At 35.0% G+C, this 54,166-nt stretch overlaps 1 protein-coding gene and 1 long non-coding RNA gene across 2 annotated transcripts in view; one reads left to right on the top strand and one right to left on the bottom strand.

The window, feature by feature from the left end:
• LOC139521399 (nuclear pore complex protein Nup107-like) overlaps positions 1–463 on the top strand; it is a 39,253-nt gene extending 38,790 nt beyond the window's left edge. The window contains exon 29 of the mRNA XM_071314877.1: positions 356–463. Within this exon, the coding sequence (XP_071170978.1) occupies positions 356–463 (108 nt within the window). The remainder of the gene's footprint in view (positions 1–355) is intronic.
• An 11,563-nt stretch (positions 464–12,026) lies between these two features.
• LOC139519728 (uncharacterized) lies at positions 12,027–53,084 on the bottom strand. Its single transcript, XR_011663660.1, has 2 exons — positions 52,959–53,084; positions 12,027–12,338 (listed from the first exon to the last, which is right to left on the bottom strand). It is a non-coding gene; the product is annotated as an uncharacterized lncRNA (long non-coding RNA).
• Positions 53,085–54,166: the final 1,082 nt, after the last annotated feature.

The raw sequence follows: 54,166 nt of genomic DNA, 5'->3' as shown, positions 1-54,166 counted from the left end.
CACTCAATTCAAAATTACTGAAATATCTGCAAGGATGATTCTACTATATAGTTTAGGGCCGCTAAGCGGCCCTTAAATCGGCCAGCAGCCCCAACAAATTGTACATGAAAATGAATTCCCAATTCAGGAAAATAAAATAAAAATCGATATTTCCGGTAAAGTTTCTGTCACCGATTAAGGCAACTGTAATTTCTCATAGTTAGTTGTCAAAATGTTTTAAAATCTGGATAAGAATGCTGTTAACGATAGCATTTTATTAACAACGATTTAAATATGTCAACATGTGGCAAACAATTTTAGCAGCCGAATTCAAATGATTAATATGTTTTGGTAGTATTCGATCTTGTAAAAGCAGATCTCCCAGCAGGTTGATAAAAATGGGTGTCAAAGCAGACCTCGACAGAGAGCAAATTCAAATTTTGATATAACATTGATGGATAAAGTTTGGGCACCGATCTCGTAATAGCAGATCGCCCAGCAGAGCCGCTTATATGATATGATGAAAACTTATTTTGTAAAAGAAATTATTTCCTCGAAAGACAAAAGTTTGAGCGTTTTGTGAAAATAATGTTGATGATAGACCATTCATGAAATACGATGTCATCATTATGGAACTATTTCAAAAGTTTTAAAGATGATCCAAATAATTTTAAAGAACACTGGTTCAATGCTTTAAATATCTTATCAATTAAGTATATTATGAACTTTTGTAATTGCTTTTCTGAATTCGACAATTGACCAGTTCAATTTTAAATCCATTTGAATCAAGGTAAATTTATAGAGATGACATGCTGTTGAAAAGATACCCGATGAATGATTTTTTCCAGTGGTTTATGTTAGCTGAAATATATGTTTTTTGTAATAGGCCTACGTAACTATAGCTAACAGGGCCGTAACTACCTATGAGGCAGGGGAGGCAACTGCCTCCCCTGAATTTTCTGCACCATTTTTTTTTTAAAGTAATAAAATGAAATATTGACAATATGTACAAGAAGAACTTGAATTTATATCATAAACAACACAAGTTTACAGTTTGAACAGTGTTATCATGATACATAATATATCTGTCATTGTCTGGATTTTTGATTGATAGTGAACCGTTTCAGTATTTGTTTTATTTTTATTTTTTCGTGTGGCCGTCCGTCTGTTATTCAGTATTCGTACGAGAACACATATGAAACTTTGCTTTCGACAATTTTGAATAAAACCTAACTATTCACATTTATTTAGGGGCTCAATTAAGCAGAGGAAATTCACTTTGTATTGTGATTCTTTTATGATATCGGAAATTCGTTACCGGCTGAATCAGCTGTTGGATCATTTTTTTAACATCTCCTGATCATACTAGAACATTATGGTCAATGCCTTAGTTACTTAGTTAAACACTCCCATTCGTTGTAGCAGGGACTTTCTATACTAAGTATATACTAGTATAGAAAGTCCCTGGTTGTAGTTTATACATGTCTGTCCAGCTTTCAACAATATTGAAATTCAAGGTCCTCAATAAAAAAAAAAATCTTGCGTTCTATGATCTTGCTTTATATGTTTTTTTAACTTACCAGTTCGATTTCTTACAAAAATATTAATAATTGTTTGCATAAAAATTGCTTCCAGGATCCAGCAATACTGATGTTTCTTAAAGAAAGGAAATCGAAGAAAAACGGGTTATTTTTACGGCCACCGATTTTATTAAGAACAAGAATGTGTCCAAAGTACACGGATGCCCCACTCGCACTATCATTTTCCATGTTCAATGGACCGTGAAAATGGGTAAAAAATATAATTAGGCATTAAAATTAAAAAGATCATATCATAGGGAACATTTGTACTAAGTTTCAAGTTGATTGGACTTCAACTTCATCAAAAACTACCTTGACCAAAAACTTTAACCTGAAACTCGCACTTTCATTTTCTATGTTCAGTGGACCGTGAAATAGGGGTCAAAAGTTTAATTTGTCTTTAAAATTAGAAAGATCATATCATAAGGAACATATGTACTAAGTTTCAAGTTGATTGGACTTCAGCTTCATCAAAAACTACCTTGACCAAAAACTTTAACCTGAAGCGGGACAGACGGACGAACGAACGGACGAACAGACGGACGGACGAACGGGCGCACAGACCAGAAAACATAATGCCCCTCTACTATCGTAGGTGGGGCATAAAAATATCCGCGGTCACATTGTATTTAATGTTAATAATTATAGGTCAAAGTACGGCATTCAAGACGTAGCCCTTGCTCAACCCGAACAGCAATCTTAGATTGTTTTTGCATAAAATTGCTTCCAGGTTCAAGCAATACTGATGTTTCTTAAAGTAAGGAAATCGAAGGAAAGCAGGTAGTTTTTAACCATTTTACTGAGAGAGAAAAAAAAAATCGGCGGATCTAGGGGGACTCAATCGGCGGCCCCCAAACCCCTGCCTCCCCTGAATTCGAACCCTAGTTACGGCCCTGGGCTAAGGTGATATTCATGTAATAACAGTAGCCCATCCATAATTATTCAAAATGTTACAACTTACATGAACATCAGTGTACAGTTTCAACTTAATAATATACATTTTCCGTTTTTACAAGAAAATAATGTTATTTCGTCTTAGATTTTATGCTTAAAAAATTCCCAATTAGAATAAAATTCCCAATTTGATGTTCATGGGACCCATTTGAAAACACCTGGAATCATCCCTGTATCTGTGTCATGGTTTGGTTCATTTGTGTCATGGTTTAGTTCATGTTCAACATGGTTCAGTTATGTAATTCTTGTCATGTATAATGAAGAGTTGCTATCAAAATTAACAACAATTGTTTCATTTGAAACACAAAAGGGCATAAGAACGCACATATAATGTAGTAATATGTTATAAGTAGATGCAATATGATTGCCAATGAGACAACTATCCACCTAAGATCAAATGATGTAGATGTTAGCAACTATATGTCATCAAGAGACCTTCAACGAGCAAAATCATACTTCTTAGCAAGTTATAAAAGGCTGCGACAAAATTCAATGTATAGGAATTCCAATAAGAAAAGCACCAGCCTAATTTCTGTTCAAAATAAATAGCAAAATATGATATACAGTTACAAACAATTTTCACGGCATTACAGACAATTAACTTGAGACAGTATAATTATACAAAATATTGCCAAATACATATTTGCGGGATCACCGACCTCTTCTTCCCCTTAACCATGGCAGGCATGTAAGATTTACCAGATCGGTTTTAAATAATAAAATCAAGTTGATTCAGTGGGACCTAGTTTCAAACCAATAACAAATTATAAAAAATCATGATTCCAAGATAGCTTCCTTTTAAATTTCAGGATGGAATTCTGCTGCCAATATTGTGAGCTGTACAATTTCGACATATTTTCAATTCTAGGACACACCATACTAAATCATTACATAAAAATTAGAATATTTGAAAGAATTGAGTGATACAATACACGATGCATTTATACAATATTACTGCCATTTTATATAAAGTGCGAATCCAGTTTGTTCATTTTCACTGTTATATGCGAGTATGTCTCTTGTAGAATAAAGGATGACGGGAAAAACTGCGTTTGTTTACTTTTTGAAAGTACAAAATAATTGATTTAAATGTATGTTTTAACACAATTAAATATTATATAACTTTCTAATTTATAATCACAAGATTAAAGTCCAAAAAAGGGTAATTAAAGCAGCTGAATCCATAATATCGTTGACTGGATGGTATTTATTTTAACTATAAATGCGATGAATTATCACTGAAAGTGCAATCATTTCTGATGTGGAATTTTTGCAAGTGCGATGAATTTTCATTATTATTTTGATATGATAATTCGACATGCAACAACTGAAAGTAGTCTTCAAAAATGACTTACATACTGATGATATTTAAAAAGCAAGCTGGTCGTAGATGATCACTTGAATATACAAGGGTATAACCAACTTATGATTGATTTTGGACATTGTGTACTGTTCATCGATATTCTTTCTGTACTTATTTTTAGCTCACCTGGCCCAAAGGGCCAAGTGAGCTTTTCCCATCACTTGGCGTCCGGCGTCTTCCGGCGTCATCCGTCGTCGTTAACTTTTACAAAAATCTTCTCCTCTGAAACTACTGGGCCAAATTAAACCAAACTTGGCCACAATCATCATTGGGGTATCTAGTTTAAAAAAATGTGTCCGGTGACCCAGCAAACCAACCAAGATGGCCGCCATGGCTAAAAATAGAACAAAGGGGTAAAATACAGTTTTTGGCTTATAACACAAAAACCAAAGCATTTAGAGCAAATCTGACATGGGGGTAAAATTGTTTATCAGGTCAAGATCTATCTGCTCTGAAATTTTCAGATAAATCGGACAACCCGTTGTTGGGTTTCTGCCCCTGAATTGGTAATTTTAAGGAAATTTTACTGTTTTTGGTTATTATCTTGAATATTATTATAGATAGAGATAAACTGTTAACAGCAATAATGTTCAGCAAAGTAAGATTTACAAATAAGTCAACATGACCAAAATGGTCAGTTGACCCCTTAAGGAGTAATTGCTCTTTATAGTCAATTTTTAACCATTTTTCGTAAATCTTAGTTATCTTTTACAAAAATCTTCTCCTCTCAAACTACTAGGCCAAATTAATCCAAACTTGGTTCGAATCATCTTTAGGGTATCTTGTTTAAAAAATGTGTCCAGTGATCCCGCCATCCAATCAAGATGGCCGCCACGGCTAAAAATAGAACATAGGGGTAAAATGCAGTTTTTAGCTTATAACTCAAAAACCAAAGCATTTAGAGCAAATCTGACATGGGGGTTAAATTGTTAATAAGGTCAAGATCTATCTGCCCTGAAATTTTCAGGTATATCGGACAACCCGATGTTGGGTTGCTGCACCTGAATTGGTAATTTTAAGGAAATTTTGCTGTTTTTGGTTATTATCTAGAATATTATTATAGATAGAGATAAACTGTAAACAGCAATTATGTTCAGCAAAGTAAGATTTACACATAAGTCAACATGACCGAAATAGACTGTCAATTGACCCCCTAAGGAGTTATTGTCCTTTACAGTCAATTTTTAACAATTTTACACTGAAACTACTGGGCCAAGTTCATTATAGATAGAGATAATTGTAAGCAGCAAGAATGTTCAGTAAAGTAAGATGTACAACACATCACCATCATCAAAACACAATTTTGTGATAAATCCATCTGCGTCCTTTGTTTAATATTCACATAGACCAAGGTGAGCGACACAGGCTCTTTAGAGCCTCTAGTTTTTCTTTTCGTCATAGTTCTGTACAGTTCGTAAGTAAAACATTGGGAACATAGTTATGAGAATTTCAAACATATATCAAGGTGACTGGATTGTTGCTCGAATTTTCTTTACCCAATAAGATGTATATAAAATGGCATTTCAAAAATTAATTATGCAGCCATCCAGACGTCAAATATAAAACAATTGTTTGTGCGAGACAAAAATGTTACCACTCATCAGTCGTGAAATGAAGATCTTTATGTGATTTTCATATATGCATCCATTAGAGCTATTTTCATAATGCTTGTAGTTAAAACGGTTTGGATGGTTTGTTTGCTTTTTTAGTATAACTGTGTGCTCTATCTCGATTACAATGCCTAGGCAAACATGAATACAAACCAAGCAAGCAAGTCTTAAGTATGTGCTGTATATTTTGACCGAAATTGTAAACTGCTTTTCCGGTAGCAATCATTTGATTTTTTTTTGGGGGGGGGGGGTGATTAAGTTACTTGAAATGGCACATTAGTATATATAACAACAGATTTCATTTTGGAAAAAGAACTATATTATAATGTGTTATTGAAGAAAATAAATATAGTCTAATTTTCCTATGGACGGGGGAGGACCCAAACCCTCCTAGCAGGTTCGGATCACTACGTGAAAAAAATATTTGTTTTTCATTGGCCCTGGTAAAAATTACAAGTTACTTTGGCTCAATGTAAAAAAATCCAAAGCCCCCCATCAGAAAATCTAACGGTTGCTATTTTAGCTGTCCAAGATATATGTATACAATGATGGCATGTCAAAGGAAAGGATATATTTAATCTAACATATAGATCTGGGTCTGAACAAATTATCAGAGAATATTATAGAATTGACAATATAAAAAAGAAGATCATGCAGTATGATTGCCAATAAGACAACTCTCCACAAGAAACCAAAATGACACAGAAATTAAAAACTATACGTGACCTACTGTCTTCAACAATGAGCAATAAATGCCATTTTTACGGCATTTATTGATATATTACCTCAGACTTTCACTCACAAAGAATGCAGATATAATCAATCCTTCTGACTTCATAAATTATGTTAAAGAGTCGGCTAAATGACAACTTTATATGATGAACATTAATTAAAATCCTTCTGTGAAAATGCATCCCATATATATATACAACAGTAATGAATCACTCTACAGTGAAAATGAAATGTTGATGTCATTATTCAACATTAAACATTAATTGCATCACAAAAACAACAAAGTGGAATTTGATTCAATATCAACAAGCTGAATAACAAACCCTGTTTTAAGTTATACTACATTATTAATCTTGTTAAAAGGTGCATTTACTTTTAAAACTCCGGTAGTCTCGGTTCGTTAAGTATTCTTAATAATTATCTATGTGTATCAATTTTACACCTGGATGGCTGTATGGTCCGCATCAAATACATTTATCATGAACTTATAAAAACAGTACATATTGTATATTATTTCTTATTTTATTCAAAAATCGTGAATTTGTCGTCTGTTTATTTATCATACTACATAAGAAATTCATCACGGATACAGTGAAAATGGCATTTCAGGATTCGCACATTACATACACTGATTACAAAGATTTTTATTGATTCGTAATAATAATTGATATACTTGAACGTCATGTCGGCTTAAATCCAAATCGTAATTGTGATCTTTCATATTTTAAATTCGAACTTTGAAAGTGTTTTTTTATTGTAATTTCACATATAATAGTTTTAAAACCAATAAGTTTTAAAACTGTTGCCCATGTCATGCGTAACGATTCGGTTTCATAAATAGTTGAAGACGTATGATGTCCTCTTTATATCTTTTGGTTAGTTTTGTAGCTGGGTTACTGTATCATGCACCTATAACCCCACAACTCCTTTTATTCCTCATAAACTGGTTCAAAAGTTTAAAATAAAGAAAAACAAACAAATGTATAGTTTTCTAGGGAAAAAATTAAAAACAAGAATTACTTTTTGACTAGCTGCCACTTTTTTGCAAGTTTCAAGTAGAAGTCTTTAGCTATTTGACTAGTGAAGCCGCGGAAAAAATATCTTATGTGAAACAGAATTTACGCTTTGTATTGATTTGTATAATTCAAGTATAAAGAAAGCTAGTTTAAAAGAGCAGTGACTTTTAAAATTATATTGTAGAAAACTTACGAAAAGTAACATGACATGTTTAATTTACGCCTTGAAAATTACACCCACTTAATTTGGTTTAATAGGTTTTTTTTCTTCTTGGGCAGTTAGTAAATAGTGTAACTTCGTTCAATAACAGGCGCTACCAAACAAATTTACAGTATTAAAGTGAAACACATATATATTTATTTCGATCTAAACCATGACAAACTTGACCAAAACTATGACGAATTTCTTGACTCTTAACCGAACCATGTCAATCACTTAACCAAACCATAGCAATTCCGATATCTTGCTTATTCTGCATTAATTTCGTGAAACAACAATTCCAATGTAGATTGTTTGACCTCCAATACAGATTCAAACATCTTATTTGCTTTTCATCTGCTCGTGTGAATAGAACTGAGGCAATAGTTTAGGAAAGTAACATAAATTAACCATGTCAAACTTATCCAAACTATAACAAAATCACTGTACTAAACGCTCCTCGATATGACGACCTTACTATCCGTGTATTAAGTTTTGAAGTATTGGGTGTCATGCAAAACCTTTTCTGTTGCTGTTTTCAAATGATTTAATTTCTGCAGTTATTGGATCTTTTAATTGCCAAAACACTTTATTATTTTAATACCCCAGGAACCGGCAATGAGAAAACTTTGAAACAGATTTCAAGCTAGACAAAGGACACAGTTTTGAGTGTACATGTCATGATGTCTTATGACAATGATTTACGGAAAGGACACATATTTTAGGCTGAACATAGATTTAACTCTTGCATACTGTGGATTCATTATTGGATTGATCCCAATTTGTCACGATGGGCTTTAGGCATTGTATGCAGAGATTGCCAAAACCACCAAATCAAATATCAATGAAAATGCAAGTATTTCTCAATCCATGAAAATAAATGAATCCACAGTATATTCTGTCCTCAATATTTGTTCTGTGAGCTCTTTACAAATGGGAAAATTGCTGAATTTTTCTGTCTGTTCTATAACTTAAGTTTGCCTAAAACCAAATGTTATGAAACTTATACGCAATGCTTATTTCCACAAAATGAAGATCGAGTACTTATTTGGGTAGTGTCACTTTTGCTGTTCTCAAGTTATGTGTTGTAACAACGTTTTATTCAAGCGGGGGACATCATCTGTAAATCACTTTTTCAGTCAACATGACACTTTTGCACTAACAGCAGCAATTGCAGGTGGGACACAGGGTTCCATAAAAGTTAAACCTTTTACATTTTTTTTTATACGAAAGCAAACCTATAAATACTGACTCAATACTGACTGAAAACAAATGATTCAGTCCTATTAAAATATGAACAAGTGAAGTGAAACATTTGCAGCAAACATACACTTTAGAATAAAGGCTGCATGCTGTAAATTCAGTAATTATTATGTGCATTTGTTATAATTGTGATTTTGTCATTTTAGAATAAAATGCAATTTTGATTTTTGCGAAATTTAGAAAAATCTTGTTTAATTCAAATAAAATAATTCAAAATACGAGTTTAAATTTTTGCAATCACAACCCTGTCGCATTTTCGCAATAATAAAAACATCACAACAATTTCTGAACAGTACTTGTATGTATACCAGACATTTGTGATGCAATACAGAACAGTGTATGAAATCGTGAAGAAGACATATTTTTACAACAACAAATTTTGAGGATATGGATTTGATAAAGCCGAAGCTAGATTTGAGGCTAGACATAGATTGGAATTCCATCCAATAATAAAAAGGTAATTGCAACTTGAATTATGTTAGTCGTATACTTTCAGGCCTTTCAGGTCCACTTTCAGGTCTTTAGTGTAATCAAGATTGACTTATAAATTTCAATAAAATCGTCCTGAATATGAATGAAATATTTTCCATCAAACAACAATCAATTCAACAAGCATTCTGTGAATATTGCATAGAGAATAATACATGGCAAAATCTGTATCATATGTCGTATCATCCCGAGACATCAATATCAGCCCAAGGGCCTTTAGGCCCGAGGGATGGTATTGATCGAGGGTGATACGGCATGTGATACGGATTTTGCCATGTATTATACGCTTTATCATATATTTCAACAGAAGAGTATTATATTATATGAACTGTTTTCTGATCCATAGCACTGGGTTACCTTCAGTTTTACTTTTGTCTTGTTTCAAAGGCCTTATAAAAAGAACTGCTCAATTACTTATCTGAAGCACCTGGGTTACCTTACAATTTGCGTGCTGTTGTTTTAAAAATATTTTGTTTATTACTGTATTTATTTGTGTGTTTTGTATTTTTTATAGTTGCATTTAGTGTGCCAAAAAATATGAAAACTTGACGTTCGTGACGTACGTCACATACCAAACAATGACGTCATTAAAAAAAATTGACCTATTTTGAAAAAAAATTTTCTTAAGCAAAAACAAAGTAGGGGTGTGATAAAGGATATGCGATAAAGGGCAAGTTGCGCGATAATGATTAAACAGCAGGCTATTTATCAAATACACCTTATCGCTAATCCCGGCTGACCCGGCCGCTTGAACTTTTGACGTCAACAACAATCACTTTTCCATTGGGGCGTCAGATATTTTGTTTTATGACGTCAAAATTTTACGGGAACCTGAGTGATTTCCAGCAATGGCGGACAAATAGCGATAAGGTGTATATGCAAAACTACTGTATTTACTACTAAACATAATAAATGGCAATACATAGCAGTCCCCGAACGATAGGTCTGTAACTTGTCATGATAAAACCATATTCCAATTTTCAAATCAATATCTTCAAGCATGACGAAAAAAGAGAAAAACTGATTATTCAACTGAATTTTCTAAATCCAAGGACCATAACTGTGCATTAAATCATCAGACCTGAACAAAATTCAAATTTGATCTGTAACTTGTCACGATAAGACTATATGCCAAATTTCCAAGCACGACGGGGGAAAAGAGTGGAAAACTGATTATATGTTCTAGGTTCAAGGACCATAACTCTGTACCAAATCATTAGACGAATTGTAACTTGTCATGATTAAACTAAATACCAAATTTAGATCCATATATATATTAACCACGACGAAAAAAGTGCTGGAAACTAATTGTTTGAGTAAATTTTCCAAGTCAATGACCATAACTCTGCACAAAATCATTAGACCGTAACAAAATTTAAACTTGATCTTTAATTTGTCATGATAAAACAATACACCAAGCATCAAATCAATATCTTCAATCATGCAGTAAAAAAGCAGCGGAAAACTGATTTGCCAGACTGATGGATGGACAGACAGACGGAAGGACGGGGTGGAAGCCTAAAGTCCCCTCCAACTTTGTCGGTAAAGGACTGTTCCATTAAAATGGTGCTGAGTGAAGGCACTTTCAAAATGGAATGACCACCTTTTAGAGGCAAGTTGGAATTTCACTTGGATTTTTATTGTACCCATAGATGAGATATTGAAATGCTTTCACTGAATCAAATGAATGTTTCAATGGATAGCCCAAAACAGTATAAATAATACATTAATCAACCTTGGAGGAACTATAGTCAATAACACCTAATTGCCACAACTTACTAAAAAAAAATACTTAACCGATAAATGAAATTTATACTGCACTCGTTCTATTTGAGCAGTCAAAATGCGTTGACCGTATATTTCAATGTCATATACAGTCACTCGGCACAGCCTCGCATTTTCCCGTTTCTAAGCCTCATCCTTATATCGTTGATATGTCAAGTCAATGCACTATTATTGTCTATATGTATATATGCTTTGGTATCGGCTCAAGCCTCACTGAAGTATCATACAAATAACAATCAATCATGCCCACTCTTGTAATCTCAAACAAGAGTGCACACACTAAACCATGAAAATGAGGTCAAGATCAGATGACACATACCAGCTAGACATAGTAGACCTATTGCATACAGCATAAGAAAAACAGACCAAAACACAAAAACTTAACTATAACCACTGAACCATGAAAATGAGGTCAAGGTCAAATGACACCAGCCAGTTGGACTTGTACACCTTACAGTCCTTCCATACACTGAATATACTAGACCTATTGCTTATAGTATCTTGAGATATGGAATTGACCACCAAAACTTAACCTTGTTCACTGATCCATGAAGTGAGGTCGAGGTCAAGTAAAAACTGTCTGACGGGCATGAGGACATTGCAAGGTACACACGTACACTAAATATAGTTATCCTATTGCTTATAATAAGAGATAATTTAACCTTACCAAAAATCTGAACTTTTTTTCAAGTAGTCTTTGAACCATGAAAATGAGGTCAAGGACATTGGACATGTGACTGACGGTAACTTCGTAACATGAGGATTCAATATAAAAGTATGAAGCATTTAGGTCTTCCACCTTCTAAAATATAAAGCTTTTAAGGAGTCAGCTAACGCCGCTACAGCTGGATCACTATCTCTATGTCGAGCTTTCTGCTTCAAAAGTCGCAGGCTCGACAAAAATTATAGATTGCATTGAAGAAATGGTCTTTAAAAAATATAGAGTCATCAAACAATTAACATACAGCATAAAATTTACAGAACTCTTATCTGAAAATAACAGGGAAGAATAAATCTGTAATGTGCGCTTTATCATTAATGAAAGTCAATAACTAATATAGTTTACTCCTGCTGAATAATCAGGAAGAACATTTATTTTCATTATTTTATTTACAATATTTTACATCAACAATATATTTAGTATCCCATCAGGAACATAGATATACTTTGCCCAGATCACATCAACAGTATTTATGACTTAAAATGAGCCATAGGATTGTCACTTCGTAAGTTTTTCATTCTCCATGCTCCTAATTCCTCTTCTGTTGGAACAATAGCCTCATTCATGCTATTGTATGGACGTTTTCTCTCATCTAGTTTTAATAACTCCTCTGCTTTCTTTCGATGCTCATCCTCCTTTGTCAGTGCCTATAAAATAATGAAATTTAAGGTATAAATTATGATATAATCCTACATATACTAAAGGTTGATCAGTTAGATAATTTCCAATCATACCACATCTGCTCATCTGCCTTCATCTGATTCTCATAATATACGAACAAATATGTCATTGATCCTGTAAATTCTTTTATTTTCATATAGGTACCAATTTACTTGAGTTTAAGAAAAACTGGTTTTCGTGGATACTCGTTTTGTGGTTTTAGCCAAAGTCTAAATACAGCTAGGTCTATATATATATGTTCCGGACCATATGAGTATTTGGACCATAATGGTCATGACCATATGAGTATATACTCGTTTGGTTATAAACGGGCCGGACCATATGAGTATGTGGACCATATAGGTATATTTTTCAATAATATGCATGAGAACACTTTATAAAATAACAATGATTGCTACATGTAATTGTATTATTTACAATTCAATTAACATTAAATATTGATGCCAAAGTTAGTTTTCATCGCTAATTGTCATCTTGGCTGAGGGGGGCAAAGGGTTTAACTGTTATGCTGTTATGGGGTAATTTAATTCTTTGTTATCTGTTATTCTGAAAATATATTTACTATTAGCTGTTATGGTCTTATTCCTTGTTATCTGTAATAGGACTATTATTTTTATTGTTATCTGTTATAGGACTATTATTTTTATTGTTATCTGTTATAGGACTATTATTTTTATTGTTATCTGTTATAGTGAGATTGTTTTGCTGTTAACTGTTATTGAAAATTGGAATGTAAGCATTTTGACAGCCAATCTTAAGTAGAAATTGAAGAAAATTGAACATTGTGATTTGGATGGAAAGTTGTGTCATTGGCACTCATACCACATCTTTTTATTATCACTATTGGGGTCTTTCCATTGGTGATATGGAGGTCACGTATTTGTAGAAGGATTCCCGGAGTAACAAACATCACATAAACATATTTAAAAACAGTCGGGTCCAGGACCATTCTCGTATACATTATTGAGTAACTTTGTAATAAATTCCATTGTCTGTGAACATGTTTTTAGATGTAAAATTTTGTACAAATTATAGTTTTTTTTTTTTTACTTTGTACACATTTTTCTTATAAATTATAATTTGTATTTTGACTTTGTACACAGTTTTTGTACAAATTATAATTTGTGAAAATGACCATTTGTATAAAAGTTGACTAAAAATCACTTTTAAAAATGTATAACTTTTACAATAACTTATCATATGGATTTTTTTTTATAAAAAAAAAAAGCCTTGATACACGTATATAATTTTAATTCAATGACCAAATTATGAATAAACTTTTTGTTGTACTGTTACACCACTGTCCGAGGTTAGGCACCAACTAACATGTTTAACCCCGCCACATTATGTATGTGCCTGTCCCAAGTCATCAGGAGCCTGCAATTCAGTGGTTGTTTTCGTTTATTATTTTTTTTTAGATAAATCAAGCTGTAAAATTTCTCGTTTTGATTGTTTTTCGTTTGTCATTTTAAGGCCTTTTATATCTGACTATGCAGTATTGGTTTGTTGCTCATAGTCGAAGGTGGTATGATGAGCTATTATAGTTGTTAATTTCTGTGTCTTTTTGTCTCTTTTGGAGAGTTGTCTTATTGGCAATCATACCACATCTTCTTTTATACTTATTTACAAAATACAAAAATAGTATATATGTATCATTTGTTTGAGCATGTGAGTGAAATGTTGCCTTTGAGAATTACACGACATCTTTTTCTTTAGCATTAACACTTAAAAGTGCTACTCCTCCTCTTTGTATTTACATGAAAGAGAACCCTGACTATCAATATTTCGATAGCTTTTTAACTGGTTCACATAATGAAAAGTGAAGATTAGAAACTGTTGCTGCAAATAAAGATGTGTCTTTAACAGCTTCAAATATTTAATTTTTCGACAAAATATCCTTAAAATAAGTGAATATATATGTCTCTGTTAAGGCCTAGCAATCCATGCAACCAGTTATAATAAAATGTACTGACTGTACTGTATTGGTCCTTGTTGGACTGATTGTAAAATTTCATTTACTGTTATCTGTTATTGTCCCTTTTCAATTCCTTGTTATCTGTTTTAAGCCAAATCAATTTACTGTTTTGCTGTTATTGGAACCCCCCTTGCCTCCCCTCATTACTCAATGGAATTAACTGCTTCCAAATTTAGGGGGGGGGGGGGGCTTTTGGAAAAAACAACAACATTTGGTTGATTATATAGGGAATCACTTTTAAAGCGTGACGGGAGCGGCCCCCTCTTAATCAGCCAGTAGGCCCCCACTCAGTATGAAAATTTTCTAGATTCGCCACTGAAATGTGACCTCCTCCTCCCCCTCTCCCACGTTAGCTACACTAAATATTTTAGAGAAAAGTTGACACCTACAATTATCTACAATATTGAACAGTAAACCTTAGTAGGTATGTAAATAGTTTTAACCACATGTCATGTTAGAATTTATTTATTTTTTGCTGGTACTATTCTTTTATAAATATTTTTTTAAAGATATTTTTATCCTAGTACGCATGCGCAGTAGTTAGTAAACTAAACAATCTGATGGATAACCGGATACCACAAAAAGAAGAACGAAGTTTAAGTATATTTAGGGTATTTAACCTGTATTTAATAAGCAGACTTTTCACATCCCTTCTGTTTATGGCTAGATTAATGTCTTTTATTGTTACCTTCGATTCACCATATAAAATATTCATTTCAAGTCCAAATTTCTCATGCCAATAAAAGTTGACAAATTCAAATGAGTCGAGTAGACCGGCAAATGCTAGGATTAAAGTTAACCAATTAATATAAGAAAACAGCAGTGGCGGATCCAGAGGGGGCGTAGAGGGCCCCCCTTTTGCTTGGACTTTTTTTTTTTTTTTTTTTTTTTGTAAATTGATTTATCAGACTAGACGACGTGAACTTTGCCATTTCCCGTGTTTTTAATTTTTATGTGACAATTCTTCATTTATAAAGATATTTTTCGCTGGTATATACTGAACTGAAAGTCATGTGATTCACTATGGTGGAGTTGACCAGTGTGTCGACAAAACGTCACTCAGTCATTTTAAAATTCAAATTACTGTCACAAATTGCTTAGGCTGAGCAGTGGCGGATCGAGGGGGGGGGGGGGTTCCGGGGGTGCGCACCCCCCCCTTTATTTTTGCCGATCAATGCATTTGTATCGGGACATATGTTTTGCACCCCCCCTGCACCCCCTTTGCCCTGGGTTAGCACCCCCCCTTTCGAAAATTCCTGCATCCGCCCCTGGGCTGAGCATGACAATCTTAACACCTTCAAGGTGACACAGGATTGAGCAAGAAAGTATTGACTTCTATATCATTATTCCACCAAACAGTTATACCAGTGGTGGATCCAGCCATTTTAAAAAAGGGGGGTTCCCAACCCAGGTCAAATGGGGGGTTTCAACTATATGTCCCCATTCAAATGCATTGATCGGCCAAAAAAAGGGGGGGGGTGGTCCAACCCCTGGATCCGCCACTGTATATACTCTATATTAGTTCACTCTCATGAAAAAAAAGTTCCTCCCCAATATTATTTACGAAAACATGTTTAACTCGTAGCGCCCTATGATCGGCATCCTATTTCAAAATAACAGTTGAATAATGATCCCCAGTCAGTATAAGCTCTAGATAGATTTAAAGTCTAAAGTACGAACCATTTGATATGAGAGATAAAAAATTGAGTCTGATTTTTGCATTAAACAAAAATTCTGGCCGTATCTGGATTGAAAACAATAATCTTGTCCATTTTTTTGCTACTAGAAACAAAAATCCAACAGCCTTATTTAGCATTAAATAAACATGATGAATAAAATCAGGCGTATTTTTTTTTGGCCGGGGTTTGCATGTCTGACCGGTATGTCTGTTTTGCCGAACTGATATATGTTGAATACTTTTTTCAAGACCAGACTGCAACCTGCCTGCTGGAAGTAGCCTTTAAGTCTCCATTTTTCGACCGTCATTCATAAATTTGTTGTCATTTCAGACTCATTCGTAGCCTTTGGTTGATTTGGAATCCCTCACTTCCCCGCTTAATTTTGTTGGGTGAAACATATCAACCAAACATTTGAATAAATATTGCTTGTTTGTCTTATTTAGCTCGTGTCCTTCATATTGTAAATTTCATCGAATACCCGACTTATATCTTGTTAACAACATGTAATATGTGAGGTTATGATAACTAAACTTCACAACAAACCAGCGAGAATTGTCCATGTCTTTTTTTACTGAAAAGTCCTACATCAAATTTATCAGTACATAGCTTTAAATCCGTACTATCATTTTATGAAAGACAATTAATTAATAGGGAGAATACAGCATCAAAAAAGTCAAACCCTTACACTTTTCAGGAACTATACAAAATATACATGTCTCACGCCAGAAATCGTTTTAAAAGTGCATATTACACTTATCTCATATTTTTTAGCCAAAAAAGGTCCCAAAATTGCACTTTTTTATATATTAATAAATGAATGAAATGAATGAAAAGATCTGAAATGTATGAGGCATGTATATGTATCATATGACAAAGCTGAATTAAATTTTATTTAAAATTTTTGGGGAGAGGGGTGGTCTAATATGCGCACCAAACCATGGCAGTATAATCAGTTGTTGATTATGGCTATTATCTGACAGAAGCAGAAGAAGCAATAGGAATGAAGGTTCATCTTTCATCAATTATGAGATGACAAAAAGATAGTTAATCACTTAGACATTTAAATTCAACCAATAGATTTTATTTCAATAGAAGTGAACATAATTCAGTTCTGGTCAGTTACACCTGGAGCATGTAGCTTGATCAATTGATTTCTAAATAAAAGATTTGCATTTTTTTAGTTCTAGAAAAAAAACCAATGCTGCATTTAATCATGCGTTGTTGTTCCGAAAATGCTTCAAGTATTTACAAAAGTAACTGATATGTAGTTGAAAATGCTCATAGGTAAATTTCATACCATAAATTTTAATAGGAAAAGGAGTCCCTGTATAACTTTTCTAAACACTGGTACACTTAAACAGAGAAAAACCCCAATTTTTTTTTATTGACGTGACATATAATGGTATACAAATGTCTGGCTTCCCTCTCTGTCTGTCCAATACCGTATGACTTTTTTGTCTGTCCAGCATCCACATGTCGCACTGTAACTTGAGAACCACTTGTCCAAATTTCATGAAACTGAAGATAGTTGTTTCTTATGATAGTCAAACAATTTGTATACTTTTTGGTGAAAATAGGATTTAAACTTTATGAGTAACGGGTCTCTATAACTAAAACAGGGGTGTGTTTTTTTCACATGTTGCGCTGTATCTCAAAAATGATATCTGATTATTGCTTTAACTTCACACACTTCTTAATTATTGTTATCCAAAGATCTGTATACTTTTTGGTGATGATTTAAAATTTAATTTTAGAGTAATTGAGTTTTTTGTATAAAAAGGGGGGGTTGGTTGGTTTTCACATGTCACTTTGTATCGCATAAATGATTTATAATTATTGCTTAAAACTTAACGCACTTCTTAGTTATATCAATCTAAAGATCTGTATATTTTTTGGTGATTCAAAATTTTACTTTAGAGTTATTGAGTTTTTTTGTATAAAGGGGGACTTTCACGTTTTATCATATCTTAAAAACCATTAATGACTATTGCTTAAAACTTTACACACTTCTTAGTTATATTAATCTAAAGATCTTTATATTTTTTGGTGATGATTCAAAATTTTATTTTAGAGTAATGGAGTTTCTTTTTTTCACATGTCATGCTGTATCTCAGAAACTATTTCTGCTTATTGCATAAAACTTCTTACACAAGAGGAAAGGCATATCATGCACTCAAGGCACAGCTATTTATTCTGACTTAAGCCCAACTTGTTACATCTAAACAAAAGGTAGGGTACATTGTAGATAGGAAGGGATTTTTTAAAATTTTTTATATTGTGTCTATGGGAGCAAATTATTCTGACTTAATGAAAAATCCCCCCATTAAATCTTTAGGGTAGGCTCTTATTAAGACTAAAATGTAAAATAGGTAGGGTAACTGGAACCACACAGATTTTAATTTGTCTTCAGTAATATGTTTCATTCTTGAACATCATTCTGACTTAATTTTCAACTTCACTGACTTTCATGATAATTTTCATCTCACTTCAGTTTTTGAATTCTACGTAGTTTATGAGACTTGCTGTTCCCTTATATAAGAGGGTAGAAATGTTCTTTAACTCAGTTGTCAAGCATTCATTTTATGCTACTACATACTAATGAGTAAGTGTCAAGTTGGTTAAAATTTGATCGTGATTTGTCGAAATATCCTAATCACAAATCATCAGAGATCTCAAATAACTAGGGCTACTGTTATTTTCTATAATGGTGGCCAATCAACTTTTTTGAAGAGAGTTATACCCCTTGAAAATTACAAATTTATGGAAAATGGCTGCATTAGCTCTCTTACAGCAATTTTTTTGGACAGATTGTTTTATATGACAGCAAACAAATTTTGGTATAACATTGTAGTCGTCTGTGTTTTCCAAAGACACTTAGTTTCCAGACAATAACTTAAGTTTAAGTGAATGATTTTATGGGTTATGGTCACAACAATTTAGGAATTCAGGGCCTAAAAAGGGGTCCAAATAAGCATTTTTCCAGTTTCCAGACAATAAATTGTGTGCAAGTGTACAGATCTTTCTGAAATTGAACCACAAGGTTCCATACCAAAAATGGAAGGTTGGGATAAGTTTTTGGTCTTACGGCCCAAACTGTTTAGGAATTATAGGGGCCAAAAACAATACTTTTCTAATATTTTGTATACATTTCTTGGTTCTTGACTAATTTCAATGGGGTTTTATTCTTGAATTCTTGGGGTTCTTTAATATGCTGAATCTAATTGTATATTAAGTTTTTGGAATTTGGGCCCTGTTTTAAATTGGTCCACATGAGGTTCAAAGGGTCCAAAATTAAACTATGCTTGATTTCATCAAAAATTAGATTATTTGAGTCAAAGCTTTTTCTTAGATTTTTAATTTTGGGTCCCGTTTTCAATTTGGTCTACATTAAGGTCTTAAGGGTCCAAAAGTAAACTTCGTTTGATTTCATTAAAAGTTGAATTCTAGGGGTTCTTTGATATGCTGAATCTAAACATGTTTTTACATTTTTTATTATGGACCCGGTTTTCAAATTGGTCCAAAATTAAACTTTGATTTCATCAAAAATGAAATTATTTCAGTTCTTTGATATGCTGAGTCAAAGCTTTTACTTAGATTTTTAATTTTGGGTCCCTTTTTCAATTTGATCTACATTAAGGTCTGAAGTGTCCAAAACTAAACTTAGTTTGATTTTAACAAAAAATGATTTCTTGGGGTTCTTTGATATGCTGAATCTAAACATGACTTATATTTTTGACTATTGGCCCAGTTTTCAGGTTGGTCCAAATCGGGATCCAAAATTGAACTTTGTATTATTTCAACAAAAACTGAATATAGGCGTAGTCTTACAATGTATTTAGTTTTTGATATTTGGGCCCCTTTATTAAATTGGTCCTCATTGAGGTCAAAAGGGTCAAAAATTTCAACTTTGTTTGATTTATTAAAAATTGAATTATTGGTGTTCTTTGATATGCTGAATCTAACTGCAATTTGATTTTTAATCTGGGGCCCAGGGTCCTTTTTCAAATTGATCTACTTTAAGGTCCAAAGGGTCCAAAATTTAATTTAGAGTAATTCTTTAAAAAAATGATTATTTTGGGTTCTTTGATATGCTAAATCTCACCATGTATTTTAATTTTAGATTTTTGTTTTTTGGGCCCCATTATCAAATTGGTCCACAACATTAAACCTTGTTGGATTTCATCAAAAAAATAATTCTTGGGATTCTTTGATATACTGAAACTTACCATATATATATTTAGTTTTGGGTATTGGACCATATTAAATAGGTTAATTTAATTTTTTTAGGTTCAATTGGAACACATTCATTTTGTGTCAAAACCTATGTTGTGTAAAATATTTAATCACAATCCAAATTCAGAGCTGTATCACGCTTGAATGTTGTCCATACTTGTCCCAACTGTTCATTTAGGACAATTTTTACACAATTTCTTTATCATGTGTTCTAACTTTAAAAAATCTTCTCCTCTAAAACTACTGAACCAATTCCAACCAAATTGAAGAAAGTATGACAAAAAACTACATTGTTCAAACACTTCTTAATGTATATTAAAAAAAAGAGATATGATGAAATTGGACACTTACACTCTTAAACGGAAGATAAATGCCAAAAAATCAAGGTGAGCGATTCAGGCTCTTGAGAGCCTCTGTTTTTTTTTGACAAGCTCTATAATTGGGGCCGATAAATATAGAACAAAGGACTTTTTGTTTTTGATACTGACTCTATCACCGTAAAATATAAGGTGAGCCCAAAGGGCGAGTCTGATATTTTCTGTGATAAAGTCAGTATCAAAAACAAAAAGTCCTTTATTCTGTTTATCGGTAATTTAAAAAAAAAAAAATCACTACAAAAATAGAGAAAATAACAAACGAACTACTTTTTCGCGTCGAATAACGGTGAATCACACTTGACGTCACAGGCTGCATTACGTCATTTGAAATTTTGTCACAGTGCAGTAAACATGGCGTTCTCTTGCACAAAGTATTGAAAAGGAATTATTGCATGCGTCTGCTTTTGACATGACTCTAAACAATGCCAAATTTAATGGTAGCATACCGGTAAGTCAAATTTCTTTATTTTCACAAAGCATAGTCAGAAATTAGAATGATACAATATGAATCTGACAGCATATCATCATTTTTAAGTTCAACAACAAGTTATAATCATATTTTACATTTTTAAGAAAGCACTGTAAGCAGACATTTCAGGACCCACTGTAAATTATCTGAACAAGCTCATTTCTTGTCGACTTCATAATTATTTCAAACATTTTATTAGACGTCTCTCAACTTTTGTAATTCTTGCTTTTTTCAAAGTCATGTTCATTTATTTTTAACACGGACCAGAAATATAAAACTTGGAGTTTAAAGGCACTGCGGTTACCTTTAATTTTAGATGCGAATTAAGGGGAATGCGACCGGTGAGTCACCCCTTATAAAGGCTACAATTATGGTCAATTCAGACTTTTATAGTTTGGTGCCCACGGTTACCCCCTTTTAAAAATTTATCCTAGATCTGCATTTAAATAATATTTTCACTTTTTTGTTCTCTGCTCTATGAATATCTGTCTTTATCATGTTATATTGACAATGAAACCACATCTTTTAAAAAGATTGTCCCACAAAAATGTTGAAAATGCGTAAATTTCTTTTTTTGTCTAGCTTCTCTCATGCGATAGCGGTACCTTTTTGGTCACTATTTATGTGTTGCGTCTAAATATGAATCGTAACACTTTATAGTGACTGAACAGGTAAAACACATACTTCTCACGAAACAGAAAAGGAAAACTACGCTTGGAACAGTAAAAACTCAGATTGGAACATCATGGATGATGTTAGTTGTACGTCCCTGGTGCAAGGAAAGCTTCATAATTATTATATTTATAGTGTAGATAACGCATTTTTTTTTTAAAGTCTATCCGGTTTTTCATACATTTTCTTTTCACCTTTTCACAACAATCGTTCAAAAAGGCTAATCTAACTCTTTGTGAAAGTTTTAAACAATGATTAGTGTTTCATTCGCCAAAAAAACTTGTGCGTTTCTGTGAAAAAAATCACTCGCAATTTTGTGAATGAATGGAGAAAGTAGATCCTTACGCGTTGCATTCGCGCATGTCATTTGCGTACTGACCTAATAATTTTAATATCAAGGCCCGTCCACTAATACTGACATTATCAGCAAGTGCACATCAAAGGAAACATGTACAAATTACCGATAAACAATTTTTAAAAGTGTTGTGTCCCTTGGAAATATTGAATTTGTGGAAAATGGCCTCGTTAGTGCTCTCATGGATACAATATTTGCCAGATTTTTATAAAATTTATATACTTTGTAATTATCAGCAATATCAAACTATTTCTAAAATGGTGGTTGATCAACTTTTTAGCTCACCTGGCCTGAAGGGCCAAGTGAGCTTTTCTCATCACTTTGCGTCCAGTGTCGTCCGTCGTCGTCGTCCATCGTTGTTGATCGGACAACCCGTTGTTAGGTTGCTGCCCCTGAATTGGTCATTTTAAGGAAATTATACCATTTTTTGGCTATTATCTTGAATATTATTATAGATAGAGTTAAACTGTAAACAGCAATAATGTTCAGCAAAGTAAGATCTACAAATATGTTAATACGACTAAAATGGTCAGTTGACCCCTTAAGGAGTTATTGCCATTTATAGTTATTTTTTACCAATTTTTCCTATTTTTTTCTAATCTTTTACAAAAATCTTCTCTAAAAATACTGGTCCAAATTTAACCATAATTGGCCATAATCATCATTGAGGTATCTAGTTTAAAAATGTATGCGGTGACCCTGCCAACCAACGAAGATGGCTGCCATGTCTAAAAATAGAACATAGGGGCAAAATGTAGATTTTGGCTTATAACTCTGAAACCAAAGCATTAAGGGCAATTCAGATATGGGGTAAAATTGTTTTGCAAGTCATGATCTATCTGCCCTGAAATTTTCAGATGAATTCGACAACTGTTTTTTTTTCTTCTGAAATTTTGCTGCTTTTGGTTATCTTGAATATTATAATAGATAGAGATAAACTGTAAACAGCAATAATGTTCAGCAAAGTAAGATCCACAAATAAGTTAACATGACCAAAAAGGTCAGTTGACCCCTTAAGGATGTACACTTCTGAGGATCCAAATTTTTCCTGTGTTAAACTTTTTAAATGGTCATTATATTTTGGAAGATAAGTGTTTTCTGAAGTGAATTCATAAAAAAAAATAATCATAGGCTTGTGCACTTTTTATACGCCAGTCAAAATTTTGACGGGACGTATTCTGGTATACAAATTTCCGGTGTCCGTTCGTTCGTCCGTCTGTCCGTCTGTCTGTCCGGCGTAAACATGTCGCACCGTAACTTGAGAACGACTTATCCAAATTTCATGAAACTTAACATAGTTGTTTCTTATGATGGTCAAATGATCTAAGTTACGGCACTTTGTAACTAAAACAGGGGTGTGTTTTTTTCACATGTCGCACCGTATCTCAAAAACGATTCTTGATTATTGCTTAAAACTTTACACACTTCTTTGTTATATGAATCTTAATATCTGTATACTTTTTGGTGATGATTCAAAATTTCATTTTTGAGTTATTGAGTATTTTGTAAAAAAGGAGAAGGGTTTTTTACATGTCGCGCCATATCTCAAAAACGATTTATGATTATGGCTTAAATAGTTATCAAAAGTACCAGGATTATAATTTTATACGCCAGACGCGCGTTTCGTCTACATAAAGACTCATCAGTGACGCTCAGATCAAAATAGTTAAAAAGCCAAACAAATACAAAGTTGGAAGAGCATTGAGGACCCAAAATTCCAAAAAGTTGTGCCAAATACAACTTTACACACTTCTTTGTTATATTAATCTAAAGATCTGTATACTTTTTGGTGATGATTCAAAATTTTATTTTTGAGTTATTGAGTATTTTGTAAAAAAGGGGGATGGGGTTTTTACATATCGTGCCGTATCTCAAAAATGATTTATGATTATTGCTTAAAACTTTACACACTTCTTTTTTATATTAATCTAAAGATCTGTATACTTTTTGGTGATGACTCAAAATTTTATTTTTGAGTTATTGAGTATTTTGTAAAAAAGGGGAGGTTTTTTTTTACATGTCGTGCATATCTCAAAAACAATTTATGATTATTGCTTGAAACTGTACACACTTCTTTGTTATATTAATCTAAAGATCTGTATACTTTTTGGTTTGATTCAAAATTTTATTTTAGTGATATTTGTAAAAAAAAAAAACAGGGTGGGGGGGGGTTTCACATGTCCCGCCGTGTCTCAAAAGCAATACCGGTAAATGGTAATTGCTTAAAACTTTCTCAGAAACTATTGATGATTATTGCATAAAACTTCCACACAAGACATCGGGCGTATCATGCGCTCATGGCGCAGCTGTTTATTAAGAAACTATGGCCATCTGAAAAGGGAAATTTACAGAGTATGAGAAAAATGCTAATTTCCAACAAAAACAGCAATATATGGATTTTTTCAAAATCTATCTAATAAAAACTCATTTTGGATGTTTCATCTTTTTAATACCTTGTATCATAGACAAGAAATCATAAAACACATAATATATATGAATTTTCCAAAACTGTCTAATAAATACTTATTTTGGGTGTTTCATCTTTTTAATAATCTGTCTCAAAGACAAAAAAATCATAAAACACACAGTATAAAAACATACAAAAATATTTTCAACCAAAACAGGTCTAAATTAAAACATTTACATAAAAAATGGCACACTTCCTCTGTTAAACTTTTTTCCACACTTAATATGCAGTTAAGCATAGACAAACTTAACATTTTAAGCCAAAAAACATTAGGGGTTAGTGCACTTTAAAAAAAGTTCTTAGTTATTTACTACCCCACCCCGCCCCAAAAATCACATTTCTAACAAAAAAGCAATATATGGATTTAAAAAAAAAAATATAATAATAACCAAATTTGGGTGTTTTATCTTTTTAATACCTTGTTTCATGATCAAAAATCATATAACACACAGTATAATCTTTTTACAAAAAATCTTTTATATCATTTTTCACCTAAACAAGCCTATAGATTCCAACATTTACACAAAAAATGGAACCCTTCCTCTGTTCAACATTTTTTTCACAATAAACATGCAGTTGAAAGCATTATAACCCTTAACATTTTAAACAATTTTAAACAATTAGATATGGGTTAGTGTGCATTTTAAAAAGTTTCATGATATTTACTATCCTGCCCCAAAAATCTCATGCTGTGCAAATACAGCACGTCGACTAATTATGTGTTATTAGATTAGTCTATAATTTTCAGATAAGATAGATATTGTTATTCTGAAACTCCCCCATTAAAGATATTTGTCCATCTGTCACATTTATTTAGGTTTAAAGCCTAAAAATAGCCAAAGTTTTAAATTCAAGGGAAATAATGCCAAATAGACAAAGATTTTTTTCAAAATATTAATACCTTGTTCCCGTTTACAGAAAGCCCAAACAAAAATAAAATGCAATAAAGTTTACCGTTAAAAAAAGACGCAAAACAACAATAAAATGCAGCACGGTCATTTTATTTAAAATAGTTTATTTATATCTAAAATCAAAGATTTTTCAAGAAAACAAACCAAGACGTTAACCTTTGACCTACAAGTTTATACAAGAATTATGACACACCCTCTGTTGATTTATATACATGTCAAGTATAAACACTGAAAGAATAAGGGGATACAAGATCTTTACCATACATAGGACATGGGTTTCTGAACTGTAAATTAATTTAGTTAGTTTTTGACCTTTGACCTATAAAGTTGAATTAAATTATGGAACACTCTTACAGACAGATGGACAGATTTTTTTTAAAGCTGCCCTTTATAGTCAATTTTTAATAATTTTGTAAGTTTTAACAAAATATTTTCCTCTTTAACTAATGGGCCAAGTTCTTTATCAATCGAATGGGGTCCAAACCGCCACTGCGCAGACTCCACAGCTCAACAGTTAAGTAGACCTTTATGTTAGTGGACCCTTTTTCCAAAATTGTCATATTAATGTGGAACTAATGTGCACTTTGTTTTTTTCTTGCAGATACAGACCCACAGGCACAGACAAAAGGGGAAGGGTCCAGACCGCTACTGCACAGACTCCACAGCTCAACAGTTAAGTAGACCTTTATGTTAGTGGACCCTTTTTCCAAAATTGTCGTATTAATGTGGAACTAATGTGCACTTTGTTTTTTTCTTGCAGATACAGACCCACAGGCACAGACAAGAGGGGAGGGGTCCAGACCGCCACTGTGCAGACTCCACAGCTCAACAGTTAAGTAGACCTTTAATGTTAGTGGCCCCTTTTTCCAAAATTGTCGTATTAATGTGGAACTAATGAGCACTTTGTTTTTTTCTTGCAGATACAGACCCACAGGCACAGACAAGAGGGGAGGGGTCCAGACCGCCACTGCGCAGACTCCACAGCTCAACAGTTAAGTAGACCTTTAATGTTAGTGGCCCCTTTTTCCAAAATTGTCGTATTAATGTGGAACTAATGTGCACTTTGTTTTTTTCTTGCAGATACAGACCCACAGGCACAGACAAGAGGGGAAGGGTCCAGACCGCCACTGTGCAGACTCCACAGCTCAACAGTTAAGTAGACCTTTAATGTTAGTGGCCCCTTTTTCCAAAATTGTCATATTAATGTGGAACTAATGTGCACTTTGTTTTTTTCTTGCAGATACAGACCCACAGGCACAGACAAGAGGGGAGGGGTCCAGACCGCCACTGCGCAGACTCCACAGCTCAACAGTTAAGTAGACCTTTAATGTTAGTGGCCCCTTTTTCCAAAATTGTCGTATTAATGTGGAACTAATGTGCACTTTGTTTTTTTCTTGCAGATACAGACCCACAGGCACAGACAAGAGGGGAGGGGTCCAGACCGCCACTGCGCAGACTCCACAGCTCAACAGTTAAGTAGACCTTTAATGTTAGTGGCCCCTTTTTCCAAAATTGTCGTATTAATGTGGAACTAATGTGCACTTTGTTTTTTTCTTGCAGATACAGACCCACAGGCACAGACAAGAGGGGAGGGGTCCAGACCGCCACTGCGCAGACTCCACAGCTCAACAGTTAAGTAGACCTTTAATGTTAGTGGCCCCTTTTTCCAAAATTGTCGTATTAATGTGGAACTAATGTGCACTTTGTTTTTTTCTTGCAGATGCAGACCCACAGGCACAGACAAGAGGGGAGGGGTCCAGACCGCCACTGCGCAGACTCCACAGCTCAACAGTTAAGTAGACCTTTAATGTTAGTGGCCCCTTTTTCCAAAATTGTCGTATTAATGTGGAACTAATGTGCACTTTGTTTCTTTCTTGCAGATGCAGACCCACAGGCACAGACAAGAGGGGAGGGGTCCAGACCGCCACTGCGCAGACTCCACAGCTCAACAGTTAAGTAGACCTTTAATGTTAGTGGCCCCTTTTTCCAAAATTGTCGTATTAATGTGGAACTAATGTGCACTTTGTTTTTTTCTTGCAGATGCAGACCCACAGGCACAGACAAGAGGGGAGGGGTCCAGACCGCCACTGCGCAGACTCCACAGCTCAACAGTTAAGTAGACCTTTAATGTTAGTGGCCCCTTTTTCCAAAATTGTCGTATTAATGTGGAACTAATGTGCACTTTGTTTTTTTCTTGCAGATACAGACCCACAGGCACAGACCAGAGGGGAGGGGTCCAGACCGCCACTGCGAAGACTCCACAGCTCAACAGTTAAGTAGACCTTTAATGTTAGTGGCCCCTTTTTCCAAAATTGTCGTATTAATGTGGAACTAATGTGCACTTTGTTTTTTTCTTGCAGATGCAGACCCACAGGCACAGACAAGAGGGGAGGGGTCCAGACCGCCACTGCGCAGACTCCACAGCTCAACAGTTAAGTAGACCTTTAATGTTAGTGGCCCCTTTTTCCAAAATTGTCGTATTAATGTGGAACTAATGTGCACTTTGTTTTTTTCTTGCAGATGCAGACCCACAGGCACAGACAAGAGGGGAGGGGTCCAGACCGCCACTGCGCAGACTCCACAGCTCAACAGTTAAGTAGACCTTTAATGTTAGTGGCCCCTTTTTCCAAAATTGTCGTATTAATGTGGAACTAATGTGCACTTTGTTTTTTTCTTGCAGATACAGACCCACAGGCACAGACAAGAGGGGAGGGGTCCAGACCGCCACTGCGCAGACTCCACAGCTCAACAGTTAAGTAGACCTTTAATGTTAGTGGCCCCTTTTTCCAAAATTGTCGTATTAATGTGGAACTAATGTGCACTTTGTTTTTTTCTTGCAGATACAGACCCACAGGCACAGACAAGAGGGGAGGGGTCCAGACCGCCACTGCGCAGACTCCACAGCTCAACAGTTAAGTAGACCTTTAATGTTAGTGGCCCCTTTTTCCAAAATTGTCGTATTAATGTGGAACTAATGTGCACTTTGTTTTTTTCTTGCAGATGCAGACCCACAGGCACAGACAAGAGGGGAGGGGTCCAGACCGCCACTGCGCAGACTCCACAGCTCAACAGTTAAGTAGACCTTTAATGTTAGTGGCCCCTTTTTCCAAAATTGTCGTATTAATGTGGAACTAATGTGCACTTTGTTTTTTTCTTGCAGATGCAGACCCACAGGCACAGACAAGAGGGGAGGGGTCCAGACCGCCACTGCGCAGACTCCACAGCTCAACAGTTAAGTAGACCTTTAATGTTAGTGGCCCCTTTTTCCAAAATTGTCGTATTAATGTGGAACTAATGTGCACTTTGTTTTTTTCTTGCAGATGCAGACCCACAGGCACAGACAAGAGGGGAGGGGTCCAGACCGCCACTGCGCAGACTCCACAGCTCAACAGTTAAGTAGACCTTTAATGTTAGTGGCCCCTTTTTCCAAAATTGTCGTATTAATGTGGAACTAATGTGCACTTTGTTTTTTTCTTGCAGATGCAGACCCACAGGCACAGACAAGAGGGGAGGGGTCCAGACCGCCACTGCGCAGACTCCACAGCTCAACAGTTAAGTAGACCTTTAATGTTAGTGGCCCCTTTTTCCAAAATTGTCGTATTAATGTGGAACTAATGTGCACTTTGTTTTTTTCTTGCAGATGCAGACCCACAGGCACAGACAAGAGGGGAGGGGTCCAGACCGCCACTGCGCAGACTCCACAGCTCAACAGTTAAGTAGACCTTTAATGTTAGTGGCCCCTTTTTCCAAAATTGTCGTATTAATGTGGAACTAATGTGCACTTTGTTTTTTTCTTGCAGATGCAGACCCACAGGCACAGACAAGAGGGGAGGGGTCCAGACCGCCACTGCGCAGACTCCACAGCTCAACAGTTAAGTAGACCTTTAATGTTAGTGGCCCCTTTTTCCAAAATTGTCGTATTAATGTGGAACTAATGTGCACTTTGTTTTTTTCTTGCAGATGCAGACCCACAGGCACAGACAAGAGGGGAGGGGTCCAGACCGCCACTGCGCAGACTCCACAGCTCAACAGTTAAGTAGACCTTTAATGTTAGTGGCCCCTTTTTCCAAAATTGTCGTATTAATGTGGAACTAATGTGCACTTTGTTTTTTTCTTGCAGATGCAGACCCACAGGCACAGACAAGAGGGGAGGGGTCCAGACCGCCACTGCGCAGACTCCACAGCTCAACAGTTAAGTAGACCTTTAATGTTAGTGGCCCCTTTTTCCAAAATTGTCGTATTAATGTGGAACTAATGTGCACTTTGTTTTTTTCTTGCAGATGCAGACCCACAGGCACAGACAAGAGGGGAGGGGTCCAGACCGCCACTGCGCAGACTCCACAGCTCAACAGTTAAGTAGACCTTTAATGTTAGTGGCCCCTTTTTCCAAAATTGTCGTATTAATGTGGAACTAATGTGCACTTTGTTTTTTTCTTGCAGATGCAGACCCACAGGCACAGACAAGAGGGGAGGGGTCCAGACCGCCACTGCGCAGACTCCACAGCTCAACAGTTAAGTAGACCTTTAATGTTAGTGGCCCCTTTTTCCAAAATTGTCGTATTAATGTGGAACTAATGTGCACTTTGTTTTTTTCTTGCAGATGCAGACCCACAGGCACAGACAAGAGGGGAGGGGTCCAGACCGCCACTGCGCAGACTCCACAGCTCAACAGTTAAGTAGACCTTTAATGTTAGTGGCCCCTTTTTCCAAAATTGTCGTATTAATGTGGAACTAATGTGCACTTTGTTTTTTTCTTGCAGATGCAGACCCACAGGCACAGACAAGAGGGGAGGGGTCCAGACCGCCACTGCGCAGACTCCACAGCTCAACAGTTAAGTAGACCTTTAATGTTAGTGGCCCCTTTTTCCAAAATTGTCGTATTAATGTGGAACTAATGTGCACTTTGTTTTTTTCTTGCAGATGCAGACCCACAGGCACAGACAAGAGGGGAGGGGTCCAGACCGCCACTGCGCAGACTCCACAGCTCAACAGTTAAGTAGACCTTTAATGTTAGTGGCCCCTTTTTCCAAAATTGTCGTATTAATGTGGAACTAATGTGCACTTTGTTTCTTTCTTGCAGATGCAGACCCACAGGCACAGACAAGAGGGGAGGGGTCCAGACCGCCACTGCGCAGACTCCACAGCTCAACAGTTAAGTAGACCTTTAATGTTAGTGGCCCCTTTTTCCAAAATTGTCGTATTAATGTGGAACTAATGTGCACTTTGTTTTTTTCTTGCAGATGCAGACCCACAGGCACAGACAAGAGGGGAGGGGTCCAGACCCCCACTGCGCAGACTCCACAGCTCAACAGTTAAGTAGACCTTTAATGTTAGTGGCCCCTTTTTCCAAAATTGTCGTATTAATGTGGAACTAATGTGCACTTTGTTTTTTTCTTGCAGATACAGACCCACAGGCACAGACAAGAGGGGAGGGGTCCAGACTGCCACTGCGCAGACTCCACAGCTCAACAGTTAAGTAGACCTTTAATGTTAGTGGCCCCTTTTTCCAAAATTGTCGTATTAATGTGGAACTAATGTGCACTTTGTTTTTTTCTTGCAGATACAGACCCACAGGCACAGACAAGAGGGGAGGGGTCCAGACCGCCACTGCGCAGACTCCACAGCTCAACAGTTAAGTAGACCTTTAATGTTAGTGGCCCCTTTTTCCAAAATTGTCGTATTAATGTGGAACTAATGTGCACTTTGTTTTTTTCTTGCAGATACAGACCCACAGGCACAGACAAGAGGGGAGGGGTCCAGACCGCCACTGCGCAGACTCCACAGCTCAACAGTTAAGTAGACCTTTAATGTTAGTGGCCCCTTTTTCCAAAATTGTCGTATTAATGTGGAACTAATGTGCACTTTGTTTTTTTCTTGCAGATACAGACCCACAGGCACAGACAAGAGGGGAGGGGTCCAGACCGCCACTGCGCAGACTCCACAGCTCAACAGTTAAGTAGACCTTTAATGTTAGTGGCCCCTTTTTCCAAAATTGTCTTATTAATGTGGAACCAATGTGCACTTTGTTTTTTTCTTGCAGATACAGACCCACAGGCACAGACAAGAGGGGAGGGGTCCAGACCGCCACTGCGCAGACTCCACAGCTCAACAGTTAAGTAGACCTTTAATGTTAGTGGCCCCTTTTTCCAAAATTGTCGTATTAATGTGGAACTAATATGCACTTTGTTTTTTTCTTGCAGATACAGACCCACAGGCACAGACAAGAGGGGAGGGGTCCAGACCGCCACTGCGCAGACTCCACAGCTCAACAGTTAAGTAGACCTTTAATGTTAGTGGCCCCTTTTTCCAAAATTGTCGTATTAATGTGGAACTAATGTGCACTTTGTTTTTTTCTTGCAGATACAGACCCACAGGCACAGACAAGAGGGGAGGGGTCCAGACCGCCACTGCGCAGACTCCACAGCTCAACAGTTAAGTAGACCTTTAATGTTAGTGGCCCCTTTTTCCAAAATTGTCGTATTAATGTGGAACTAATGTGCACTTTGTTTTTTCTTGCAGATACAGACCCACAGGCACAGACAAGAGGGGAGGGGTCCAGACCGCCACTGCGCAGACTCCACAGCTCAACAGTTAAGTAGACCTTTAATGTTAGTGGCCCCTTTTTCCAAAATTGTCGTATTAATGTGGAACTAATGTGCACTTAATTTTTTTCTTGCAGATACAGACCCACAGGCACAGACAAGAGGGGAGGGGTCAAGACCGCCACTGCGCAGACTCCACAGCTCAACAGTTAAGTAGACCTTTAATGTTAGTGGCCCCTTTTTCCAAAATTGTCGTATTAATGTGGAACTAATGTGCACTTTGTTTTTTTCTTGCAGATACAGACCCACAGGCTTAGACAAGAGGGGAGGGGTCCAGACCGCCACTGCGCAGACTCCACAGCTCAACAGTTAAGTAGACCTTTAATGTTAGTGGCCCCTTTTTCCAAAATTGTCGTATTAATGTGGAACTAATGTGCACTTTGTTTTTTTCTTGCAGATACAGACCCACAGGCACAGACAAGAGGGGAGGGGTCCAGACCGCCACTGCGCAGACTCCACAGCTCAACAGTTAAGTAGACCTTTAATGTTAGTGGCCCCTTTTTCCAAAATTGTCGTACCAATGTGGAACTAATGTGCACTTTGTTTTTTTCTTACAGATACAGACCCACAGGCACAGACAAGAGGGGAGGGGTCCAGACCGCCACTGCGCAGACTCCACAGCTCAACAGTTAAGTAGACCTTTAATGTTAGTGGCCCCTTTTTCCAAAATTGTCGTATTAATGTGGAACTAATGTGCACTTTGTTTTTTTCTTGCAGATACAGACCCACAGGCACAGACAAGAGGGGAGGGGTCCAGACCGCCTCTGCGCAGACTCCACAGCTCAACAGTTAAGTAGACCTTTAATGTTAGTGGCCCCTTTTTCCAAAATTGTCGTATTAATGTGGAACTAATGTGCACTTTGTTTTTTTCTTGCAGATACAGACCCACAGGCACAGACAAGAGGGGAGGGGTCCAGACCGCCACTGCGCAGACTCCACAGCTCAACAGTTAAGTAGACCTTTAATGTTAGTGGCCCCTTTTTCCAAAATTGTCGTATTAATGTGGAACTAATGTGCACTTTGTTTTTTTCTTGCAGATACAGACCCACAGGCACAGACAAGAGGGGAGGGGTCCAGACCGCCACTGCGCAGACTCCACAGCTCAACAGTTAAGTAGACCTTTAATGTTAGTGGCCCCTTTTTCCAAAATTGTCGTATTAATGTGGAACTAATGTGCACTTTGTTTTTTTCTTGCAGATACAGACCCACAGGCACAGACAAGAGGGGAGGGGTCCAGACCGCCACTGCGCAGACTCCACAGCTCAACAGTTAAGTAGACCTTTAATGTTAGTGGACCCTTTTTCCAAAATTGTCGTATTAATGTGGAACTAATGTGCACTTTGTTTTTTCTTGCAGATACAGACCCACAGGCACAGACAAGAGGGGAGGGGTCCAGACCGCCACTGCGCAGACTCCACAGCTCAACAGTTAAGTAGACCTTTATGTTAGTGGCCCCTTTTTCCAAAATTGTCGTATTAATGTGGAACTAATGTGCACTTTGTTTTTTTCTTGCAGATACAGAGCCCCCTTTACTCTGGGTTGGGAACCCCCCCTTTTTAAAATGGCTGGATCCGCCACTGGAATGCTTCTTTTTGTAACTTCATAGGGTTGTAAAAACGTTGACCGTGCACACATTTTTAGAATGAATAGCTTCTGCGCTTCATACAAAATGTACTTCGGTCAACGCTTTTACCCCCAATGAAGTTACAACAAGAAGCATTCAATTCTTAAATACAATGATTGTTTGTGCATCTCTGAGACTTATATTTGGCTGTTGTGTGGCTTCATTTCTGACCAGACACTGATAACAATTAGATTATCCTTTATTTTAGGTTCAAATATTATGTAGTATTTGTACAAACTACATGTACTCAATGACTTGCATTCATTTAATTTGTAATATTTATGAGGCAGCATTCAACAAAAAGTATATCTTTTTGACCTTGATTCTATGTCTCACTGAGTGTGTACATCTATGAATCCTGTCAGATTGTGGTATTAAAAAAAAATTGGTATAGAAGATAATTACCCATAGTGATCACAATATTCCATGTTTGAAAATCATAACTTTAAGAGATTTAAAATAGACAAGCTTTCAAAAAGCTGAAAAATGGTAACAGTGTACTATATGACATGAATTAAACAACTGTAGTACTTTAAAAATTTCAAGTTACTACAAATCTAGTACTGTAAAATACATGTACTGCCCAGTACCTAAATATTACAATAATTTTAAAGTTACAAAATAGCACTGAATATTAAAAGTTAAGATACATATTTTTGGTACAGAAATAGTTACCTTAATAATCAGGCTATGCAAAAGTAGCTGTGTGCATTTTTTTGTTTATAAATAGAATATAACAGGTATAAATCTAGTACTGTAAAATACATGTACTGCCCAGTACCTAAATATTACAATAATTTTAAAGTTACAAAATAGCACTGAATATTAAAAGTAGATACATATTTTTGGTACAGAAATAGTTACCTTAATAATCAGGCTATGCAAAAGTAGCTGTGTGCATTTTTTTGTTTATAAATAGAATATAACAGATATAAATCTAGTACTGTAAAATACATGTACTGCCCAGTACCTAAATATTACAATAATTTTAAAGTTACAAAATAGCACTGAATATTAAAAGTAGATACATATTTTTGGTACAGAAATAGTTACCTTAATAATCAGGCTATGCAAAAGTAGCTGTGTGCATTTTTTTGTTTATAAATAGAATATAACAGATATAAATAGCAGATTGAAAATTTTTAGAAATTTAAAAATAAGGAGATGTTGTAGGATTGCCAATAAGAAAACAATGATCATGATTAGTCATGTTCAAAATAAAGGGGATATAAGCACTTATATGCTACTTTTATGATGACCTTCAACAAATAACATAACAATACTGGTTTATAGTCAGCTGTTAATTAAATCTGACAAAATGTGCAACAGTTCAATCCTAAGAAAACCAGTACATGTACTAATCATTTTGAAAGAGGTTATAAAAAAAATCATTTTTTTTTCTCTGTCCACAATATTCAATAGAGTATCTGGTTTAAAAAAATGTGAACCAAGATCTTGGCCGACATGGCTAAAAATAGTACATAGGGTAAAATGCAGTTTTCGGCTCATATCTCAGAAACCAAAGCATTTAGAGCGAATCTAACCATGATAAATTTGTTCGTTAGATCTATCTGCTGTGAAATTTTCAGACCAATTAGGAAACCCGTTGTTTGGTTGCTGCCCCTGAATTGGCAATTTTAAGAAAATTTTGCAGCTTTTGGTTATTACCTTGAATATTATATAGATAGAGATCAACTGTAAATAGCAATAATATACAGCAAAGTAAAACCTGTACAAAAAAGTCAATATTGTAATATTTGGATGTTTTGTAAATATTGACTTCTACTTAATTTAGCTTTATAACTGTTTATTTGTGTACCGAGATAATTAATGATGCAAGGCTAATTTGACAAATGGCTAGTTTAATTATCTGCAGTTAAAGTTGAATTGCCAGATGTGATTAAGACCAGATCTGAAATGGTGTCTTTGGGGTGTAGGATAATAAAATTAGTTATGCCTATTTTGTTTGTCTAGAGAAAGAGTAATTAAACTCTATGATAAAGGTCAGTTGGTCAAGCAACTGGGAGATTGTGTATCAGCTGTGCATGCATGATCCTGGAAGGATGTGATTTCTTGAAGTCTTGAATCAGTTAGATTCTGGAGGACTTGTATTTAAAGTTTATATGTTTAAACTTTGTAGCTAACTTTGTCAATGTGTCTGAAGTAAAGTACATTTGTTAATAATTACATTAGTTGTATGTTTCATTATAATATTTTATTCTGATTGGCTTTAACTGCACATCACGTGTTATTCCGTAAGCAGTTGCATTGCTCAATACAACTTTTCACTCATGATAACACGTGCTCCAACAATAAAGTGCACAGGTGAATTAAATAATAAAATATATAAAATTCGTGTTTTCATGATCATAGCTAAAAAATGTAATTATAAGTATTGAATGCTTCTTTTTGTAACTTTATAGGGTTGTAAAAGCGTTGACCGTGCGTACATTTTTAGAATGAAGCGCTTCCGCGCTTCATACAAAATGTACTTCGGTCAACGCTTTTACACCCCAATAAATTTACAAAAAGAAACTTTCAATTCTTAAATAAACTTGCATATAGTATATATTGTATTATTTAGTTACCCAGGGAATTCATCACAGGATATATTGTTGTGGTATAGGTGGCTATATACGTCCGTCTGTATTGGTGTTGACCTCCCCTCAGTCACGTTACAATATGATCAAAATGTTAAATTGACCCCTTCAGGAGTTATTGCCCTTTATAGTCAATTTTAACAATTTTCATAAATTTTGTATACTTAACTCAGTCTACTGGGCCAAGTTTATTATAGAAGGAGATAATTGTAAGAAGCAAGAATGTTCATTAAAGTAAGATCTACATACAATAAAATTGAGAATGGAAATGGGGAATGTGCCAAAGAGACAACAACCCGACCATAGAAAAAAACAACAGCAGAAGGTCACCAACAGGTCTTCAATGTAGCGAAAAATTCCCGCACCCTGAGGCGTCCTTCAGCTGGCCCCTAAACAAATATATACTAGCTAGTTCAGTGATAATGAACGCCATACTAATTTCCAAATTGTACACAAGAAACTAAAATTAAAACAAGAGGCTCTCAAGAGCCTGAATCGCTCACCTTAATTTTTTTGGTTAAATCTCTCATCAATGATTATTTTGGCTTTTCAATTTATTTAAATGTTCTTTGAATCTTCCTATTTTCATCAAAAGCAAAAAAAAAAATCATTTTCTCCTATGTTCTATTTTAGCCATAGGAGCTATGTTTCTGACATACAAGGAAATGAAATATAAAATTTATACTAGATACTCTGAAACTCATTTAGCCTAAGTTTGGCTGAAATTGATACAGCAGTTTCAAAGGAGAAGATTTTTTAAAGTAAGTCAACATGATGAACAAATTGTGAAAAAAGCCTTTAAAGGGCAATAACTCCTTAAGGGATCAATTGACAATTTTGGTCAAATTGACTTATTTGTTGATCTTACTTTGCTTAACATTTTTGCTATTAACAGTTTATCTGTATCTATAATAATATTCAAGACAATAACCAAAAACTGCAAAATTTCTTTAAAATCATCAATTCAGGGGCATTATACCCAATCCGGCTGAAAATTTCAGGACAGGTAGACCTTGACCTAATAAATACTTTAACTTCTTGTCTTATTTGCTCTAAATGCTGGAGTTTTTGAGATATAAGCCAAAAACTGCATTTTACCCTGTGTTCTATTTTTAGCCATGACGGCCATGTTTTTTGACGAAATAAAAAATAAAGCACAAACTTTATTTTATACACCCTACTGATCATTCAGTTGAAGTTTGGTTGAATTTGGTTTAGTAGTTTTAGAGGAAAAGATTTTTTAAAGTTAGCAAATATGATGAACAAATTGTGAAAAATTGTCATTAAAGGACAATAACCCCTTAAGAAGTCAATTGACAATTTTGGTCATATTAACTTATTTGTAGATCTTACTTTGCTGATCATTTTTGCTGTTTACAGTTTATCTTTATCTAAAACAATATTCAAGATAATGACCAAAAACTGCAAAATTTCCTTAAAATTACCAATTAAGTGGCAGCAACCCAACAATGGTTTGTTTGATTCATCTGAAAATTTCAGGGCTGATAGATCTTGACCTAATGAACATTTTTACACCCTGTCAGATTTGCTCTAAATGCTTTCATTTTTGAGATATAAGCCAAAAAACTGCATTTGACCCCTATGTTCTATTTTAAGTAACGGTGGCCATATTTTTTGACGGATCAAAAATCGAAGCACACACTTTGTGCATGATAATCTAAGGAACAATCATGCTAAGTTTCATCCAAATCCATTCAGTAGTTTCAGAGGAGAAGATTTTTTAAAGTTAGCAAATATGATGAACAAATTGTGAAAAATTGTCATTAAAGGACAATAACCCCTTAAGGGGTCAATTGACAATTTTGGTCATATTAACTTATTTGTAGATCTTACTTTGCTGATCATTTTTGCTGTTTACAGTTTATCTTTATCTATAATAATATTCAAGATAATGACCAAAAACTGCAAAATTTCCTTAAAATTACCAATTAAGTGGCAGCAACCCATCAATGGTTTGTTTGATTCATCTGAAAATTTCAGGGCTGATAGATCTTGACCTAATGAACAGTTTTACCCCATGTCAGATTTGCTCTAAATGCTTTCGTTTTTGAGATATAAGCCAAAAACTGCATTTGACCCCTATGTTCTATTTTAAGTAACGGCGGCCATGTTTTTTGACGGATCAAAAATCGAAGCACACACTTTGAGCAGGATAATCTAAGGAACAATCATGCTAAGTTTCATTCAAATCCATTCAGTAGTTGCAGAGGAGAAGATGTTTGAAAAATTGTTAACGACGACGACGACGGACGCCAAGTGATGAGAAAAGCTCACATGGCCTTTTAGGCCAGGTGAGCTAATAATACAAGACTAACAAAGGCCAGAAGCTCCTGACTTGGGACAGGCGCAAAAATGCGGCGGGGTTAAACATGTTTGTGAGATCTCAACCCTCCCCCTATACCTCTAGCCAATGTAGAAAAGTAAACGCATAACAATACGCACATTAAAATTCAGTTCAAGAGAAGTCCGAGTCTGATGTCAGAAGATGTAACCAAAGAAAATAAACAAAATGACAATAATACATAAATAACAACTGTTACAGTCTACTAGCAGTTAACTGACATGCCAGCTCCAGACTTCAATTAAACTGACTGAAAGATTATGATTTCATCATATGAACATCAGGCACAATCCTTCCCATTAGGGGTTTAGTATCATACCATCATAACATATATGAGAAGAACATAACCCGTGTCATGCCAACAACTGGTTTTTGAATAAATGTGTTTAATTTCAATGCAAAGACCCTATAAGTGAATCAATATTAACGCCAAAATATGCAATCTTTAATGACCTGACAACAGTATCGTAACTATATCCCTTCTTAATAAGTCTATTCAAAGGTTTTGTTAGTTTTTGAGGTGAATACTGACACCTTTGTGCTTTATAAAGAATATTTCCATAAAAAATTGGATGTGAAATACCTGAACATATAAGAAGTCTGCATGTTGAACTATATTTACGAATGACATGTCGTTATACCGATGATAAAATTTAGTAAATGTTTTGACTAGTTTGTGATATCAAAAACCCTGGTGTAATAATTTTTCAGTATTAAATACATAAATTTCTCTCGTTAAAATCTAAAACATTGTTACATACATGAGCGAATCGTACAAGTTGAGATAATATAAACACTGTAAGATGGTGATAAGGGAACAAAACACATCACCATCACCAAAACACAATTATATTGTCATGGGTCCATCCATGTCCTTTATTTATGATATGCACATAGACTAAAGGTGACAGCAACCATTTGGTTTTCTGAGGGGCTATGAATTTTTTTTACTGGACTAACTTTTTTTGTGCCTTAAGCGAAAAACAATCTTATTAATTTTCTTTTTGACAAGTGGAAAACAATTTTTTTCTTACAATTTTTTTCTTTCAATTTTAGCATTACATATAGTGGCAGCTTAAAAAAAACCCAAATCCCACTGATTGTATGGTGTACAATACTGTCTGGGCAGGGTTCATTGGTCTATATAATTAGTGTCATATTTTGGTCTGTTTATTGTATACTTATTTTTACACAAGCTATAATCTGAATTAAGAAATCAGCTGTTTTTGGTGTAAGCTATGATTGTAAGGGGCTAACACATTTTAGAAGGGGGCTTGAAAATGATGATATGTGTTTTTATAGGCACTAAGTATACTTATATACATACAGGTATATGTAGTACACATACAATGTACATGAAGACAGTTTGTTTTCATAAGTAATTTATAATAAATTATAAATATACTTAACCCATCAACACCAACACAAGTGAATAAACTAGGATCCTTTATAAAAAATTCAATGGAACTGAGGACAGAGGAACCTTTAATATTTACTTGAATCTGCATATATATATTGAGTTACTTATAGTTATTGTCTTAATTTGTTTTTGTTGTGTTATATGTCACAAACTGTATAGTTTATATGACAATAAAACTTTGAATTGAATTTATAAAACATGTAATGTGGTCACGATTTCCAATGAGACAACTATCCACTATAGTCTAAATGACTGAAAACTGCCAACTATAAATGATCATATGTACAGCTTTCAACAATGAGCAAAACTGAAACAGCATAGTGAGCTATAAAATGTCCTGAAACAGGGTTATAATTATTATTATTGGCAATTGATAAAAACCTGGGTTTTATGAGTATTGCAATGCCCATCCCAGTGGGAAATACTAGTAAAATATCTGGGTCTGGGTTTTACTAAAAATCACTGTAAAGTCACCAATTGATCATGTCGGAGCTCGAGCTTAAAATATAATACAGTTTTCTTCTAATTATAAGTTTGGTAAATCATTGGTGATTAAATTGATGTAATCTTTTTTGCTTGAACCTTGACTACAGAAACAAACATTACATGTGGATTTTATTATATTACAGGAACTGTAGGAAGTTTTCCAAGAGTCTGATTGCTAAGTATGCATTACAGGATTTTATCATTGGAGCAACATCTTAGGAGGATAAACTTGTGCAAGCAGTAACTGTATGAAGGAATCCTTGAAATATACAAATAGCATTTATATGCAGAAGAGGACTCTTAAACATTATAAACAGACATGAAGTAATAGTAGTGGTGTATTCAAGAAGTGTATAAACCACCTGGAATAGACTATTGTGTATATTTATTCAACCACAAGTACTTTCAGAATATTATGTACAATTCAAATTCAAATTATTGTGTCAACTGAGACAAGTTATGTTAAAAAAATGAAAAAGCATGTTGTTTTAAAATGAAATTTGTATATACATGTATAAAAAAACGAAATAACAAAATTTTGTAGCTTATTGCATATTGTGCAGCCAAAATTTGAAATCCTTTATAATGGTATTATGCTTGTTGTTTTGTCAACATTTTCCCTAAATCTTAAGATCAGTGTTAAAATGAGAAAAACTATTTTTGCATATATGAAAGAATAAGTAAATGGTTGTAAATTACAGAGAGACTTTCAATCTGGTACATTTGTATATCATCTTTATTTCACAGAACTTTCTATTTTAGTGTATTAGTACAATGAGATATGAGGTATACTCCAATCAGACAACAATAAAACAACAAAAACACATGAAAGGCATTTAGGCGCTAACATGCAGTCCTCAACAAAAGACAGGTGTATAAAAGATATGCCATGATCTATTTAATTGATCAGAGGCTATAAACAATTACAATATGAATCAAGAATAGCCATCAACTGAACACTGAATTCTTTGAATATTTTTTTTAATTAAGATGAAATTTTGGACAATCAATGAAAAAGTTTCTGACTTTAAACGGGACATGAATATGTGGCGAAGTAAACTACTGTAGTTCTTTTCTCCAAAATCATCTTTAAAAATTAAGAATTAGCATCTTTTGCAAGTAGGTATTTTTCATAATGTGATTGGTTTGTGTTTAAATTGATGACCACACAATATAACTTGTACATACATAATAAAAATCAATTCAGATGAAATATACATCATTGCAAACATCTTCTATAGTCAGTCCATATATCATTTACAAAAAAGGATTGAGACTTGAACTCAATCCAAAAAGTTCTAGGAGTGAACTGAGGTGCCCTGGATATTATTCATAACCTGTGATGGATTTTCTTGCCTTCTTTATTTTAAGACCAAAAAATTTTGGATAGTAAGTAATATAACGTATATAGGAAAAAAAAATTCTGAGACAAGTGCCTGTGTTTAAAACACAATCTATTATTAAGTTAATATTAAGCTTCTCAATGATCAAAATTGGTGTTTTCCAAGTTTTTTGAAATATTTATATTTTTGTCGAATGGTCAAAGTAAATATTTTGTCAAAATTGTATGAAATTTTAACAAGCCAAATTAGTTTTAGTCAAGGTACCACCTGAAATTTAAAGGTTTCATGTTTGCTACTAAGGCCCCACCAATTTAATTTGAGCGATTTAAAAATTTTAATAAAAAAATATTTAATTTGCAAATTTTTTAGGCGAAGCTTAAAAAGTAAAGGCAAGCGATTATAAATTTTTTTTGTAAACATAAAATAGTAGATTTTGACTATATTAAAACTTGATTTATCACTTGTACCTTGACATTTCTTTAATTTAAGAAGTATTTTTTCCCTGTTCAACAAGAGATAATTGAATAATTAAATCTGGTCTATGTATGTGTGATTGACAATGAGACAATTCTCCATCCAAGTCATAATCAGGTTCAGAACAACCCCTTAATGTTATTAATATCCCTTTTATGAGGGGTCAATATAAGTTATAATATATTTTTTTTGTAAAAACACTTTTAGCACAAAAGGGCTAATATTTTCCCAAAGAACTATTATATCTATATGGTATTAAATGGTCAAAACTTGTCCAAGAATTTTGTAATATTCCTGGACTTTAACCATTTACTTTAACAGTTTAATATTATTCAAAATAAGTGGACCCCTCTCTAGAAAAGTTGTTTAAAATATAATGTATTTCTCCTCTTTTTGAGTAAAAAATTCGGAAGTTTTCAAGGGTTTTGTATAGTAGCACAGATATTTACAGTGATGTGGGGTGCTTATAGGTTTTAAATCGTTATATAAAGGTTATATACTATGATTTTAAAAACAAATGTTGAGATCTTTTTATAATATTTACAAAATAAACGGTGCGGGAAATGGACATGATTACATTTGCGGATGCGGGACGCGGGAATATGATAAAAATAAAAAAATTCTGTTTTGAAAAAAAAAGGTGCGGGCGGGTCTGTCGAACAAGGAATTAAATTGGTGGGCCTAAAGTTCATCTTTATATTTTCTTCTGTGACTTTAAAAGTAAATCAGATGTTTATATAGACTGTTTAGAATATTTTTAGTCCTTTTCCACTCCTTTCTTTGAATTCAATCTTTCAATTTTTTCCTAATGACCATGTACTGAATCATCAAGTGAAGTATTCTTTTTATAATGATAAGAGTGATGTTTACTTGGAAAAGGGAGATAACCTCACATTCATTTGGAATGGCAATTTTATCATGTATGTAAAATTTCAAATTTTTTAGCTTTATAGCTTCTACCCTTGTCTGACACTCAATAAATGATAAATGTGATGTCGTTCACACCTTGAAAATCAAAATTAGAATATATCAAGATGGCTTTCTATTTCATTCAAAAAAATTTCTGCATACACCAATATCTGTCTAATTTAAAAGAAAAAGTGGAGCTCAAATATTTAATATAATCTTATTTATATATTTTTTAACATTTCTTAATTACTATGAATACTCAATAGTTAACAAATAAGGTATATTATTCAATATATTATTTTATTTCTGTTACATGCAAACCCCATATATATTGCTTCTTTGTTCAATAAAAACATTCGAAGATAATTCTGAAAGACAAAATAATAATCATATTTTAAATCCTGCTATTTTTTTCCAATTGTCGTAATTTCACAATTGTTTTTAATGCTGTTATTTTTTTTTTAAATTTACTGTATATTAACAAAAAAATAATAACTAGGGGCATTATGTTTTTCTGTCTGTTTGTTCATTTGTCCATTCGTTCATTCGTATGTCCATCTGCTGTCCCCTTCCAGGTTAAGGTTTTTGGTTAAAATTTTTGGACAGTAGTTTTTGATGACGTTGAAGTCCAATCGTTCTTATTTTGATATCAAATAAGCGTTTTGACCCCAATTTTACGGTCCACTGAACAAAGAAAATTATAGTGCAAGTTATCTATTGAAAATTCCCCCCCCCCTTTATAAGCTATAAAGGCGACATTTTCTTTTCTCCATTTTTACAACAACAAATTAAGGGATATCCCTCATTTAGGGGGGGGGGGGGGAGTCCCAAGCTGTTATTTAGTTGTAAATCAAGCCATTACCTTTCTCGATTGAATTATTACATACTTTTCATGTCAAGGGGCTGTTTACAGACATGAAGGCTTTTCCTCATTTTTGAAGGCTGTATGGTTTCCTAAAATTGCTTACATCCATGTACTTAATTTGATATTTGTTGAATATTTATTATTTATATAAATAAATCCCATGTCAATTTTACATGTACAACATTGAATAAACAATACTGCTATTGCTTAATGTTTGGCTCAGGTTAGCTGTTAAAAAACACAATTTACTATAGAACCCTATGGAGAAAAACAGAACTCCTTTTGTCAGAAAACACTGTCGTCCACACTTGTATTGAAAAAAACAAAAATCATACAGAAATGCACCTTATGTTTTCCTCCCCATGCTATTAAGAATCAAATATGTGGAACATAATTTATCATAATCAAATAAATGCAATTAATGTCTCCTCCATGACAGTCTTGAAATAAACTAAATATTGAATAAACAATACTGCCATTGCTTATTGTTTGGCTCAGGTTAGCTGTCAAACAACATAGTTTACTATAGAACCCTATGGAGAAAAACAGAACTCCCTTTGTCAGAAAACACTGACATCCAAACCTACTTTCCACACTAATCTGTGTCCACACAGGCATTGAAAAAAAACAAAAATCATGCAGAAATGAACCTTATTTTTTCCTCTGCATGCTATTCAAAATCAAAGATTTGGAACATAATTTATCATTATCAAATTAATGTCTCCTCCGTGACAGTCTTTAAATAAACTAAATATTGAATATACAAAACTGCTTATGGTTAATGTTTGGCTTAGCTGTTAAGAAACAGTTTAATATAGAACTCTTTTCGTGAAAACAGAACTTTTTTTGTCAGAAAACACGGTCAAACATACTATCCACATGGATCTGTGTCCACACTTGTATTGAAAAAAACAAAAATCATGCAGAAATGAACTATTTTATATAGATTAGACCGTTGGTTTTCCAGTTGGAATGGTTTTACATTATTAATTTTTGGGTCCCTTTATAGTTTGCTTCTCGGTGTGAGCCTAGGCTCCTTGTTGAAGGCTGTATATTGACCTTAAATGGTTAACTTTTATAAATTGTGACTTGGACGGAGAGTTGTGTCATTGGCACTCTTACCACATCTTCCTATATCTTCTTATGTTTTTCATGCTATTCAAAATCAAAGATGTGGTACATAATTTATCATAATGAATTGATTGATTGGTTGATATTTGCTATATGTCCAGTGGCAAATATTTCATGCATGTTCTGGACGAGAACAAATTAACAATACATACAATAGGTAGATCTTGTCATAACAGAGGCCATTCAGGATTATGGTCTGGGAAATTTGGACTACCACTGGAAAATGAGGGTATACTGGATAGGGACAGAAATTTTGCCTTGCAAAAGGCCGACTACGGACCCCTCAAAGAGTTTTTACAAGGGTTCTTAACGTGCAAAGAGTGTGGCACTCTCTTAACACGGGGCATCGGATTTAACGTCCCCATTATAACCGGACGTGACTGCGAACTTGATACATCCCACACAGCCAGACGGACACCCCACTTCCGCAAGCGTTTTACTGCTTGTCGGGAGAGGCCAAGTGACCATATTTCGTATCCTTAGTCACCCTTGGGGGTTATCATAATCCAAAAAATGCAATTAATGTCTCCTCCATAACAGTCTTGAAAATAAACTAAATATTGAATAAACAATACTGCTTATAGTTAATGTTTGGCTCGGGTTGGCTGTCAAGCAACAAAGTTCAATATAGAATCTTATGGGAAAAACAGAACTCTTTTTATCAGATTACACTGACGAACATCAAAACATACTATCCACACTGATCTGTGTCCACACTTGTATTGAAAAAAAAAAGTTTTTTCAACACAAGTGTGGACACAGATTTAAACTCTTATATTTTCTCGAGGAAGAATTTCAGAAAAAGACCAAATGTTATTTTTGTAATAAAGAAATAGAAATTGTCAAAGACAACTAGTATCTTGGTGTATATTTTGCTGGAAATGGATTTATCATAATCATTTGGTAATCAAATAAATGCAATTAATGTCTCCATGATAATCTTGAAAAATAACTAAATATTGAATAAACAATACTGCTTATAGTAAATGTTTGGCTCAGGTTAGCTGTCAAGCAACACAGTTAAATAAAGAACCCTATGGGAAAAACAGAACTCCTTTTGTCAGATTACACTGACGAACATCAAAACATACTATCCACACTGATATGTGTCCACACTTGTATTGAAAAAACAAAAATCATGCAAAAATGAACGTTTTCCTCCGCATGCTATTCAAAATCAAAGATGTGGAACATAATTTATCATAATCAAATAAATGCAATTATGTCTCCTCTATGACAATCTTGAAATAAACTAAATATTGAATAAACAATACTGCTTATGGTTAATGTTTGGCTTAGGTTAGCTGTTAAGAAACACGGTTTAATATAGAACCCTTTGGGCAAAAACAGAACTCCTTTGGTCAGAAAACACGGTCAAACATACTTCCCACATTGATCTGTGTCCACACTTGTATTGAAAAAAACAAAAATCATGCAGAAATGATTTTTTTTTTATATAAATCAGACAGTTGGTTTTCTAGTTTGAATGGTTTTACACTAGTAATTTTTGGGGCCCTTTATAGTTTGCTGTTCGGTGTGAGCCTAGGCTCCTTGTTGAAGGTCGTACCTTGACCTTTAATTGTTTACTTTTATAAATTGAGACTTGGATGGAGAGTTGTCTCATTGGCAATCTTACCACATTTTCCTATTTCTTCTTGTGTCTTCCTCTCCATGCTATTCAAAATCAAAGATGAGGTACATAATTTATCATAATCGATTGATTGATTGATTGTTGTTTAACGTCCAGTGGCAAATATTTCATAGGTAGGTCTTGTCATAATAGAGGCCATTAGGGATTATGGTTGGGGAAACTTGGACTGCCACTGGAAAGTGAGGGTATACTGGATAGGGACAGAAATTTTGCCTTGCAACAGGCCGACTACGGACACCTCAAAGAGTTAGTTTTTGCAAGGGTTCTTAACGTACAAAGAGCTTGGCACTCTTTTAACACGAGGCATTGGATTTAACGTCCCCATTATGACCGGACGTGACTGCGAACTTGATACATCCCACACAGCCAAACGGACGCCCAACTTCGGCAAACGTTTTAATGGTTGTCGGGAGAGACCAAGTGACCATATTTCGTTTCCCCAGTCACCCTAGGGGGTTATCATAATCAAATAAATGCAATTAATGTCTCCTCCATAACAGTCTTCAAAATAAACTAAATATTGAATAAACAATACTGCTTATAGTAAATGTTTGGCTCAGGTTAGCTGTCAAGCAATACAGTTAAATAAAGAACCCTATGGGAAAACAGAACTCCTTTTGTCGGATTACACTGACGAACATCAAAACATACTATCCACATTGATCTGTGTCCACACTTGTATTAAAAAACAAATATCATGCAGAAATCATAGGCGGATCCGGGGGGGGGGGGGGGGGGGGGCTTTCATGGGGAAAATTTGGTTGATTATATAGGGAATCATTGAAGCATGACTGGAGCGGGCTACCCCTTAGGTAAGTCAGCAGGCCCCCCTTAGGAAAAGTTCTGGATCCGCCACTGGAAATGAACCTTATGTTTTCCTCCGCATGCTATTCAAAATCAAAGATGTGGAACATAATTTATCATAATCAAATAAATGCAATTATGTCTCCTCTATGACAATCTTGAAATAAACTAAATATTGAATAAACAATACTGCTTATGGTTAATGTTTGGCTTAGGTTAGCTGTTAAGAAAAACCGTTTAATATAGAACCCTTTGAGCAAAAACAAAATTCCTTTGGGCAAAAAACACGGTCAAACATACTTCCCACATTGATCTGTGTCCACACTTGTATTGAAAAAAACAAAAATCATGCAGAAATGAACTTTTTTATATTGATTAGACCGTTGGTTTTCCAGTTTGAATGGATTTACACTAGTAATTTTTGGGTCCCTTTATAGTTTGCTGTTCGGTGTGAGCCTAGGCTCCTTGTTGAAGGTCGTACCTAAACCTTTAATTGTTTACTTTTATAAATTGAGACTTGGATGGAGAGTTGTCTCATTGGCAATCTTACCACATTTTCCTATATCTACTTGTGTCTTCCTCTCCATGCTATTCAAAATCAAAGATGAGGTACATAATTTATCATAATCAATTGATTGATTGATTGTTGCTTATCGTCCAGTGGCAAATATTTCATAGGTAGGTCTTGTCATAAAAGAGGCCATTAGGGATTATGGTCGGGGAAATTTGGACTGCCACTGGAAATGAGGGTATACTGGATAGGGACAGAAATTTTGCCTTGCAACAGGCCGACTATGGACCCCTCAAAGAGTTAGTTTTTGCAAGGGTTCTTAACGTACAAAGAGCTTGGCACTCTTTTAACACGAGGCATTGGATTTAACGTCCCCATTATGACCGGTGGTGACTGCGAACTTGATACATCCCACACAGCCAAACGGACGCCCAACTTCGGCAAACGTTTTAATGGTTGTCGGGAGAGACCAAGTGACCATATTTTGTTTCCCCAGTCACCCTAGGGGGTTATCATAATCAAATAAATGCAATTAATGTCTCCTCCATAACAGTCTTCAAAATAAACTAAATATTGAATAAACAATACTGCTTATAGTAAATGTTTGGCTCAGGTTAGCTGTCAAGCAATACAGTTAAATAAAGAACCCTATGGGAAAACAGAACCCCTTTTGTCGGATTACACTGACGAACATCAAAACATACTATCCACATTGATCTGTGTCCACACTTGTATTAAAAAACAAATATCATGCAGAAATCATAGGCGGATCCAGGGGGGGGGGGGGGGGGCTTTCATGGGGAAAATTTGGTTGATTATATAGGGAATCATTGAAGCATGACTGGAGCGGGCTACCCCTTAGGTAAGTCAGCAGGCCCCCCTTAGGAAAAGTTCTGGATCCGCCACTGGAAATGAACCTTATGTTTTCCTCCGCATGCTATTCAAAATCAAAGATGTGGAACATAATTTATCATAATCAAATAAATGCAATTATGTCTCCTCTATGACAATCTTGAAATAAACTAAATATTGAATAAACAATACTGCTTATGGTTAATGTTTGGCTTAGGTTAGCTGTTAAGAAACACCGTTTAATATAGAACCCTTTGAGCAAAAACAAAATTCCTTTGGGCAAAAAACACGGTCAAACATACTTCCCACATTGATCTGTGTCCACACTTGTATTGAAAAAAACAAAAATCATGCAGAAATGAACTTTTTTATATTGATTAGACCGTTGGTTTTCCAGTTTGAATGGATTTACACTAGTAATTTTTGGGTCCCTTTATAGTTTGCTGTTCGGTGTGAGCCTAGGCTCCTTGTTGAAGGTCGTACCTAAACCTTTAATTGTTTACTTTTATAAATTGAGACTTGGATGGAGAGTTGTCTCATTGGCAATCTTACCACATTTTCCTATATCTACTTGTGTCTTCCTCTCCATGCTATTCAAAATCAAAGATGAGGTACATAATTTATCATAATCAATTGATTGATTGATTGTTGCTTATCGTCCAGTGGCAAATATTTCATAGGTAGGTCTTGTCATAAAAGAGGCCATTAGGGATTATGGTCGGGGAAATTTGGACTGCCACTGGAAATGAGGGTATACTGGATAGGGACAGAAATTTTGCCTTGCAACAGGCCGACTATGGACCCCTCAAAGAGTTAGTTTTTGCAAGGGTTCTTAACGTACAAAGAGCTTGGCACTCTTTTAACACGAGGCATTGGATTTAACGTCCCCATTATGACCGGTGGTGACTGCGAACTTGATACATCCCACACAGCCAAACGGACGCCCAACTTCGGCAAACGTTTTAATGGTTGTCGGGAGAGACCAAGTGACCATATTTTGTTTCCCCAGTCACCCTAGGGGGTTATCATAATCAAATAAATGCAATTAATGTCTCCTCCATAACAGTCTTCAAAATAAACTAAATATTGAATAAACAATACTGCTTATAGTAAATGTTTGGCTCAGGTTAGCTGTCAAGCAATACAGTTAAATAAAGAACCCTATGGGAAAACAGAACTCCTTTTGTCGGATTACACTGACGAACATCAAAACATACTATCCACACTGATCTGTGTCCACACTTGTATTAAAAAACAAAAATCATGCAGAAATCATAGGCGGATCCAGGGGGGGGGCCTTTCGTGGGAAAAATTTAGTTGATTATATAGGGAATCATAGAAGCATGACTGGAGCGCCCCCCCCCCCCCCTTTAGGTAAGGGAACGGGCCCTCCCTTTAGGTAAGTCAGCTCCCCCCCCCCCCTTTAGGAAAAGTTCTGGATCCGCCACTGGAAATGAACCTTATGTTTTCCTCCGCATGCTATTCAAAATCAAAGATGTGGAACATAATTTATCATAATCAAATAAATGCAATTATGTCTCCTCTATGACAATCTTGAAATAAACTAAATATTGAATAAACAATACTGCTTATGGTTAATGTTTGTCTTAGGTTAGCTGTTAAGAAACACAGTTTAATATAGAACCCTTTGGGCAAGAACAAAATTCCTTTGGTCAGAAAACACGGTCAAACATACTTACCACATTGATCTGTGTCCACAATTGTATTGAAAAAAACAAAAATCATGCAGAAATGAACTTTTTTATATTGATTAGACCGTTGGTTTTCCAGTTTGAATGGTTTTACACTAGTAATTTTTGGGGCCCTTTATAGTTTGCTGTTCGGAGTGAGCCTAGGCTCCTTGTTGAAGGTCGTACCTTGACCTTTAATTGTTAACTTTTATAAATTGTGACTTGGATGGAGAGTTGTCTCATTGGCACTCTTACCACATCTTCCTATATCTACTTGTGTTTTCCTCTCCATGCTATTCAAAATCAAAGATGTGGTACATAATCTATTATAATCAATTGATTGATTGATTAATAGTTACTTAATGTCCAGTGGAAAATAGTTCATGCATGTTCAGGACGAGAACAAATTAACAATAGATACAATAGGTATATATGTCTTGTCATAATAGAGGCCATTCGGGATTATGGTCGGGGAAATCTGGACTTCCACTGGAAAAAGAGGGTATATAGGATAGAACAGAAACTTTGCCTTGCAACAGGCCGCCTACGGACCTCTCAAAGAGATTTTGCAAGGGTTTTTAACGTGCAAAGAGCGTGACACTCTCTTAACACGAGGCATCGGATTTAACGTCCCAAATCTGACCGGACGTGACTGCGAACTTGATACATCCCAGACAGCCAAACGGACGCCCCACTTCGGCAAGCGTTTTACTGCCGGTCGGGAGAAGACCAAGTGACCAAATTTCGTTTCCCTAGTCGCCCTTTGGGATTATATTAATCTAATAAATGCAGTAAATAATTTCTCCTCAATGACACTCTTGAAAAGAAACTAAATATTGAATAAACAATACTGTTAATGGTTAATGTTTAGCTCAGGTTAGCTGTCAAGCAATACAGTTTTATATTTAACCTTATGGGGAAAACAGAACTCCTTTTGTCATTAAACACTGTCAAACATCCAAACATACTATCCACACTGATCTGTGTCCACACTTGTATTGAAAAAACGGATGGAAATTCTTATATTTTCTCGAGGTAGACTTTCAGAAAAATAATAATTTTGTAATAGAGAAATAGAAATTGTCAGAGATAACAAGTATCTTGTTGTATTTTTTGCTACAATTGGGTAGTTTTAACAAAAAAATATTTAAGAGACCAGGGAACAAATAGAGTGTATAGTTTATTTTTAAAAAATGTTGACTGTCAATTAGATATGTTTTATAAAGCCATTTTACCAGCTAGTGTTACTTTCCAATTCGGAATAGTGGGCTTTCGGAGTAATGGACTGTCGGAATAGTGGGCTTTCGGAGTAATGGACTGTCGGAATAGTGGGCTGTCGGAGTAATGGACTGTCGGAATATTGGGCTGTCGGAGTAATGGACTGTCGGAATAGATGGCTGTCGGAGTAATGGTCTGTCGGAATAGTGGGCTGTCGGAGTAATGGGCTGTTGGAAAAGTGGGCTGTCGGAGTAATTGGCTGCATGTCGGAATAATGGTTGTCAGACTAATGGGATGTCACCGTTCATGCAGCATATAGGGTTATATAATGACAAGTGTAAAACAATTCAAAAGAGAAAGACTACGACTTGATATATAAATGAAACAAACAAAAATGTAATAGGAACTTAGCAATAAAAGAAAACCATTGTCTGAACCACATCCGCGTTTCGCCATCGGAAGTTAGCGTGTCATATCCGATGATCGGACTTAAAAAGCAAACAACCATCGCACTTCCAGGGCGGATCAAGCCATTTTAAAAAGAGGAATCCTAACACATGATAAAGGGGGAGGGGTGTTCCAATCACATGTCCCCATTCAAATGCATTGATCGTCCAAAAAAGGGGGTTCCAACCTCTTGACCCCCTCCTGGATCATCCAATGACTTTAGTGTCCCGACACCATCGCACTTTAGCGTAGCCGTAGACCATCTTACTAAGCGAAGCCATCGCACTTTAGAGTACTTTCGCACTTTAGAGTCCTACATATATTTTTTTTTCAAAAGGATGAAAATGTCTCATCTGTCCTAAAGACCTCCGTATCTAATATGGTTCTATTTTTATATTGTATATGATGATGTATATTAGATTATGACACTATAATAAACTATCGATTTACTAACTTACCTTTCTATAAATATATATATAATATGGCGCAACACATCCAACGACTGAATACAAATATACAGGTATGAAAATATATTACAGGTAAGCAGGGATTTTTTGGCGGTAACTAGAAAGCATGCAGGTAAAAAGGTGTGCTTGATTTTGAATTAGTCATGCATCTAGCATCAGTGTGATATGATGATGAATAATAATATAACATATGAAAAATACGTGTAAATCATAGAAAAACATGAATTACATATATGACCAATTTACTATTTTCTTTATATTAAACGTCCATAGAGACGTTGTTCTTCAGAAGTGATTTTTTTTTGCACGGCGGGCTTTGGGCAGAATTGGCTTCCTTTGTTCAAGTCAGTCTGGTATTTTAAAAGCTCCTCATTCTCTTCTTCTCTGGTTATCAGAGCTTTTTTTTAATAAATTTTAGGTTTCGAGCTTCACTTAAGACACACACACAGGAGACATAACGTCCAGTGCTAAATATTTCACGCATTATTTGAATTAAGAATGAATACTGTAGATAGGTTATCGATTTTATTGGTTCGGTGTATTTTGGATCTAGTATCGTAACGGGAATGATGGATTGGACCTAATATTTTAAGTTTATTAACGGGACTAACACTAGTTGGAGTTTTAATCTAACAAAAATTAAGAGCTCGTAAAGACCGATTTTTTTTATATGATTGACTTCAGTAAGAACTTCTTCAATCTTCAGTATTTTTTTTATGTAATAGGGCCGTTTTAAATAAAAGTCGTTGAAATTTTAAAAACATGTTGCCTTCCGAAATACAATGGCACCATGAAAGAGTGAAATGCTACAAATAGCTGAGCTTGACTGCTTACATTAACATCCAGCATAGCCGGACGGACGCCTCAACACAATTTCTTAATTTGTTCACGTATATTCTTCATTCTTTACATGAATTTCTATTTTTTTTAATTTGTGAAATGTAGGCTAGTTAATTTGTTTGAGTCACGTATGGTGAGATTGCGTCTGTATAATTATTATCGATGCCAGTCAATTAGAAGTTCCGTTTCTAAAGAAAAACTACAAGTTAGAACACCCTCTTTTTTAGAAGTGACTGACTGACTCCATCCGGCTTGAAAACTATAATTGCGTAAACCCCTGAGGGTTTACGCAGTATATATTGGACGAGTGATGTAGTCTTTCGGAACACCGGATGTTAGTCGGAACACTTCTGGTCTTT

This window comes from Mytilus edulis, chromosome 4, assembly GCF_963676685.1.
Source record: "Mytilus edulis chromosome 4, xbMytEdul2.2, whole genome shotgun sequence".
Taxonomy (NCBI): Eukaryota; Metazoa; Mollusca; class Bivalvia; order Mytilida; family Mytilidae; genus Mytilus; species Mytilus edulis.
Note: the sequence above shows the minus strand (reverse complement) of the source record. Positions and strands in the feature narration are given on the sequence as shown.